At 32.7% G+C, this 72,089-nt stretch overlaps 3 protein-coding genes and 1 long non-coding RNA gene across 11 annotated transcripts in view; 3 read left to right on the top strand and 1 right to left on the bottom strand.

Annotated features, from left to right (window-relative positions):
* LOC139485399 (E3 ubiquitin ligase Rnf121-like) overlaps positions 1-16,494 on the top strand; it is a 16,875-nt gene extending 381 nt beyond the window's left edge. The window contains exons 1-8 of one of the 2 annotated variants that reach the window (XM_071269861.1): positions 5,282-5,409; positions 6,590-6,630; positions 7,700-7,841; positions 10,185-10,339; positions 10,818-11,046; positions 12,365-12,498; positions 13,687-13,788; positions 14,456-16,494. In XM_071269861.1, the coding sequence (XP_071125962.1) occupies positions 5,344-5,409; positions 6,590-6,630; positions 7,700-7,841; positions 10,185-10,339; positions 10,818-11,046; positions 12,365-12,498; positions 13,687-13,788; positions 14,456-14,576 (990 nt within the window). In that variant the 5' untranslated portion in view covers positions 5,282-5,343 and the 3' untranslated portion in view covers positions 14,577-16,494. Of the gene's footprint in view, positions 1-5,281; positions 5,410-6,589; positions 6,631-7,699; positions 7,842-10,184; positions 10,340-10,817; positions 11,047-12,364; positions 12,499-13,686; positions 13,789-14,455 lie in introns of those variants that run through there. The other variant, XM_071269862.1, reaches the window with a different exon arrangement.
* Positions 16,495-33,184: 16,690 nt separating this feature from the next.
* Positions 33,185-51,497, bottom strand: LOC139485398 (uncharacterized). Of its 6 annotated transcripts, none has more exons than XM_071269857.1 (3): positions 41,590-41,699; positions 39,639-39,879; positions 33,185-35,961 (listed from the first exon to the last, which is right to left on the bottom strand). In XM_071269857.1, the coding sequence occupies exon 3, from the start codon at positions 35,952-35,954 to the stop codon at positions 34,068-34,070; it is 1,887 nt and encodes a 628-aa protein (XP_071125958.1). In that variant the 5' UTR covers positions 35,955-35,961; positions 39,639-39,879; positions 41,590-41,699; the 3' UTR covers positions 33,185-34,067. The 6 variants fall into 6 exon arrangements, with proteins under 6 accessions (XP_071125958.1, XP_071125957.1, XP_071125960.1 ...); XM_071269856.1 differs by having other exon boundaries at positions 39,639-39,725; positions 41,590-41,648; XM_071269858.1 differs by lacking the exon at positions 41,590-41,699 and adding an exon at positions 51,135-51,497 and having other exon boundaries at positions 34,022-35,961; positions 39,639-39,725.
* A 654-nt stretch (positions 51,498-52,151) lies between these two features.
* Positions 52,152-60,630, top strand: LOC139485397 (uncharacterized). 2 transcript variants are annotated; one of them, XR_011655311.1, is made up of 3 exons: positions 52,152-52,272; positions 53,543-53,650; positions 60,505-60,630. It is a non-coding gene; the product is annotated as an uncharacterized lncRNA (long non-coding RNA). The 2 variants fall into 2 exon arrangements; XR_011655310.1 differs by having other exon boundaries at positions 52,197-52,419.
* An 11,289-nt stretch (positions 60,631-71,919) lies between these two features.
* The window catches only part of LOC139486741 (heat shock protein 75 kDa, mitochondrial-like), a 23,407-nt gene continuing 23,237 nt past the window's right edge, over positions 71,920-72,089 (top strand). The window contains exon 1 of the mRNA XM_071271673.1: positions 71,920-72,071. Coding sequence (XP_071127774.1) covers positions 71,960-72,071 — 112 coding nt within the window. The 5' untranslated portion in view covers positions 71,920-71,959. The remainder of the gene's footprint in view (positions 72,072-72,089) is intronic.

Below are 72,089 nucleotides of genomic sequence, written 5' to 3'. Positions count from 1 at the left end.
GCACTACAATGGTATCAGTACGTATCACATAAAGAAGGTTGGGATTGTTTTTGAAGGTGATGGTCACAACTGTTTAGGAATAAGGACCAAAAAGGGACCCCAAACAAGCATTTTTTTCAGAACAATAACTTGTGTATAAGTATTTTGATTGATTTAAAATTGTACCACAAGTCTCAATACCACAAGTCAAAGGTTGCACTGGGCCACTGTTGCATATTACTAAGTAAATCTGTTCTTTCTGTAAAATGTTGACTTTCGGGTCGATCAGGCCCCATGTCGATCCAGCCCAAGTCGATCCGTACCACGTCGATCCGGCACCAATAAAAAGTATATTTATAAGGAAAAAAATAAAGATATATATTAATTGTAATTCATAAATGTTTATGATTTTTATAATAATGTAAAAGGTGTATAGTAAAAAAAATAAAAAGGCCTTGGAAAAATATTTTCTTTAGTGAGTATAAAACAACTAGGTTGATTGTGTTTTTAGTGCAAGTTTTCAGGATTATTGGGTATAATTAATATTAATTATATTAAAATGTATATAAAAGAATTCAAACATCATTCATGTCATTTGAACATCAACATTAATCAGCAGTAATTAGCATTTTCTTTCAATTCTCAGATCTGCAGTGACATCACAACATGTAACTGACCAATCAATGATTAGCATTTGTGTTATGTAAACAATGTTGAGAGGTGATGCAGATGAGAATCCTCTAGATTTTCCATAGACTTCAATGTAAATTAATTTTATTGATATATATTGACACCAGTTGAATCTAGAAATTTTACCCACTTAATATTGTTAAAGACACTATATAATATCTCTATTTTGATTTTTATCATACTATATCCACTGGTTAAAAAATAATCAGCAATATAAATAATCAGTTATCACCTTCAAATAGATGAAAAATCTAGAGGAATCCTATCTCCATCACCCCTTGAAAAATTTAAATGCCAGGATGTCCGGATTTGAGAATTGACTGTGATCCTAACAAGGCTTTCATCTTGTGTAATAACAAATAGTTACATACACAATGGATCCCCAAGCTGATACATACAAACTTTGTTTTTCTTTTTAGTTCTTAAAATTTCTCATATTGAGAAATGTTGTTTGATTTGCTGAATCCTTTCTATAAATGAGAAGACAGAATACGTTTAGGAAATGTACATTTACATGTAACTTTCACTTTCAAAATAAATTATTAATGACAGAAGTTTTGAAACATAATAAATGAATTATATATTACTATATAGATACAGAAAATGGATACTCATATAACTTTATCTACACACAACTTTTCAAAATATTGCACTTTAAGAAAAATATATTGACTATATTCGATATTATAAAAAATAAACCAAGTGTTATAGAAGCCTCTGATGTTACCTGAAAAAAATACAATAAATTATTATCATATATACACCAAACAAAAGATCAAACTATAAAGAACTTGTTGATTACGTAACTTTAATTAATCAGGATTTGATTGAATTAAGTGATTACGAGTGGCATTATCTTGGTTCACAATCATCAGACAATTGTTGAATAAACAAACCAATTCTAGACTGATGATTTGGTTAAACAAGACATTATGATGAGATAAACATGGAAAATATCTTCACATTTTAAAATATGTTAGAGCTGTGGGGGGGGGGGGGGGGGGTTGGAGGGGTCCTGATCCCGAAATCCCGGGCTTAAAACACCAGATCCCGAAATCCTGGGCTTAAGAACACGAAATCCTGAGGTCCCAAAATTCGAAATAAAAAATTCCTGAATCCCGAAAGGGTCAATCCCGAAATCACGAGCTTAAAAACACCCGATCCCGGAGTCCCGATAAAGGTCCTATTCCCCCTCAGAGCTGCTCCAACAGACACAACAACACTCAGTTTCTTATCGATTAAAAAGTTCTTTAACTAGTATACTCCAATACTTCACTTACCTGTTGTCATCCATCATCAACACTTTTTGCAAATTCCATTTATACTGTTAAAATTTGTTACAAATTCCTCCATATATTGAATATAGTTTATTCATATTTTATTATGGGGCGGGATCGACTTGGGGCGGGATCGACATGGGCCGGATCGACTTGGGCCGGATTGAATTGGGGCTTGATCGGTTTGGGGCCGGAACGACGGGATACCAAATGTGGAATAGATTAAAAGACATCAATACACTCAAACAAGAGTTAGTATCTGAAAAATGGGAAAATGCTTGTTTAAGACCCTTTTTGGCCCCTAATTCAAGAACAGTTTGGGAAATCACCCCCAAAATGTATCCCAACCCAGGGTAAAAGGGGTGGGGTTTCAACTACTGGTCCCCATTCAAATGTCATCCAAATAAATGGGGGGGTTTCCAACCCCTGGAACCCCCCCCCTCTGGATCCGCCACTGCAACCTTTGACTTGTGGTATTGAGACTTGTGGTACAATTTTAAAGCAATCAAAATACTTAATATACACAAGTTATTGTTCTGAAAAAATGCTTCTTTTTGGGCCCTTTTTGGTCCTTATTCCTAAACAGTTGTGACCATCACCTTCAAAAACTATACCAACCTTCTTTATGTAGTACATGCATATATATGTATGTACTGAACCTTTTGCTTAAATTTTCAAAGTGATTTATACACTTAAACTTAACCCTTACCATGCAGTGACAGTCATATGGCGGGCATATCCAGACCACCATTATTTGGCTCCAATGGGCATTGGCATTCCATACTTTTAGAAATCCACTTTATGATACTTATTTATCAAGTTATGCATGTTCTGTCAACTTGAGGCTATTCATATTCATCATGTTCATGTTTCTCATGTATAAGTTGCATTTGAGCACAAATACGGACTTGGAAAATTGAAATCAGCTGAAACTAAGTTTTCTGGAGGGGCTTCACATCTGTGTCTTACACAGAAAGTTAAGAGGCTTAAAACTTGCAAAATGGTGCAAACCCACAGCCATATAATTACTGATAGTTATTATTATTGAAATACGCATAGGAAAAGACTACTTTCGGTTTCGGGTCCATTTGAAGTCAAACATCAGAAAAAAATCATGAAATTTTGTATTTTTGGTCCAAATCACCATCTGTAGACTGCTGAACCAAGATCAGAGTCACTCCCACCTAACAACTGTTGGGGTCAATTTGTTAACTAGGGTCCACTCTACATGTGTGCTACAGTTGGATACCTTTACAAGCTTTCCTGGGTCTTCTTGGTCAAGAGAAAGGATGAAAAATCGTCAAAACTGACACTTTTTGGACCTGATGACCAACTTTGGGGCAAATTACCGCCCACCCGACCCTGCCTCCTCATCCCACCCCGTGATCACCAACATTAGATATGCTACAGCAACAGGGTTAAGCTCATTTGCATATAATTTGCATATTTTTGCAAATAAACGAAAATTAGACATTTTCTGGAAACAGTTCAGCATGGTAAGGGTTAAGGTCCTTGGTGGTAGAAACCAAATTTTTTCCAGTTTTAGTTCAAATTTGGATGTTTTTCATCATATTCTGAGTCAGAACAGGTTTAATAGTAAGGGGTCAGAGAAGACTTGGTGCATGTACAATGTACATGTAAAATGTAGATTGTACAGTTGCCTATAATTCTTCTATCCACTGCATAAAAATGGACTTTGGTTTATAGACAAATGATAGATGTCACATTGGCAATCATATTACAAATGTATTACATCTCCTCATTATACGACTGCAAAAAAAAATGCGGTTGTATATTGGTAAATGTATGCCATCTACCTCATCACCGCTGTCTAAAGACATTTGGTTTTCCGGAAATAGATGAAGTCCCTCAAATTTAAACACAAGGTTTATAACCACAAAATGAAGTTAGAGATTGTTTTTGGGGGTTATGGTTTTAACACTTTAGGAATTAGGGCCCAAATAAGCATTTTTCTAGTTTCCAGACAAGAGCTTATGGATCTCTCTGAAATTATACCACACATTCCATTCCACAAAGGGATGGTTAGGATTGGCTTTGGGGGTTATGGCTCAAACTGTTCAGGAATTAAGGGCAAAAAAGGGGGAAAACAATGGTTTCCTGGTTAATTGACAATTATAAAAAAGTACAAATCATATGTTTGGATTACCTCCCTTACAATGCTTTTAAGTTGTGTTTCAAGAAATGTTGTATTGTCTTGAGGGGATAAGCTGTCAAGTTAATTTTAGAAGTTACTAATTTCAAAAATGCTGATGAAGGAATATAAATTTTAGCTACAATAAGTACTACATGTATGTCATTTTCTATTTTAAGACTTTTATGATGTATTTAAATAGGTAATTATGTTTGCAAACTCCTTTGGAAATTTGAACAGCGTTGAACAGCCGAAGGCCACCAATGGGTCTTCAATGAAGCAAGAAACTCCCGCACCCAGAGGCGTCCTTCAGCTGGCCCGAAGCAAGAATATTGTGGCCATTTTTTGCCCCACATGTTCAGGGTTGGACCTCTGCGGTCAGACCCAACTGCTCTCAGTGAAGCATTTTACTATATTTATTAAAATACAAGAAATAAGCTTCCTTTAGTTTAAGTAAATGTCTGATATTCTTATTGTTTGAAGAAGGTACAGGTGTATCCTGTGCTAGTCGTGCTCATAGTGCAGCTCTGTAATGAACAGAGAAAAGCTCTCAAAATAAGATGTAAAATTTGTGGGGCAAAGAAATTTTTTAAGTTTTATAAAAAGGAAGATGTACATAATTTCCTCTATCTATGTCCTATGGTCCCAATTGGTACTGTAGATAAACATTAACCTTTTTTATTTTTCATACATGACATTCCTATAGAGCAAGCATTTACATGCCCTACCAAATTTTGAACATTATTTGGAAACATTTCTGAAATTTCTGAACATAATAATGTAATACAGATGACAGATGTCCATGCATGTTTAACAATACTTAATTACTGATTCTCTCATGAAATGATATATTGGACATTAGAATTGGATTTTACTTATTTAAGAATAGCCTGACATGAAGTTAATTGGACAATGTTGGAGAATTAGAACACAATGTATAATGAATGTTTACAATATCATGAATATATTGATTCCTTTATAGTATTGGTATTACCTTGTTACATGTTGTTTTTCTTACTGTATTGGAATATCTCTTCTTGACTATATATACATGATATATATATGTCAACAGTTAGTTCAGTATTTTCCTAAACCTACATGTATCTCTGTCATATTTTTATTTTTATGGACTAAATTTCAGTAATTTTTCTAACCATGTGTTATATTTACTATTCAAGCTGACAATTGCGTGAGAGATAACAAAATATAAGTAGTACACTGTAGTAACTAGAAGCATTAAGAAGCATGCCAGAAAGAATTAATTTTCCTCATTATGGCAAAAACCATTATCATTTTCTTGATAATATAAAGGTATCAGATATTAGTTACCACCATATATATTCTCTTAGTACATGTAGTAAGGGATATGGTACCAAACCCCTTGCCTGTAACAATAGCTGTTCTATTTTATTTGAGTGCCAGCTGAAATTTGATTTTTTTTCAACTGGTGATTGGCCAACATTATTAACATTTTCTCAATTTCAACATGTTCAATGGAATATTTTTTTCTGTTTTTATTAGTTAATCATTCTGATTATTATGGGTGTGGCGGGAAATTTTATAGGATTATGTCAGATGAGCTTTCATAATAAAATCTTTCAGCTAATGAATGATCATATAGCAAATGTACAGCATATGAAACCATATTAAATTATATAACCATGTTCATGATGTTACTCACAGGCAGTTGTATCAGAATTTTATTTTCCTATATACCTTAACTTCTGTCATGACTACATGTATATCATGTATATTAATGCATGAAGGTATATAGGATTTTTTTTTCTGAGGCAAGTGTCTGTGTTGTGACACTATAATTTTGTAATACATGGACATGATAGATGATAAGATTTTGATTTCATGATGATGTAGCTCACAACTATTTATTCCTCAGTATGTTTACCAGCTGATGTTTTAATATTTGGTCTACAAATTTTCAATGATGTCATGAAAATCATGAAAATGGTTTAAGAATTTATTATTATGTAATAATTTTTCCACACAGTTGTTTAAAAAAATTTCCTTAATAATTCTTCAATTACTTTGATTTTTTTCCTTTTGGTCATGGCTTGCTTCTGATGCTTGTAGTTCTTAGTCATACAGTTCCTTATGCTTGTATTTCAAATCTGAAATTAAATCAGCCAAAATTTTAAGCTTTTTCTAAACTTTCCATTTTGAGAAATAAATAGAATGCAGTTTGTATTTTACAAGAAAATTAAATTAATACCACAAAAAATATGAAATAAAATTCTGTCTTGAAATAAAGTTTTTAATGAATAACATATACACTTATATCTATATATATATATATACAAATGTATTTCTGAAAAAAAAAATGCTTTTTAAGTAAACAAATGGTTGTGTTCACATCATGCTATAATATTCATTTAAAAAATGCAGATTTGTATTGTAAATAATCTTTTTTAGATATATTTTTATTGTTGTATGACCCATTTAATTTTAAACATCAATTTTTTGTTACTCCTTTCAGTCTATTGACCTGTCCAAGTTGTCAGAGAAGGAAAGATGGAGGTATGTACAACATAAATATAAAAATAAGAAGATGTGGTATGAGTGTCAAATTCAATGAGACAACTCTCCATCCAAGTCACACTTTGTAAAAGTAAACCATTATAGGTCAAAGTCATACAAGTCACACTTTGTAAAAGTAAACCATTATAGGTCAAAGTCATCCAATTCACACTTAGTAAAAGTAAACCATTATAGGTCAAAGTCATCCAATTCACACTTAGTAAAAGTAAACCATTATAGGTCTAAGTTTGCCCTTTAACACAGAGCCTTGCAATTGGCTCACATAAAATAGCAAATTATAAAGGGTCCCAAAATTGACGTATAAAACCATTGAAACAGGAAAATGGGAAAAACAATGGTCTTATCTATTAAAAACGAGAAACAAGAAACACTTATGAACAACGTCAACAAATGACAACCGCTGAACATCAGATTCCTGAAATAGTACAGGTGCAAACAAATGCAGCAGGTTAGAACGTTTTATCTTGTGTCAACCTTAACCTTAACCTGAGACGGTGGTGGACCAACATAATCATGATAATAGGACACAGTTTTAAAAATTAATTGAAAAAAGGCTCAACTCATCGAAGTATGAATACTAAGATTTTTGACAAAAGTTAGACCATGAAAACCAAATTATGTAATAGTTAAATTATACGCCACAGAAAAATAAATCAATGCCAAAACCAGCATGAAATAATTTTGTGTAATAACCGGTCACTTATGGACCACTCAAAAGGAGCTTGTTGAGAAGGATCTTTAACTTGTAAAGAGCATGGTACGCCTGGAACACCGGACCTCAGAAAATAGTCAGATTTAATGTCCCCATCTGACAGACATATATAGTACAGATCAGTACATGTATGTTTGGAAACTTACATTCATCATGTTCATGAGTGAAATCATGATAATTTTATGCATGATTTTGAAAAAATGGTTGACATCATGATTAAAGTGGGTATATTGTCATGATCATTGTTAATGGTCATACATTGGAAAATACAATAATGCATATATATTAAACTGCCAGAATGGTTTTCAAGAGTATGCATATCTATATGTTTTGCAGGATAGAACACCAGCGGTTACATGAGAAACACAGGGGCCATGAGGCCATGCATGCAGAAATGGTCCTCATTTTAATTGTAACATTAGTAGTAGCACAGATATTATTAGTACAATGGAGGCAGAGATATTTCAAATCATACCAAGTAAGATACACTGCATAGGTTTGTTTTATTATGGAGAAAATAGGGTTGTGAATAACCAGTAATGTAATGATACAATTTGAAACTGGTCACAGCTATTTAGATTTGAATAGGCCTAATTGCTATTCATGTCTATATGCAGATAAAACATTACAATGCTACCATCACATATCAAAATTATTCCTATTATTGCTTTCAGTAAATACTGTATATGTAAGGTGATAGCATTTACTAATTAATCTACCTAGGTCTAGATGAATGCATTGATTACTTGAAGAAATCAGAGACATATCATACATATATGTCTCTGAAGAAATGTATGATTGTTTGATTTTTAACCGGATTTTTGTGACAAAAATGTCGGTTATTGATTTGGGGATGTAGGGCGGTCGGTCGGTCGGTCGGTCTGTCGGTCGGGCGGGCGGGCGGCAATCAAATGTTGTCCGTGCATTAACTCATGAACCGTTCAACCAAAGCTTTTAAAATTTTAATATGTTGTTACTGACAACTAAATGAAGGTCAAGTTCAATAATGGCGATTTTGACTTTTACCGTTCAGGAGTTATGGTTCTTGAAAGATTGAAAAATGGAGTTTCCAGTCTTGTCCGTGCATTTACGCATGAACTGTTCTACCTAAGCTTCCCAAATTTAAATATGTTGTTACTGATGACAAAATGGAGGTCAAGTTCAATAATGGCGATTTTGACTTTTACCGTTCAGGAGTTATGGTTCTTGAAAGATTGGAAAATGGAGTTTCCAGTCGTGTCCGTGCATTTACGCATGAACTGTTCTACCTAAGCTTCCCAAATTTTAATATGTTGTTACTGATGACAAAATGGAGGTCAAGTTCAATAATGACGATTTTGACTTTTACCGTTCAGGAGTTAGTGATAATAGTGAAAGGAAAACTCACCATGTTATCTATCCTTAAAGCTTCTCAATAATAGTGAAAGGAAAACTCACCATGTTATCTATCCTTAAAGCTTCTCAATAATAGTGAAAGGGAAACTCACCATGTTATATATCCTTAAAGCTTCTCAATAATAGTGAAAGGAAAACTCACCATTTTATCTATCCTTAAAGGTTCTCAATAATAGTGAAAGGAAAACTCACCATGTTATCTATCCTTAAAGGTTCTCAATAATAGTGAAAGGGAAACTCACCATGTTATCTATCCTTAAAGCTTCTCAATAATAGTGAAAGGGAAACTCACCATGTTATCTATCCTTAAAGCTTCTCAATAATAGTGAAAGGGAAACTCACCATGTTATCTATCCTTAAAGCTTCTCAATAATAGTGAAAGGGAAACTCACCATGTTATCTATCCTTAAAGCTTCTCAATAATAGTGAAAGGGAAACTCACCATGTTATCTATCCTTAAAGCTTCTCAATAATAGTGAAAGGGAAACTCACCATGTTATATATCCTTAAAGCTTCTCAATAATAGTGAAAGGGAAACTCACCATGTTATCTATCCTTAAAGCTTCTCAATAATAGTGAAAGGAAAACTCACCATTTTATCTATCCTTAAAGGTTCTCAATAATAGTGAAAGGAAAACTCACCATGTTATCTATCCTTAAAGGTTCTCAATAATAGTGAAAGGGAAACTCACCATGTTATCTATCCTTAAAGCTTCTCAATAATAGTGAAAGGGAAACTCACCATGTTATCTATCCTTAAAGCTTCTCAATAATAGTGAAAGGGAAACTCACCATGTTATCTATCCTTAAAGCTTCTCAATAATAGTGAAAGGGAAACTCACCATGTTATCTATCCTTAAAGCTTCTCAATAATAGTGAAAGGGAAACTCACCATGTTATCTATCCTTAAAGCTTCTCAATAATAGTGAAAGGGAAACTCACCATGTTATATATCCTTAAAGCTTCTCAATAATAGTGAAAGGGAAACTCACCATGTTATCTATCCTTAAAGCTTCTCAATAATTGTGAAAGGGAAACTCACCATGTTATCTATCCTTAAAGCTTCTCAATAATAGTGAAAGGGAAACTCACCATGTTATCTATCTTTAAAGTTTCTCAATAATAGTGAAAGGGAAACTCACCATGCTATCTATCCTTAAAGACCGATTTCAAACTAGACAAAAATAAATGTCTGTAGTAATCAGACACACAGATTTATTTTTGCTTACTGGCATCCTAAATTGTAAACCTAGTCAACCAGTTATTATGGTAATGAAACATTAATTTTACATGTGCTATGAAATCAACCAACAACAAATTACATACATGTAATGAAATTAAAAAAGAGGAATTATAACATTATAACTTTTTTCTAGTAAAAATGCTAATTATCAATTCGTTTTATAATATTTTTGCTATTTTTCAGAAAGCAACACTTATTGGAATGTGGGTTATACCTATAGGAATATGTATGAAGTATGGCTGGACTAGATTTATTATCATCTGGTCTATATTTTCTGTAATAACAGGATACATAACATTTCGATCTACTAGGAAACCACTTCCTGGGAACACACCAAGGTACCTTAATTAGTTTTTGAACCTCACATTATACCTTATTTATTGTAAAATAGTTCAAATAACCTACAGGAATAGATTCTACTTTTAGGTAAGCTATAGTTTATTGGTTTTGGATAGTGGTCAAATTAATTTCATAACAGAACCTTTATTTGAATTGAAACTGATTCCCTACCAAAGTTTTTGGTCAATCTGATCAAATGACATAATGGAGTGGAGAAGAAGTGATGTCATCCTGAATCCCCCCAACCCAAAATAAAGCATGCTTACCCGGATCCTGAAAAATCAATCTTCATTTTCAGAGTTCGGATAGGTTAAAATTCTGAATTCCTGCAAATGCAAAGACCAAACTCAACATCCTTGATGAAGTCCATCTGCCCTTCATAACAATTTAATGTGGAAATTGTATCTGTAGTTGAAAATGTTGAGAAGTAAAACAATAAACATGATAAATGTCATAATTTATTTTTTTATTTTTTAGGTTGGTGTACAAATGGTTTCTTCTAATCTATAAAGTCAGTTACTTTATTGGAATATTAGGATACATGGTAGTTATGTTGACATTGTTGGGTTTAAATTTATTATTTTTAATCAAACCTCAAATAGCTATGGACTTTGGACTGCTATGTTTATTCTATGGACTTTATTTTGGAGTTGTTAGTAGAGATTTTGCAGAAGTTTGTACAGATTCAATGGCAGCTCATATAGGGGTAAGTTTTTAGGTGTATCTACGCTGTACAGTGTAGCGCGATCGGAAGTATTTTATCCCTCCATACAAGGAATGGTGAACATGCTAATGCATTGCTTATTTAAATTATATTTATTTGAATTTTCATTATAGAATTAGAAGTATCAATATTTTCATTTATTGCCGTTTTTAACCATTCAAATGCCAAGTCTTCATGGTCCCCCCTTAGTCGAGAATGACCAAAAGCTGTCATGAAGGTCCCCATGTAGATTTCTTGTATTTTTGGTAATTGTTATGGGGGTTAAAAATCATATGATGTGGAGCTTATTTTTCATGGACACTGTCAAATTCAGAACCCATTGCCGGTATGGCTGATTTGCAGCAACAACAAAACGATTCGTACAGGTTATGTAAAAGGTTAAAGAGATTTGAAAAGCAAACGTTGACAAATGAAAAGGTTTTTAATGACTTTATCTGGCAAATTGATGCTGTGCAACATGCATCTTTCGAGTCTGAATAGAAACCGGAAACGCGGATGTATCAATTTGATTGTAATATATATACGAAATGAATTTCGGAATTACGATACGATATTTCTTTACAGGAAATATTTAAGTTTTTACTTTTAAACTTTTAAAGTAATTCTAAATTATCTTTACAGCAGTACTCTAGTTATTTACGATGAAATAATATTTACTGTTTTGCGTCTTATTTTGTACTTCTTAAAAAAGGGGGTTGCTGATTGCGTAAGTCAAAATAAAGCACGTGTTCGACTTGTTAAACTGTTTTCTTTGTAACTGGATTATTAACTTATTTATTTAATCTAAATTATCATAATCATTTGTTGAAACTTAGTTGAATAATTCGACAAATAGATCGTCTATCCTCAGATAGTATTCTCCTGTCTGGTTTGTTGATCTACCTGTACAAGCTCAGGTACAAGTGATTAGCGATCTTAATCCTGATATCCCTCAGGCGTTACAACTGTATTGGATTATAACATAAAAAGCCTAAGGGTTATGCAATTACGTGCATTTGATTATAATTGATAAAAAAAAAATGGCGTCGGGCTACAAAAAACGACGAAGTTTTGAACGATGGCGGAAGACAATTTAACGATGGCGCGAGTCATTTGACGATGGCGCAAGACATTTGAACGATGGCGGGGCGCCATCATTAAACAGGCCATGGAGATCCCTGATACTAGATGTGCCATGTGACTTTGGTACACTCAAAATGGTTGCTGCTACTGTGACAATGTCCAGTACGGGGTGACATCCTCCGCTATTGCTTGCCATGGCAAATCTAGTTATAAATATTTATGCTTCTTTTATTTTCAGTACTTTACAGAATCTGGTTTACCAGGAAAGAGATTAGATCCCAATGTGTGCGGTGTATGTGGGAACCAGATTTTAGTAATGAACAATGAAGATGCTATAATAGAAGAGACGTTTAAATTAGATTGTAATCATGTGTATCCTTTACTAAAGAAATCAAATGGATTTGTCGGGGCTACTCATTTAATATGGTTATAATGTACTAATCTAAAGTTTAAAATTTTTAATAATAACCATTTTGAAATCCCTTTTTTTATTAATAAATATTAGAATTCATCATCAAACTTGAGTATTTTGTAACTTTCTATAAACTTGCAAAAGAATTTAAGAAAGAAAAAAAAAATAACATGTAAGGTCATTCTCAAGTTTTAACCTACAAATTATCATGATTATGTGGTAAACACATGGCTTCAAAACCCAGACATGAATAACTAGTATTTTTTTGGCTGCCATATATTTTTGGCAAGAATGGATGCCAAATGTGGGTTTGCCACTGTTACAAAATAAAGAAAACAAACATGAGATTTTGGTGATAGCACAGACCTACTTTTCTGGTCATAAAACAGACATAAGAAAATCAGCAGAACCTCATCACTTAGATAAAAGTGTGTGCTTTCTTGTAGGTTTTAAGTTTAATTATGCATCAACACTCTTTCAAAATTGATTTTTGGAAGCCCAGTTGCTGATTACTCATTTTAATAGCCAGCAATGAAAGTTTTAGGTCACATATATTACTTTATGATTTGATGTATTAGAAAAGTTTTAAATTCAATCGAGAAAGTAGGTATAGATATTCATGTTTTACACACAAGTTTTTTATTATGGTCTGATTTGATATACATATATGTAGTTTATTAGTTGTCATTGATTATATTTTCAAAGTGCCATACATTCTTGTAATCTGCTTCATACACATTTTAGTGGTAAATAATTATGTTTATTAATCATTTAAGCACTAAAAATGTTCCATCTTTTCTTATGTAATTTGAAAACTGTATATTGTTTACTGATCAGAGTTACCACAATACCCTATAGTGGGTTATTTTTGCAGGGTGCAAATTTTAGCTTATTTTCGCGGATAGAACAAAATCGCCAAAATAAATTCTGCCAATTTAAAAGTGTACATGCAAAGGTATTGATAAAAGTTTTAAATCCGCCAAATTATAAACGCCAAAATATTTTGTATACCTTATTTAATGAAAATCACAAAAATTTACGCCCTTGAAAATAACCCGCTATATGGTATATCTTATACATGTTAATGATGGTCAATTATTTTTAGTATTAGTATATTATGTTATAATTATCCTTAACTATATTACCAGATTTCATGAGTTTTGTATCCGAGGCTGGTGCATTGTAGGAAAGAGGCAGACCTGTCCGTACTGTAAAGAAAAAGTAGATCTCAAAAGAATGTTTCCTAGTCCGTATCCTTTCACAAATTGTATTTTTATAAAGTAAAAGGGTAAAGAATGAGGTCAAAAATTGATTGATCAATTTTTTGCTTGCTTGATATACAGTTGCAAATATTTGATATGTAGGACAAGACAAAATTCAGAATTAGTACAATAGGTAGGTTCTGCCATGTAATTTGACCAGGGTAAAGGTTGGTCAAGTTGAATTGCAGTTAAAATATTGTATTTTGATTAAGTGCAGAAATGTTACCTTGCAGAAGTTCTATGAACTCCTCAAAGAGTTAATGCCAGTTGTAACTATGGCTGAACAGTACTTTAGTAAAGTAAAACATCTGAAGTTGTTATCTTTAAGATACAAACATCAGTCATAGTCGAGGTAGTACCAAAATATCATTAGCTTAAATATCTGATGCTGTTTTCCAGTATTGGGGAAATCATAATCATATACAACCATAATGGCATTGATAAAAATTCAAAAACTATGATTTCCCTAGAACAGTGAATTTTGAAAACTAATTTTCTATAGGCAGATATTTGCTTTATATTTTTTAGCACTCCATTGTTTTTCTTGGTAAATACACCAGTGATTAAACAGATACAAGTTGATGAAATATGAACCACTTGGACACTAGTCTTTTGTCAGTTTTATAACAGTTTATTTTCCTTAACAGTTTACCAGATGGGAGAGACCCCATGTTTTATATGGAAATCTTTTAGATTGGATTAGATTTTTAGTTGCCTGGCAACCATTAATAATTATGCTTGTACAGGGAATTAATTGGTCATTGGGTTTAGAATAATTTTCATTTCATAAGTTGTTCAGTGTGTGAAGAGGATTGGCTGTTGTGATGTATGTATGAGAGATAATTAATTATATCGGTGAAAGTCCCATAGCTTTTCATTTTTGTTTTTTTATTATAAAAAGCCAAAATTGTTAATTTATAATGTTACAGTATTGCTTTATTTTTAAGTTGATGTTATTTTTTCGTGCAGTAGAGTTTTTGTTTTTTCTTGCTGTAATGTTTGTATATAAGTTTTGTAAGGGTATAAACTAGAAGTACCATATGCATTTTAAATGATCTAAATCAAACCTGTGTTGCTATTTTTTTTTGGTTTTTTTTTTACAAAACAAATACAGAACAATCTACTAGAATTGAGTAAATTAATTTTAGTAGAAATCTGACATTAATATTTTCAAAATAAGAAAAGTAAAGTTTATGTCATTCCTTCATAATTATTTTTACTTTGTCACAACATACAGAATTATCTACCATGATTCAATCACAATTTATTTTAGTAAGACAAATCTGTCATCATTTCAAAATTTAAAATGTTATTAAATTTGATATTTTTAAGGCTAGCTATAGACGCTGATTATATTTAACTTTTTTGAAAAAGATAAAGGAGTAGATTCAAGTAACACATTCTAGTCTTTTTGATTATGCATAATGATATTGGATTTAAAATTGTGGTTTTTAGATATGAAAATACAAAGTCGTATTTTTAGGGCCAAATGTAGGCCTTTTTGCTCTTATTCTGTTGAGATCTCCTGTTAGAGGGATGCTTATAAATGCAAACAAGATTCATTTCCCCAAATCTACCATTTTCCAACAAATAATCTTTGAGTGCATTTGGCTACTCCTTCCTATGGGAACTTTGGATATAAATTTGTTGTCTATGTAAATATAGTGTCAGATTCAAAGTAAAGTCAATTATGGTCCAAAAACAAGTTTTAAGACAAAAACCGAGAGTGCTAATAGCATGAATAGTATGTGATAACTTGTTTGTCAGATAATAATGTATTTATTAACTGAGAATGTGCATAGTACAGAACATTGTATTATACATATATTAAATGGACAAACACTATGTCTATTAAGTATTTCACTAGGAACTTACTTTTCTTCTAAAAATGATCTATTCTTGGAATCGTGTAGATTCCATAGATTGAATATATAGAAGAGTTACAAAGAATGCATGTTGTAATGTCAAATACCTGTAAATTGTAAAATTTGGATAAAAAAGGGTAATTTTGTTCATTTAAACGAATAACCCATTAATGTTAAAATATTTTAAATAAACCTTTGTTATTTTCTCTTTAGCTATTTACTAGTTAATGAGAATAAAATCATTCATTCATTCATTAATTATAGATAGGCTATTTTGCATCCTTGTGTTAAAAACCTTTTTTTTGTTGTCAAATTCATACATATTTATTTTTTTGTCTGAAACTACAGCAAATATTTCGATCAAATTTAGCTTGAAAGACCATGTATTAAGATAACAATACTTTGGTCCCGTCATCACTTCTATTGATGAAAATAGAACATACATAAAATTATTTGTCTTATGTCTTGAAAACCCATAATAGATATGAAATGTCATTTTTCTCTATGCATTAAATCAACAAAAATTTTCAGACAACTTTTTAACAATTTTAAGGTTTTTGCTCAAATTCTTTGAAATTAATCTTTCATTCATCATTTCTACAGTAAGAAGAGTTCATATTTGTTACATTTATTAATACACAACAGAATGTTAATTGAGCTTCCATACAGAACCAGTTAAACTTTTCTTTGTACATCAAAACAATGTTATTTACGAAGAAGAAAGAATTTGATTTTTACAAGTACTTAATAATTTGTTTGTTGCCTTTTTAAATATCTTTAAGATATCATATGTCAAGAACAAAATATAATAAATCCTGAACAATTTCCATGAATAGTTTTGTTTTTGTTTTCGACTTTGTCTACTTAGTCAAGTTGTACTTTGCTCTATAAAGTAAATTATATCCCCCTTAGCCAAAGGGGTATTGATCATGGTTTACCTTTTTGATACAAGTGGTGGTACTTTAATGGACAGAACAGGTATTGAGTGTACACAATTTAAAATAGGGATCTATGATGAGTTTTTTTTTCTGTCTGTCCCTTAGAATTATTTTTACACTATATTAGGCACTACAAATTTGAAATATGCCACCAGGATTCATGACAACATGCTATTATAATTGAAAATGAACACTGCTGTCATTTGGGAATTGTGGATTAAATATCTATGGAACAAAAATTATTCTAGTATATCCTGCATAATGATGATCACGAAGACACTTAATGAACTTTGATAGTGCAGGGTTACAGGAAAGCCACTCTTTCTGGTTAATGATTTCATTAAGGCACGCATAATAGAGGACTTTTTTTCCAGTGAAGAACCCTTCTAGAAAGTGCCCTAACTCTGACTTCTTTTGGCAATTTTTATTATGAGAACAAATCCATTAGTATGAGTACTCATCAACTGTCTTTGTTCTGAAGGTCCTACAATACGAGACATTTCCATAATCAGATCTTAGACTGTCCTCCAATGGTCAAATGTGCAGTGGTATTCAGAGCTTCTACAGACTACTCGACACTAGCACAAATTGAAGTTTTATTCCCTCAACCATTTCTCTATTAATTGTTACACACATTCTCTTTTATTAAGGTCACACGTGACTGCTTTCTGCTGAGGAAAATGTATGCAGGTGACCCCCTAAAACTTATACCATTACTCGGACATCACTGAAAAATTTATCATTCTTTCACGTTTGTATGTACATAAAAAAAATATTTTAAAAAGAAGAAAAAGAGTTAGTGCTAAAAATTCTTCTTACACTTTGTCCTACATGATAGTACACGGAATATGATGGTAACGTATCTTGCTGATCTTTTCTGTACCATTTCAACCTAGTGGTCGTTGTTCTCCTGTGAAGTGTCTCATTTTGTTCATGCCAAGTTACTCCAATGTTGAGTTTATTAATGTTTGTATGAAGTTTCCAGTTGTAAGTAGAGAGCAGGATTCATTTAACAAAATCGCATTGTCTCCACATATACTAAGGGAAGCAATACCGTCACACTTCCCCCACACTAAGAGTCATTCTGCAATAAAAGGAAAGCCTTAAACATTTCCCCATTTATATTTCTTCAAATCTTGGTGTTTTATTGTTGGTACAGCTCATTTTATTGCAGTTGAGTATTTATGAGTCAAAGTGACATGTTTAGTTTCATAAGAATTTAATTTGACTTCATAGCAACCGAAAACCTAGGAGTTAAAACGCGAGTCCTACCAGAAATTGTGTTGAAATCAGGGTTGCTCAGAACGAGACACCTGTTTCTGCTCCACTGCTGATATCAGCCGTTTTACTTCTGTTAAAATACATAAATGAGCGACAACTGGTATTCCGTGTCACACGGTAGTTGATAGGTTAATGTCTGAGACATCACCAAATTTATTAAAGATTGCAAAATTGAATGATGGTCAACGTATTTGTTCCGACAAACAGAAGTTCCACTGGAAACTCTGTTGTAAACAATGTCAATATATCTGTTCCTGTTGGAACAAATATTCTTCACCATTTATTCTGTTAGAACATATGTGACCCGCCATGACATTTGCAGGCTTATGAAGGTAGAACGTCATTGTTAGAAAAATTATAAACATGATAAATATCGAGATTCAATGAAATACGTATTTGTGAAGAAGAGATAAACACTTTCCTTGGCTTCTTTTTTGCTGACGCCGAACTATACATCATATATAAGTTTTGAAGAAGTTTTACTTTATCGTTTGAAGTGAAAAATATTTGTATCTACATTTTAAATTGATACAAAAAAAATCAAATTTCTGCTCTATAGATTTCCTTTCATAAATGAAATCTGAAATATATCCCTAACAAATGCACCGTATAAAATGCATGTAAGAGAACACTTACTTATAAACTATTACGCGTCGCATACTAAGTATAGAGACATGCATAATAAATCTAAATTAAAAAAAAAGGAATTCTTTAATAAAGCTTACTTTGACAAATTTTAAACTAACTTCATTTCAACAAGTTTAAATTACATGTTCTAAAATAGAGCTACAAAAAAAAAAAAATTCTCTGCATGCTTTATAAATTTTCTTTCATAAATGGAGTCTAATATATATCCATAATAAATGTACCGTATCAAATGCATATATGAGAACACCTACTTATAAACTGTTACGCGTCATATACTATGTTTTTAGAGACATGCATGATAAACCTAAATTAAAAGACGAATTTAAAAAAAAAGGAATTCTTAAAGCTTACTTTGACAAATTTTAAACTAACTTCATTTCAACAAGTTTAAATTACATGTTCTAAAATAGAGCTAAGAATTGTTAGTAAATTTAAGTCTTTGAAATTTTATTCAAATACGCTATTGAACATTACCAGAGACATATAATACAATGTATCATATGTCTCTGACATTACTAACAAACACAATAATTTTGTATTTTATAAATTAGTGCCTTCAATAAATAAAAGCCGTCATAGAACAGTCTCATTTTCATACCGATATTCGAAATGACTCGTTCATTGCTATCACAACACATATTTCATAATAACATGACAGAGAGAGAGTTTTGTTTCGGAATATTCTAGATAAATATACAAAAAGCAAATTTTAGACAGTGTACACTCCTAAACCTGGAAGTGGCTAGTCACATATAGTTAACGGCGTTTTTCTCACAATGACGTTCTACCTCCATAAGCCTGGATATGTCGTGGCTGGTCACATATACTGTTATATTTATTCCAGTGGAAATAATATTCCAGAATATTTTTTTTTTTTCATTTTGAAAGTTATATTATGAAGAAACTTCTATTTCGTGACACTATGACGTCAAGCACGTGTACCTTCATAATAAAATAAATGTTTGTGTGGGACTGTCCTCAATCCTCTTCCTGATCAATTTACACCTTCCATCTTTGATAATTGCAGTTTTAAGTCAACCATTCATAATTAAGCAGCTGCTGAATGACGTGTTGAAATGGATGTTTACTAAAGATTGTGAACTGAACGACTAAACTTTTGACAAGCTGTTCTCGTGAAAACTTAATATGCTTCAATCATTTTTTCGAAAAATTTACACACTGAGATTTGAAGTTTAAAAACTAAAACTCACAGTGTAGATTGAAAATTACACAAAGAAATTACACAAAAGTTCTGAGGAAAAGAAATCAATTTGCCTATGTGATAACTCTCCAACTGAGACCAAACACAGAAAGTTAGCATCTATAGGTCAAAGTAATGAACTTGCCAAACAGGATGAAAATTAGTGCCTTTTCCTATCAAAATGCAGGAAATAATCGTGTTCAAAAGTGAATCCATTTTGTGAACAAAAAATCTTCTAGCTCGTATAACATCGTTGGACCGTCCCCTTAGGACACCACTATTTACAAAAAAATTACAGTTTTGATCTCCAGAAAATAAGAAGATATGGTGAGATTGCCTATTAGACAACTCTTCAACAGAAGATAGGTTAACGTCTGAGACATCACCAAATTTACAAACGCCGTGTAGAAGTTTAACAACTATATGTCATTGTATGGCCTTCATTTATAAGCAAAGCCAATACCACATAGCAAGCTATAAAAGATTATATAAAATGTCATGTAACGTCATAACAGTTTATATGTAGAAAGACATTTCTTGGATGTTAAATATAAAAATATATCTTACCTGAAGGCTCTAAAAATTGTTACGTAAAGAAATATCTCCAATATTTATAATAATCATAATTTTGAAGATTTTAAATAAATAAAGACAACAGTAGTATACCGCTGTTCAAAACTCGTAAATCTATGGACAATAACAAAATTGGGGTAACAAACTAAAACTGAGGGAAACGCATTAAATATAAGAGGAGAACAACGACACAACATTAAAATGTAACATACACAGAAACGGACTAAGCATTAGACAAAATCCGATGAGAATAACAAATATAACATCAAAACCAAATACATGAAATTTAATTGGGATAGAAAAGTACCGTGACACGTCTTATAGTAATGTGAATTCACACTCAAATATAAGAGAAAACGAACGACACAACGGAAACACAACGTTAAAATGTTACACACATAGAAATGTACTATAATATAACAATGGCTAATTTCCTGACTTGGTACAGGACATTTTTAAAGATAAAAATGGTGGGTTGAACTTGGTTTTGTGGCATGCCAAACCTCGCACTTTAATGGAAATGTTAAATATAACATTGAAATGACAACATAATATTTTACAGGACTACAATACAAATAAAAAGGAGAACGTATTAGACAAAGAAACACATGACTAATAGATAACAAAAAGGCATCAGGTTTAAAATTCAATACGCCAAAAAAGACTCACCAGTGACGCCCAAATATAAAAGATCGAAAGTGAAAAAGTACAAAGTTGTACAGCACTGAAGATCAAAAGTTGAAAAAAGGTTGTGTCAAATACGGCTATGTTTTTATGCTTGGGATAAGAACATCCTTATTATTTAGAACAATTTATGATATGCAAACAGTAAATTTTATCAAATGAATATAAAAGATATTCATAATGAAACTAAAGTATGACTAATTACAGAAAACAAAACCCGAATACATAATGCAAAGACCAACACAGAAAAATAGACACATCCGACTTAGTCCAGGCCTCAACGCAAAAAATCATAAAAATGACGTCACATACGAAGTGGTAAAAAAGGCACAAAAATTACGTTACATTTGAATAACAAGTGTTTTGATCAACACGTTATCACGTTATCATTGACCTTTGATGTGTTTTGTCATATTAAACTGTTAAATCCTATCCTATAACGAATACATGTTTATTTCTGATATAAGTTTATTCCTTTTTATTATTCTAATACTAGTTTATTATTTTTTATTATTCTAATATTAGTTTATTATTCTTATTAGTTTAACATAAGAGTACCTTAAAATATACCTTTGTTCAAATCTGTGAAAACTAAGGGTTTCAATCCTTTACTTTTAAACTTGATGTGACGAAAATGAAACAAACTGATAATGATAATATTAATATTATATTGTATTATGAGATCCCAATTGCAAATGTAAACACCGATTGACTGCTGAATAATGCCGTTTACACTGAAAACTGACATTGGTACCGTTTATGTTTTTCCGATCTTTGATCTTAAATTGCATTTCTGATTGAAATCTTTTACAAACTGTCATCCATTCTAACTTCACATATTCACACGTACTTTATTATGAACAATTTAAAATAGCAAAGAATGTAGACCCCTGTGTACGTCATTGAACAAACAAGTTAAACGAGAAGTCAATGGCTTGATTAATGACTGAACAATAACACAAAAAATATATAAGACACAAAGCAACTGATGACAACCACCGGATAACAGACTCGACTTAAAATTGAGACACTAAGAATGAGGTTGGTTTAAATATGGAAAAAATAAAATAACAAAAATATCAAACTCCCAGGAAAATTGAAAACGGGAAGTCATTTATCGAATGGAAAATTCAAACGAATGGAAATTCCTGACTTGGTACAGGCATTTCCATATGTGAAAAATGGTATATTGAACCTGATTTTGTTGCTAGCTAAACCTCTCACTTGTATGACAGTCGCATATTTCAATTATATTGACAATAATGTGTGAGCAAAACAAACAGACATAAAGGGTAAAAACCAATAACTATTCACCAATGAAAAACAAAATGGTATATAGACGAAGTACATTTATTAAGGAAAACAGAAAGACAATAATACTGAGCTCCACCACTACCCCGAACCCGGCACAATGGTGCATCATATATATGCATTCTCCTTGGCGAATAACGATTTCTTTATATATTTAAATGTCAAGTGCAAACGACTTGGTACACTTAACACTTCTCCGAATTCTGTTTTTAATTCAGATTTTTTGTATTTTTTTAAACAAAAGAGGCGAAAGGTACCAAAGGGACTTCAATTCATAAGTCAAAAATAAACAGACAATGCCATGGCTATACAGGATAAGATAAACAGACAAGCATTAGTACACAAAACACATCATCTTAAAACTGAAGACCGAGAAACACGAACCCAACAAAATCATTGGACGATCTCATATGCTCCGGAAGGATAAGCAAATCCTTCTCCACATATGACACTTATCGAGTTGTTAGTACAAAACCGGTAATACGTCAAATTCATAGGTAAACGTCGTTCGTAAATGTTTTTCCAACAATCAAAATGTGTTTTTCTGTGATTGGCTGGTGTAATATTTAACAACAAATTATAAATTATCATAAAATAAGAAGATGTGGTATAATTAATAATAGCATTGAAATAACATCATCCAGATAACAAATATGACGTAGATGTTGGAAACTATAGGTCGCCATACGACCTTCTACCTGAAACAAAATATATACCCCATAGCAAGCTTTCAAATTCACAACAAAACAAATCAAATGAGAAAAAAACAACGACCTGATGAAGTTAAAAAACAAATATCGAATTTTACGAACATATTATACTCATTTTAAGCCATGCCGTTGTCAATTTATTTTCGATTCATGAGTTTGACTGTTCCTCTGGTATCTTTCGCCCGTCTTTTAGGTAGTTGTGATGTGAGGATTTTGTAACTAGTGCTAGCAGAATGAAAGTTATATCGGTCTAGTTAAAAGACGACAGGGCACCTACTAGTAAATGTTGTTATTTATCATAAAATATTAAATGTTACAATCAATCCTTCCAAAGTTAACTTATTCTTTTTAACCATTTCGATTGTGTCGCCTATTAACGGTTTTGATTTTTAATGCTATTTGTTTTTACATCTAACTGTTAATCAAAAACTGCATTCCAGGTATATCCGCAATACTTTAGTTTTAGAAGAAAATTTTCCCTCTTTATTTCATTTATCTTTTTAACACTAATGTTTATAGTGCTTTTTCTTTTATATCATTACTTTGAAAATTATTGTCAGCTAATTCGTTGTATGATTGACGCACTTATAGCTAAATGTTTATAATTTATTAACACTTCGCCCATGTTCTCGATTTCTCATCTCAATTTAAAAGTTCAATCCAATCAAAATGTCCATAACTGTAAACATCTGAAATGCGAGTATTATATAAGATCAAGGTGGTATAACGCCACTCAATGCAAGTATTATATACTATGAAGTCAGTATAACGCCTCTGAAATTCTCAAAAGGATACAGGCAAGTCTTTTTTTACAATTCTAAACACATGTTTGAAAATATGAAAATATTTCGTGTTATTTGTATGTGTTTGTCTTGAGATTGTAACACAGAGATGACTGCCTTAACCATATTTTGACTATTTTACCAATTATGTTTTGTTCACGCATCGATGCAAAAATAACGGAATTTGATGCGACTGTCATAAAAGTGAAAGGTTTAGCGCTATAAACCAAGTTCAATCCACAATTTTCTACATTTGAAAATGCCTGTACCAAGTCAGGAATATGACAGCTGTTGTCCATTCGTTTAAAGTATTTTATCCTTTGATTTTGCCATTTGTTTGTTCTATTTTGAATTTTCCTCGGAGTTCAGTTTTTTGTGACTTTACTTTTTTTTTTTTATATAAGAGGGAAACAAGAAAACAAGGGATAACAATAAGGACCATGACAGAAACTAAATGTGTTCATTTTGTGTGGAAAGTATTTCTTTTTGTATTGTTTTAGTTGATTTTTTTTTATAATATTTCATTAGAATACGGATCAAAGACTAAATGACATAGATGTAAACAATTTGTCGTCACTTATTTCTATTTGCATAATTCAGTAACCTGTAGTTTAATTTCGACGAAATCAGTTTTAATAGTTGATGTCGATGTTAGGTTTTTTTTCTATGATGCTCAGATAATCATGAGTGTATAAATGTCACACACAAGCGTTACAGTAAATCTCTTCAAGTCATTAATTGTGGGTCTCATTGGGGTCTAAGCGTGACGCGGGATTGCCGATTTTTTGTAAGCGTGACACGTGAAAGTCAAATTATTGTGTCGTGAAAACGGGAAATGAGGTCTTGCGGGACCCGGGAAATGACAAAAAAATGAGAATTGCTTACGTACATAGTGTAAGCGGGATACGGAAATCTGACAAAACAATAAGCGGATCCGGGATCGGAACCCCCCAATGAGACTTAATTGGCAATGATAATAACAAATTTACAGATACTGGTTAATAAGTGTGATATAAACATTAAATTAGAAATTATAAGAAAAAAACCCATCTCATTGGTCGGGTTGTTGTCTCTTTCTTATACATGTATTTCCCATTTCCATTCTCAATTTCATATGCTTTATTTTATTATATTTTGGTTCTTTCTTTCATATTAGGGATGTCCCATTTAAGATATGTAGAGTCTAAAAAGAAAAGAAGAAAGACGAAGAAAGAACATGTTACGGAGTGCGCTATATTTCCAGATGGAGATGAGACAGACTGTTCAAGTCGGGCTACATTCTACGACATCCGTACCTATAGCTCAACAAGCACGTCTGTGAGTCAACGATCAAGCATAGATGAAACTTACGACCAAATTACGGAAAATAGTGAGAGTCATTTTCATGAAGAAAAACACGACGGTTTGATTTACAAGTTGAATTCATTTTCACCTTTCGAGAGAGTAAACAGTGGATGTAAAATAACAACAAAAACAACAACAACTACACATGTTTCTGCTGTTGGTATAACATTAACATCTCCTGAACCTCCAAAATCACCTTTATATATGCGTCCATCTTGTTCTACAAGAATCCGGAGTGAGTCTACGGATCCTGATTCGTCATTCGACGAATTTGAAACTCATACAAATAATGGTTCAAAGTCTAGAAAGATTAATAATCAGGAAAAACCTTTGAAATCCAATATTACAGAACAGAATGTCATGAGGTTACCTAGTATTGACGTCATTCCGCCAAGTCCAACCTTATCAGTTTTCTCTCAGCGACAAGTCATTAAAAAGAAACAGGTAGATTCCCATTCTAGAATAACACTCAGTCCAATAACATGTCGAACCTTGACACCAATGTCATCCTTGTCATCTAATTCAACTATTACTGATACTTTTTCTATAACTTCCGGTTCAGACGATGGCATGTTTAGCATGCGTCCAAGATTCTTCAGCAAAAGAAACGTACTTCCTCCTATAAGTAGAAGTGCATCGCAGGACCAGAATGACGATGACGTATTTCTTTCAACCCCAATGAAGGCTGGTAAGAGGAATAAAATTGCAATGAAATGCAGAAAGACGAAAACGAGATCTCTAGATGAATACCATATAACCACTTGCGGTATTGATTGCACAATTAATGCACAGAAAATTCCCGAAGTTAAGAAATACAACGAAAACTCATTACATAAGTTTGATCATGAGCCGTCCAAGACAAACAGACAGATGCATATTCCGTCTACAAAATTTGTTGATCATCACTTAAAAGAGAGTGACTTGAATAAAAACGAAAGAGTGTCTCAAAGTCTAAAAAGCCAAAAGCAAGGCTACCACACAGGGGAGGATAGTAATATCAAAGAAAATAAACTAAATACTCGAAAGAAATCCGCAGTGCATTGTTCGCCTTCCAAAGGTCTTTCAACTGTTAAGGATCATAATAAAAGTAAAGCAAAGAATATGCTCGTGGATACTAGAAATCAAAAACAAAAAAGAATACGAAAAAAGTCCACAGGTAAAAATAGGTATATGGACGGTAAACTACGTAGAGAAGCAAGTGTTTGTAAGAGTATTTCGGGATCCGATTCCATAGATTATATGCCCCCATATATCAAGGATGAGCCCAAATATATACCAAACTCAATTACCAATTTGAGAAAAGGTGTAAAAAGTATCTCTGACTCAAGTGATTGTATGTCATTGAGAAGTGAACAAACGCAATCCTCTTACCTTTAACCTCAAAATGGACCCTTATATAGAATGCATCGACAAGGAATGTAACACAGAGGACCGATCTGGTTATGAATGTAACATTGTAGTCAAATCTTTCAATTTTACTTTACACATACATGTATCTATTGGTTCTAACAATGATTTTTGTTTTTGATATGTTAAAAAACTATATAATATTAATACTGAATATAGTTATCAAAGGTACCAGGATTATAATTGTATACGCCAGACGCGCGTTTCGTCTACATAAGACTCATCAGTGACGCTCAGATAAAAACAAATATAAAGCCAAACAAGTACAAAGTTGAAGAGCACTGAGAACCCTTAATTCCAAAAAGTTGTGCCAAATATGGCTAAGGTAATTATACCTTGGATAAAAACAATCCTTAGTTTTTCGAAAAATTTAAAGTTTTGTAACAGGAACTTTATAAAAATGACCATATATTTGATATTCATGTCAACACCGAAGTGCTGACTACTGATTCTACATCTTGTCAATAATATGTACTTTATTTTGACATTGCACAAAGTATGTCATACAACCAATTTTATAATGATAAAGTGTAGTAAGTTTCATTTTGATGTGACTGCAACTAACTTAACCCGAAACTTGGTATGTATCATATCAATTCCATGTTCAGTGAACAGGAATATGTGAGTCAAATTCTAATTTGGAATATATATTAAACTTCAAATCCATAATGTACAGGAGATTGTAGTTCACTTATTGTCATTTGTTCATATCTGGTATGCATGTTTGTCCTACATTGTTTTAACTGTGTACTTTATTTGGCATTTTTAACACTTTTTAATTCGAGCGTCACTGATCAGACGAATCGCGCGTCTGGCGTAAATATAAAACTATTTGCTATTAATTATACCATTAGTTTCAACGTTAGAATTGTTTTATATTTTTCATTTGTGAGCATTTATATGTCGACTATACTGTAGTACTTTTTTTTTTATAAATGCCTTACGATGACATATAATTGTGAACATCCACTTCATTTCAACTTTGATGCATAATTGTCTCACTGTCAATCAGACCAAATGTTCTTACTTTTTATTTACAGATAGGGGGCTCAGGTATATGTACTAAGATACATGATCACGCTACCACAAACTACCTTTAACCAAAACTTTTAACTGTTTAATTAAATCTTTTCCCTACCTTTAACCAAAAAATTCTAACCTACCTTTAACAAAAACTTTAACCTATCTTTTACCAAAACTTTAACCTACCTTTAACCAAAAAATTAGCTTCAACTTTAACTTACCTTTAACCATACTTTAACTTACCTTTAAGCATACTTTAACTTTCCTTTAAGCAACACTTTAACCTCCCTCTAACCAAAACTTTTACCTACCTCTAACCAAAACATTAGCCTATCCTTTAACTTACCTTTAACCAAACTTTAACCTTTCTTTAACCAAAACTTTGACCTACCTTAAACCAAAATTTTGGCATGATTTGCACTGTCACATATATCTGATCATAGTGGATCAGGGATTCTAGGCCAAACCCTTTAATTTGGAATAGCTATGAATATCTAACAATTTGGTTCATAAAAAAACATTTGTACGCAGTTTCGTGTTGATTTGACCACAGACAACACTTCATTAACCCACCGTAACTCTACATTTAAACACAAGACGTATAGAAGGACTGACAGACGCAAAGACCAGAAAATATAATACCCCTATACTATCGCATGTGGGCTAGAAAACTAATATTTATATACTACATAATAACAAATACGTTTATTCTTAAACTTAAGTAACGAATTTGATGTACATTGTATACTGTGAATTCATTTATTTTCGTGGGTACCAATTTTCGTGGATAGAGGAAAAATTACATGTTCGTTGATATTTAATTTCTTGGTTTTGACAAAGTCTGCATACAAACCTATAGAAAATATGTTATTCGTTGAACATTTAATTTCGTGGTTCACCCGTACCCACGAAATCCACGAAAATTGGACAGATACAGTTAAGTCTGCTTCACATCTTCAATTTCATCTAGAAATTGACAATGAGGATAGGTTGAAATCAAAACTTTACGACAAAAGAGATGATTTCAGCTTCCCAATTGTAAAATGACCAATTATATGTAGCAACATTCCAGCAGCGACTGCATACTGAGTTTATAACACCCAGTTAATTCTATAATTATGACCTTGTATTTCCTATCATGATTGCCTTGATAGAGTGTTACTGCACACAAATAAGCAAAAAAAAAAACAAGGGTTCCAAGTGGCAAAGTTATGATCCCCCTTTCGTAAATTTTACGCACACCATCATTGGTTAAATGTTATGAAGTATCGGTTGCACAGGTAACCACGGATATGGTCCAGTTGTTGTTTTACTACAATCCTGTCCCCTTTCCCCCCAGATGTGAACTACTGAATTAGATCTATCACCGGTTTTGTACTTACATCAGGAACACTACGGGGCCACATGTGAAGCAGGATTTCTTACTCTTCCGTAGCACCAGAGATCGGCCCCAGTTTTTGATAGGATTTGTGTTGTTCAGTCTAGTTTTCTATGCTGTGTTTTGTGTACTGTTGTTTGTTTGTTTATTTTCTTTTTTAGTCATAGCGTTGTCAGTTTGTTTTGACTTATGAAATTGAATGTCCCTTTGGTATTTTTCGTCTCTCTATGATGTATTTTGTTTCGATAAATGTGTGGTTTAATTGACTATTGAAAAAGTGATATTCAATAAGGCCATTTTTCAGTCTTCCTTTGCATAGACCCAGTTTTAGAAATATTTAATAGTTTAACGTACGTCTGACGTACTAATTTATGAGTCTGGTATTTTTGATAAACTGTACAAAACCTACCACGGTTGTGTGAATCATGGGAATATTTTATACATTGTTTAATCTATCGAATTAAAATAAGGAAATATATATAATGTCTCGTCTGAATTCCTAAACATCTATGTTTGGTCTTCATTCATTCCCGCGTTTGCGCTGGTTACTTTCATTATGATTACAAGAATATAAAAAGCAATAATTTGTAAAATAGAATTGGTCTTCTATGAAACGTCTTGGGTGGGAATTCACACATCTCAAGCCATATAATCAGATAGTCACGGTATTGCATAGACATTGCCAATAACATTGATCTGCAAAATTGTGAATCTATATTGAAAACAGAACTTTAAAATACTGATGGATTCAGTGGAGAACTTTGCAAGGCAATGGATCAGAAAAAAGAGACACTCTTTCCAAAATGAGTTCAGGCAGTGAGATCGTTAATACAAATATGGAAAGTCACTTATCAAATCGAAATCAAAAGCTCAAACAAATTAAACGAAAAGGAAAACAAGTATCCGTATATATACAAACAACGTTATACTGTATGTCTTCCAATGGTATACAAATCCTGTTATTAAACTGTTAACATAAATCAGCAATCAAAGATAGAGTAATGTGGAACTACCTACAATAATGGAAGTTTACATGTGAATCAGATGCGGATACTTAAAATGTCATAAGATTTGCTAGATTACATACAGTCTATTATACTTTCTCTTGCAATACAAGTAGTATAAAACATTTAAATGTTCAACTCTTTACGAAAGAATACCGAATTCCAAACATGACAAATCAATATATTTTGTTCCATAAAAAAGGTCAACATAATCAAAGAGCTGAAAGCTCTGAAGAAAAATGACGCCACTGTCTCTAATATTGGGATAGTTTTTATGCAAGTCTTGATTTTCACATACCGTTATTAGTTTAACAATGCAACATGTATCGTGAGCATATAATTGATATTCGTATATGTGTGTGTGTGTGAAGTGAAGGTGACAACTGGCTGTTTTTTTAAGACAAATGAATAGGTCAAGACTAGCTGAATTGTACAAATAAATACCGTAGAAAGGCATGTATATTTCTCACTGGTACATAGTCTGAATCTGGGTCCGTTCGCTTCCATTCACGTTTGCGCCCACTCATTTTCACCCCTTTCACTTTCACACCCTACATGTTCGCACCCAATCTTAATTGGTTTTGTGTTTAATAACTCTGTAAGCAAGTGTTTTCTTATAAGTATAATTGTTGTCATTGTCTCAAAATAAAGTGAGACAGCAATTTTTTTTTTGTGTTGAATAAATCTTAATCATGTTTTGGATAAGGTATTGCTAAAAATAATAATAATCCTTTCTAAATAAAGTGGTATTTTGTCAACGTTTTATTTTGTGTTGAATAACTCTTAATCATGTTTTGGTTAGTGTATTGCTATAACTTGTTTCATTGACTTGTTTCAAAATGAAGTGAGATTCTGACTATGTTTGTTTCTGCGTGTTGAATAAATTTTATCATGTTTTGGTTATATTAGTGGATTGCTATATTTTGGTTTCTATGTTTTATTGTTTCGTTGTTTCAGATCAATGGGACCAAGCTGTTAAAAACAATTATCTTTTGTGTTTTTTCCTTTAAAATCTTCAATGTTTTACTCATACCAAGCTATAAATACATTCAGTATTCACACCAAAGCAATTTAAAACAACAACCATGATTTTCCAATTATTCAACTTGAATTTGAATTAAACTTGGGCGCGAATGAGTGGAGTGTGAATGTGCGAACGTGTAGGGTGCGAAAATGTATTGGGCACAAACAGACCTGATACCACACAGTCTGAACCCCCTTCTCCCACAAAATATTAAGTAAATAATCTTTTTGTTACTGCTATCAAAGGTCTAATGAAACTCAGATAGTTTCAAACATTTGTCAAAGAATTCTAGTCAAACTGGCACCTAGTTAAATTGGCACCTGGACATATCAGCACCTGGTTAAAATCGACACCTGATATAGTCAATTTGTCACCCATGTTAAATATATATTTTTAACAGTATTTTAAGCAATAGGGTAAAAATAAGAAAGGGGTTGCCAGAATTTTTTTCAGTACTTAAGCAAAAAGAGTTAAATACTAACTTTCACATTTTTGGGTGTTCATGTACATTTTGTATATATTTATTTTTCTCAACTAATGACTTTTTTGGGTTTTTTTAATGATATATATATATATGAGTAGTCCAAATAATTATTACGTCTGGCAAGGCTTTTTTAATTTTATTCTGGAACACGTTCCTATGACCGCAAGGCTATGTTAATTTTTTTTCTGGGACGCCTTCCTACGAACGTCGTAGGAAGGCGTCCCAGAAAAATAATAAAATAGCCTTGCCAGACGTCATAATTATTTGGACTAATACATGAGATATTGTGTATTTTTCTGCATTATTTTAACCAGTTGAGCATTTTACAGGATTGTTGGTTTAATGCTGTTTAAACTTTACTGAAAAACAAACACCTTAAATTTGCTAATTATTTGGCATGAAAGTTTGATTTATTGAAAGGGACTCATAGTTTTCCATTTTATTTTAATAATTGACTTGTTTTTACAATTACACAAATTGTCTAATTGTTAAAACAACAGCTTTGGTAAGGGCTTCGTTGTTTACCTTTATACACTACATATTCACTTTCGTTTCGTGGTTTACCAAAATACACAACAACATATTCACTATGTACTTGGTAACAGTAATTAATTAATTGAATAGAAAATATTATAACAAATATTATTGGATGCCGAATTGACGTCGAATAGGTGCCGATTTGACTAGATGCCAATTTAACCAGGTGCCGACTTGACTTGTACGTTTCAATTCCTCTGCGATCGTTTGCGGTATTTTCTTGAGAAAACCTATTTTCCATCATCAAAGAGAAGAAGAAACTGCTTTAAAATGATTCTGGAACGCTTCATGATTGTTAAAATAAGTTTAATTCACTCAAAAACAATTTTAAAACTTGCGATTAAACAGGAAGTTTCCAAAGCACGTGTAAAAGAAGAAATTAACCGGTGAGAGTGGAAATCCGTATATGACAGATATCCCTATAGTACGACTTTGAAAGTAAAACAGTTCAATCCTTTTGTAAAACAATCTTTAATATACCTATCACATTAATGTTTGAAGGGTCTTAAGCTTATTCAAACCATATAAGTCGGTATGAAACACCAAAACGGAATGAACAATAACCGATTACGTTTTGTAGTTTACAAATTCTAAAACTGGTTCCCGTCAAACTACAACACTTTGTTCGAGTGTAGTGGAATACAAGCAAAAACCAGTGTAAACTGGGTCCTGGCTGATTTAATACTACACAATGATGCATAATGATAACACAAGCAGATTCCAGTTTGTATGGAAAATAGGAAATACGAAACCAAGCGCGGTAGGCAGAGAAATGTAATGAAGTTCAGGTCGGCAGTTATTGAACAATGACTGCGTCATTTTCCAAAAATAATTTCTTGTTTTAGTGAGGGAAACAAAATCAATTAAACAATAAAATACTCGGAAACTGACATTATAAGTATTCATAATTTCTTGATAACATTTTTGTTACGCCTATGAAGAGACAAACAATCGGCATCACAATGGGCACCAACTTTGTTCCTCTTCTTACCGAATTGATTTTTTACTAATATTTGATAGGATTTTAAGTAGCTGCTTATGAGAGTTGAAAGAGCCTAACATTAGCCTAAAACTGCACGTTGTACAACATAGCTGTCCTCTCGCTAATTAAGTAAGTTTGGTGACAATATTGAACGCAATCTATACCATCGAACTTTAAGTTAAGGATACAAAAGATAAGTTAAGTCCGCTACATGTCTTGATTTATATATAAAAATTGAAAATGAAGGTTAGTTAAGAACAAAACACTTCGACAAAAGATATCATTTCGCTTTCAAATTGGGAACTTCCCATTACTATGTTGCAACATTCTAACAGCGCATGCAAATCTAGTATACATCTCCCAATTGATTCGATAGTCCAGAGCTTATTTTTTTCTATCGTGATGTTCTTCATATTGGTTTGTTGCTTACAAGTAAGCTATGAAATTAAGGACTACAAGTAAAGAGGCTGAATTAAGTCATATCTATAAAATAATTGGATTAAGTTTTTTTTTGTACACTTCAGTGTTCCTGTTGTTCGTTTGTTTTTCCATAAATCTTATACTTGTTGTGTTTCCCTCGGTTTTAAGTTTGCAACCCGGATTTGTTTCCTATCAACCGATTTATGAACTTTTAACGCCGCTATACGACTGTTGTCTTTATTTACAGACACCATCACGAATTGGTTGACCATTATGAAATATGACGACAGATTTGTTGCAATTGTCGAATCCTCAAACCCTTCCACTTTTTATTCTTATGTGTCATCACCAAACTACTCAACATCAAATTTGTATATACTTGAGCAATGTGACGGTTGAACTCATGTGTAATGGGATCTGATTACCCTTCTGGAGCACGTGTAGTTTTGTGAATTCTATTATTGGTTGTACGTGGCGATGTCAGTTTGTCATCTACTTATTAAGTTTTAATATCTCTTTGGTAACTTCCTCTTCTCTCTTTTATGTTAACGAATGTTGTTGTAGACGCTCCTCCAGTTCTCTCTATTTTAAATTTAGATTTAAATGGTGATAATGAGTAATCGTAAACCTGGTAATGGTAAATATAATGCTTCAAAAATAACAATGTGAATTTATGGAATTGGAAGCGAAAATGGAAGATTGCCATCCCCGTTAAAACTATCTACGCAGTCATGTCTTCCTGGTGTCCGACAAGGGGTAAACTGATTTGTTTTGTAATCAATCCAACCATTACCCTGTCCCATAGCCATCCAGTGTTGAGCATGTGCATATATTTCATGTCCGTATCGATTTCTAGCGTGCCAACCAGGATTTCTAGGGACTCCTACCCATTGACCATTTAATAAAATTTTGGTGGGTTTTAATCCATCCGTTAGTAACTTTTCTGAATCCATGAGATGTTGTCCGTACATTTCAATGTGCCAGTGTTTGCTGTGAACTTTCATTTTTCCTCCGGCAGTCCTGTTGTCAGCACAACACCACAAACTTGCTGCATCATATGTAAAAGAATATTTTTTCATAATATAAGATTTTAGTTTTGTTAATGCCGTAAAATTTGCCGTTAGAAACGTTAAATCGGCGTCTCTTTCCCAAGGTAAAACTTTGTGGAATTTGACAGCACCTAACAATGTTCCTTCTTGGAGTTCGCATAAAACATTCGATTCCTCACACGTTTTCATTATGAAATTAATCATGTCAGCTAATTCTTGGAGACAACATGGCGATAACACATACCCTAGACCATTAAAACATTTATAGGTTTCCTTTTTACATGGAAACTGTATATCAACTTCATCAGAAATTTTCAAACGATATAATTTCCATTTAATGCCAAGCTGTGCCCAGTCATTATAATTGTCAGACTGTTTTTGTTTTTGCATATAAAACATTGAATCAGGACAAATAACAGACTCTAGTTTACTCTGTGAAAGACGTAAGAAGAAATCATGAAAGACCGACATCCCATTCATTTTCGCGTCAAAAGGAAAGCTTTGAAAAGTTGTTAGTCTAGAAAGAAATGAACCACTTATGTAATCACAAAAAATACATTCATGAAGAGATTCGTCATAGCCTTCGTCATAAATCAGTGAGAAGTTTTTATAAGCTGTCTGATAACATCCAAGTTTCCAAAGGCCATTTTGGTCACGTGATGCCCCACCAGCTGTGACGACGTCTAAGGATTCTATTTCCCGAACAAGTCGTTCTAGACGTGCATCAATGTTAAATGTGGAAATGTTTCTAGCAATCAGCGCATATTCGGTTTTTACTTTTGTTATCAATAAATTCCAAATTGTACCATCTGAATCTGCCTTAGAATAATCTATGACAGTTACATTACCGAAAGATTCTGAAAGAGATATTCTTGAATTCTTTTCTTTTCCTACTACAACTTTTAATCGAGAATTGTAATTCAAAATGTTTTTCAAAATATGTTCTAACTTACTGACTTTTTCTTGTTTATGAATAAAAACAACAGCTACTAGCTTGTCTATAGAAGTTGCATATGAACAGTTTTTGGTTTCAAATCCTTTGTAAAAGAACGGATAACCGTATGTTGTCCCTTTATAGATTTCCTTGCAAATATGCTTCGACGATTTTGTCTTCCGATGAAAATTATCCATACTTGTATTGGTCAGTCTAAATAAATCTTTTATCACATCAATGGCATTCGTTAAGGATTCCCTAGCCTTTGTTCCTCTAATATGGATTTTAGTTTTCTGAATTTCTTTTGCCAGTTTTATAAGATTTTCTTTTAGGTTGGAAATTCCTGTATCTATTGGTAACTGTTTGTATTGACGTAATTTCAAATTCGCGGGAGTATATTGGTGGTCAAACATATTATAGTCAGTGTTTACGTCATCTCGACGATTTGTGTTTTGTTTTAAGGTAGAACCCTGTAGCGACGAAGTATGTAGTCCGAGGAATACCAAGCTAACAGCAAATACACCAATTCCGACAACTATCCATCGGATAAAACAAATTCGCATTGCCTTTTTCATTTACAAACTGCAAATAGAAAATAATCCTATAATATTAAAAAAAAAAATAGATCCTTTTCCACCCAGAAGTTGAATATCAATTTAATGTATCGAATTTGCTATCTGAAATCGTGTTATTGTTAAAAAAAAAAACCCACATCAAATGACATAGTTACAAACCTGATATTGAACAGTATCTTTGTTGCGTTGACCCAGTCGTCTGAAAGACAGTTCGTGGTTCTGTTGTGCTGTTTTGTGTGCTGTGTGGTTAGCATGTCGAAATGCACTATTGTATTGTGTATTTGTGTATTTATGTGTCCTGAATGTTCTTGTATTTATTTGTACTGTATTCGCGTCATGTAATGGTGTCATGTTAGTGTTACATTTAACATTGCCATAAAAGTGCGAGGTTTGGCTAGCCACATAAACCAGGTTTAACCTACCATTTTTTCTTAAACTGTCCTGTACCAAGTCAGAAAATTGGCAGTTGTTATCTTATAGTTCTTTTCTTTTGGTTTTTTTGTTCACTTCAGTGTTTCTGTTGTTTCGTTGTATTCCTATAATAATTGTGTTTCCCTCGGATTTAGTTTGTAACCCGGATTTGAACCATTAGTTGTCAAATTAATATTCAACGATTCATAATAATAAAAGGGATGATTTTTCTTTTCCCCATTGTTAATTATCCATTTTTAAATTGTGATGTTCCCTTGTCAGCATATTATGGTGTCTATATATCTCAACTTGTTCATTTGGCTTGTGTATGTACCAACGTATTTGATTTTACAGAAAGAAATCTATGTACACACGTATTACTGAAAAATGATAGCATCAGGGTTTTCGATATCACAAACTAATCAAAACATGTATTAAATTTTATCATCGTACAAGGACATAAATCGTAAATATAAATCAACATGCAGACATCTTATACGTTCAGGTATTTCACACCCAATCTTTTATGGTATTATTCTTTATGACCAATGTTATTTCAACTGATCGGGCGAAGGTTACGTTTTAATTTGCACGAGGACAGTCTTTTTGATGAGGTGTGACGAATAGCCACTGCCTTTTTTTGTATTAAGCTTCCCGTTATAGATATAGATAGCAAGATAAGGGAAAAGGCCGTGTTTACTGTTAGTATTAACTTTATTTAAAATTAGTTTAGCAGGATAAATCTCTTTAATGTACATACTGAAGTTGTCATTATCGAGAGCCTTAAAAGACTTAGTGTAATTAAATTTTTGTATCAGATGTTGTTTTGATGAGTCTTTGCTGATTTTAGTTATAAATTGTAACTCATAACAATACAGAAGCAGGTCTGCAATAATAGGTGCACATGTTGGTCCTTATTGGAATTCCGATAACTTGACGTTATACGTAATATCCCTGTCTAGTAAAAATTCAAGGGTAGTATCAAAGCAGGTCAAATTGACATACATGCAGTTCTCTTTGTTTGTTGTTAGTAAAAAAAATACCTAAAATAGTTTGAACATAGATTTATTCGCATTCTGACTTTTTAAATGCATATTTAATTAAGTGTGTGAATTGTTACTTTACGAAAATTATGAGGCAAAACGATATATAGGGTAGAAAAAATCAAAAATTATTCGAAATCGCAAATACAGTATAAACATGCAATTTATCATGTACATCCACAGAATTTTTGACACTCCATAAGTAATTAAATCCACTATTTTCAAACGCCTTATTTGAACAAATATTTACCAGTTTTTTAATTGTACCAAGTGTACCAGTGAATAAAATAGAAAGTTTAGAAGTGGAACAATGGCTTGAAGACGAAATAAATATATATATTTGTAAGGTGTTTTGTAGCTTCAGAAGCCAGTACATCGTTGGAACTTTCATTGTATTTGGTTTTGCTTGTAAAGAGGTAGCTAAACATTTATGTTTGTTACAGACGTCATTTTTCAAAAATGGAGTCAATTGAAATGTTGGTGAATTCGTAATTTCCTTTAGCATAACCTCAATGTATGATTTACGTCCAACAGTAATGATCTTTTAAGCAGCCTTATCAGCCGGGACAAAAACAAATTCCTTGGCGAGTTCTCTTAGAAAAGAGGGAAGAAAGATACCAAAGGGACAGTCAAACTCATAGATTGAAAACAATGATTGAAAATAAACTGACAACGCCATGGATTATAATAAAAAATACTAGCTAATATTTGATACGGAAATTAGGGCTTCTATGTTTGTAGTTGAGAGTAAAATGTTCTTAAAAATGTTGTATTCATTTATCAACTATGTTCATTGCTGAATTGAAAAAAAATAGAATCTAAGGATTTATTATCAACTTTTTCTCGTTTTATCCATTTCGAGCAGTAGTTACCGAGTGAGTCGTGGATGATGTTACGACACCCATTCCAATTATTAATTGAAAGGGGACGATATATAGGTCCTTTACTGTCGGTCAAGACGGATGTATATAGTCTCCTGTATTATATTGTTATACTTTTATAAAATCATTTTCGGATATATGGGTTTGAAGAATTGGAAGTACGTTACGAACATGAAATTAGAAAGTGTTGTATACACAACTAGAAGCTGCAAGCACAATAACAAGGCTAATATATTTTTTAAGTTTAGAAGTGAGAGGGGGAACTGTAACGTACCCCTTGGCACGTGAAGATGATAAGTGTACGGAGAAAACTTAAATCGATTGTGATCACATGTGCCAAACCCTACTACTTAACTAATAAACAAACAATACCATATAACCATAAAAATTTGCCCAATGTTTTTTTTATAACGTCTTGTTTATTTATCGGCTTTCCTAGCGAATAAACTTTGGAACTGAAGGTGATATTTGTAATTCATTTTAAAAAGGACGTCGAAAAAAATCACACTAAATTAAAATCTTTTCATCAACAAATAGAAAAATAGAAGATAGGAGACACCAAATGTACAATAACTAAAAGTCAGAAGTTGGAAGTAGAACCGACAAACCCTTAGCAAAAAAAACCAATCAAAGTACTTAAGTACTGAATATTGGATGACCGCAAGTCCTTGTGGATGGTCAAAAGCACCTGTCTCAGAAAAAAAACACATCTCTATATCTGAAACTGGTGTTAATGTACAGAGATATATTAGATCGTGCGTGAATGATGAATAAATTACAAGGAATTCAACCTCACCGTAATAACTGTTATATTGTAGTGATACAAATCAGTATACTCTGGTTTGTTGTTTTATATTATATTAATATTTGTTGATCATCCCCCAACAGAGCAAATATTAATAAAGATCAAAACGTTGACCACATGCACACCTTCAATATATGTACAAACAGACAGCAAAGTGCTAGGATTCAAACTGTAGTAGGAGTTAAGCTGAATAACTGTATACCCACAATGGGACGGACGGAAGAGACGGATGGAAGGACAGACGGAAGGACGGACGGAAGGACGGACGGAAGGACGGACGGAAGGACAGAAGAAAGGACGGACAGACGAACGGACTGGGGTAAAATAATATGCCCCAACTTTTAGATGCATAAAAAAAACGTACAGATCCGTTCACTCACTGAATAAACTAGAAAGATTAGAAAAGACTGGGCGACAAGAACCCCAACATAACCAGACATTCAATTACAGTCCATAAACATTGAAGAGTGTGTAAATCTTTCGAAAGGAGGACTTCATCTGAACCACTTGTAGGATTAACCAATTAGGTCACAGACAGATTTACCTTCAATAATGGCAATTAAGTACATCCACTCAAATCCACTTAAGTCGGTCTCAAGGTTCCGGTGGCACTTTGTGTAATATGTACTGTCTTTTTAAATATAAAATAAAAAGGTAGAAACCACATGTATAAAGTAATCCAAAACAGCTATCATACGACTACCATACCGGTAATACCTGCGTGTTCAAATTCATTTTGAAGATAACATCGGGTAGTTTGTTTACATATTTGTAACATTGTCAACCTACAAATGTAGATTAAACAAGTTAAGTGTATCTTGTATCATTACACTAGTAAGGATTGAAAAATATAACCGATCTGTCGAGGAATCACACTTGTCCATTATCTACCTTTGGGAAGTTACCATATAGCTCAATCAAAAATGTTGAGGTAGGAAAATTGCCCCTGTAAATCTTCACCCATAAGATCATTTTCTACACTTTAATTGTTCCAACAATTTTACAAAAATTGATATATTCAATTTAGTGTGAAATGTTGATGTGTTGCTGTTGAAGACATGTTGATACTGTACTGCAAACTTTGCAAGCTTTTCCATCAAACGAAGCCAAAATAAAATTTGTATAGGAAAGACATTACTTCCTAAATAATTTTGGGTTTGGTTACAGGTACAATAGCTGTTTAATTCATGTTCACATATTTTACTTAAATTCTCATATTTTGATTTATAACAAACTTATACGCATACCCTTATTTAAAAAAAAGTCTAAAATAAATAATTAAAAATGCATGGACTCGATAATATGAATCAGCATTTTGTGCTTATTTTAGTCTAGACGCCATCTAATTGACCATCGAAATGGCCTCCGAAAACCTCTGACGGTCACTCAAATATAGACATAAATATAAATGTAAAACGATTAGATTTTACTAGGTATGTTGGATGCCATATCATAGTTTAAATAAAATGTCCCGCTAGGACATTTTATTGTCAAAGAGACAACAACCCGTCCAATGAGTAGAATACAGCCGAAGGCCATCGATGTGCCTTCGACACAGCGAGAAAAACCTGCACCCGGAAAATGTGTACTAGTTCAATGATAATGAACGCCAAAATAAACTCCGAAATATATATATAATGAAATAAAATTAAAAATCATACAAGACTAACAAAGACCAGGGTCTTCTGACTTGAGACAGGCGCAGCGGGGTTAAACATGTATTGTGAGATCTCAACCCTCCCCCTATACCTCTAGCCAATGTAAAAAAAACCACAGCAATACGCACAATATAACTTAGTTTAAAAGAAGTCCGAGTCCGATATCACAATAGGTAACAAAAGAAACTAAGCAAAATGACAATAATGCATAAATTAACAAAGGACACATCTCTGTATTTTCATAATCACCCAAAAAATGGGTCTCGTCTACACTATACAATACAATACACTGTATATCAATCCAGACATTCATCTAACGAAAAACTTTTCAAAATTTACCTTATGGACTTAATAATTATGTGTTCAAGTCCTGAATATGAATGAAATATTTGCCACTGGACGTCAAGCAAATAACAATCAATGCATCAGTTATAATAAAACGCTAGCACATATCATTGCATAGATTCCGGTCAAGTAAACTGAAATGCTCATTAATCAAATACCTTAACTTTTTGTTCAATGGGACGATGTGTGCTTACATTTATTGAAAACGGCATTAAAATGCGCTTTTGTTCATTGTTGAAGGCTGTACGGTGACCTGTAGTTGCACATTTCTGTATCATTTTGGTCTATAGTGGAAAGGTGTCTCATTGGAAATCATAGAATATCTTCTGTTTTATTTTAAATTCCATTTAATAAAGATCTTGTTACTTTTTAACCAACTATTCCATTCAACTGCTACGCTTTTCTTTTAGATTAAGAAGATATAGAAGATCATAGATCCTCAATCAAACGATGAACTTTTGAATGAAAAATTTAAAATCAAATATTACTTACTAAGTTCCTGACACGTCTTTAGAGCATCCAGGTGAGTGAAGTAGGATCAAACAAACGTTACAGCCTGTACAAAATATTATTAAATACAGGTGTTGCATTTTTTTTATTTATTTAATCTTTATCGTACCTGTATTTATGTTTTACAAAATGTGTTATCGTTGCATAATATTTTGAAAGTATTAATTTTTATTCTCTGCTCTATTAAAATTTTATATGCTTCATGCACCATTAAAATTGTCATTAAAATTCGTATCAAACAGAATTGAATAAGAACGAATAAGTGTTTACTAAAGTTTATCCAGACATGCAATGTTAACTCAAAAATTTTACAAATTTAAAATTGGATCACATGGTCTATGTTCAAAATAAAAAAAATAGCTGACTTTTTACATGGAGTTCTTGAAACTACAGTGGACAATTAAAATCTACAGAAAACAATAGTCTATAGTTATTTGTTAAAAAATTCCATTTATTCCTGTATAAAATTAAATACTTTTTCTTATATTTTTTTTATACCGATAATGACATTGAAAGGATGCAATGCAATGTACATTACAATCAATTATTTTGAAGAAAAAAAAATATACAAAGAACGGAGTGTAACTACATGGTAATAATGTGAAGTGGATTACCATTGCAACCAACAATATGATGTGATGTTAGGATATTTGTGTTGAAATTTGTGTTGAAATATAAAAGCTGTTGTATATTTCTCAGGTCTAATGAAATACATTTGTACTAATTTTTATTAGATTAAATAAACCTGCAAATACTTCAGAGATGCATATATATACATACGCATTAGTATTTTTTTTCTCTGAACTCTCTCTTCTATTACATATCTAATGAGTATGTAATTAAACTTAATAAAATTGAGTCACTCATTTTAAATTTATGATATATACTGTTTATGTATATAATGGTATATTTGATAGAAAACATCTTCACGTGGAGTAGATACAAGAACAAGAAAAATGTCATTTTCAACATGCAATATAACAACAAATACATGCATTAATAATTGCAAATGAGGACTACACATAAGATGTTCTTCCACAATTGGTTTTGTACCTACCTTACTTATGGTAGTATTTTTTTTCAAATAAATTAATGAGCATATAAATCTATAATAATGTCTCTAGTGTTTGAATTCGAAGTTACGTTCCAATACTTGAAAATGTCCACGCGAGAGTTGTAAATACTCATGGAGATAATAAAACAGACAAGACCAAGTGTGTCCACTTAATTGTGCATCATCAAAATGGAAACAATGTGGAGTCGAAGGCTTGAGATATTTCAAAATCAGTGGCGTAGCTGGGTCATTTTTACGTGTACGCCCGAACCTTGGCGAGGGGTCTGAGGCGGTGCCAACCGCTCAATGTCAAAGCACCTGCTGGTTGTGGGTTCGAGGGGACGAAGTCCTCGAAAGCTATCGAGTTATCGAGAATGAGATCTACCATATTCCTGTCAGTAAAAATTCATCAATAGCAACATACTTTTGAATCTAATTGGTTTATTTTTTATGTTTAATTTTGAAATATGTTTAACTTATTTATCGTGTTAAACTGGAAGCTAGTGGTCATTTTTTTTTATAGAGAAAACGTCATAACCAATATGACTTTCAAATATGTTTAAAGGGAGCCGTGAGTGAGCATACAATCGACAAAAGCACCTTTTAATGGACATGAAAATTTATTTCTAACAGGTGCAATATAAAAATTCCCTATGATTTCTTCCAACAAAAAGTGAATCAATTTATCAGTCCCTTAAAAGATTTAAAAAAAAAATTAAAACATTTCTTTTGATATTTTTTTGTGCCAATATTTCATGACAATCTATAAAGTTTTATAAATTGATCATGAAAAAACATTTAATTGCGTAAAGAAAATCCGGCTATGAGTAAAGATCAGAAAAATGAACGAAAACAAATGCTCTCAAAATTTTGCTTCAGACATTAATCATAAAAAACCTCTCCCAAACTTTCATAAAATTCGATAAAGGTTTGACAAAGTAGTTAATGTAATTGAGAATTAACAAACGTTAAGCCCAAACTGTTACCCCTTATTAAATGCAGAAAGAATAACTTTTATCCGTTAAATGCGGGAAAATTAAAAGCATTATTATATTGCTCTGGATACTCTTTTGATCATAAACATTTTTTTCCAACTTTCGTAAAATTTCACGGAGAGCCATTTAAATATGGAATAACCATACATTGTCTCGAAATATCAATGTTATTTGTACAAGGCTTAGAAACAGGTGGAAAGCGAGGCTGTTATATACTGCAACTTTTATAACTGTTTTAAATGAAGTATTTTGGATAAAAAAAAAACATCATTTCTTAATTTGGAGCGGTCGACGTTAAATTTCCGCGAACCTGTATGTTTTATTGATGTCATATATAAAACTCTACGGAAACGCATTGTCAACGTCATAAACAAGGCGATATACGGTCAGTGACTGTATATCACATATCACATATGAATATACAGTCAATGTAATTTGACTGCTCAACTAGCGCAGACGCAGTATATAACATTTTATCCATTCGGAACCTTAATATTGACGCCGCCGACGACGCTTTGACTCGCTTTTGAGACATAAATCGACAAAAAAATGCAAACCGCATATCAAATCTCAGCAGATAATGAATTGCATTTAATATAAGAAATGTAAGCAGAATTCAAAGCAGATTCAGACTTTTACAGAAAATTGGAAGAAATCTATGATAGGATCTAGTTGATTAAAGTAAATTCAGTCCCTTTTTATTCACAATTACAATCCACTGCAGAAAGAATCACACGGTTGATATGTTCTTTTAACCAGATTTTCTAATTCTATTTTTTTTTTCAAAATTCAAGTGTACGCCCGGGCGTTTTGACGTAAACGTAGCTACGCGCATGAAAATATATATCAATAATGTTATTTATCAAATTGGCGGCACACAAAGCGATTGCATATTATATGCGTTTAGCTTATTCAACAGGGCAATTACAAGCATTTACATATTGTACAATGCTTAACGTACATCTAGTTGGAAGTATAAGATTAAGATATACTATGGTTATACTGATTGTTCTTGAACTGAAACAAATTCAATCCAATGCCAGCTTTCTGGATATTTGGTGATTTTTGGGACATATCTAACCTAGCCATTTTGTATCAATCTATCAGTAAAGGCAAGGCAAAACGTGTTTTGTCCTAGCGTATTGAAGTAAGTTCGTGTTAGGTTAATTAAACTGAACACTTGACTGATATGATTCTGATCGATGGTGTATCTATAAGTTTGTATATAATTTATAAACAATATCTAGATCTACATACAGACAAATACTTTGTTTATAAATAATAATTCTAGATATACATACAGACGTATTAAGGTACTGATTAAAAAACGTATGTCAAAGGACAAGTGGATGTATACATGTAAACCAGGAAAAGTCCATCTTCACCACACAAATAAACAAAGAGGTTTATTTAAATCAAATCATTTGATTGCTGATCCACTTAATTCAAATATGACAAGAATATAAAGCTAATCATTTATGTTAAATTTTATAGGTCATTATTATATTTTTCCTCGTCTAAATGTAATGTTTTCCTGTTAGGCATCAGTATCTGTTAAGATAATAAATCCTGATAATACCTATTAATTTTGACGTGAATGTCACGAATATTACATTTTATTAATTTTCGTTTCATTTATTTCAAAAGAAAAGTTTAACTTGATGTGGAGACCTTTGCCATGTTTGCGCCATCCCCGGGCGCCATCGCTGAACATAAAATAGCATTGAAAACACTATCGGTCTAGATTTTAATTAAGCAGATTTTCAGACAAGAATGCAACTAGCATGCTAGTGTGTTAGGAATTTCATTAAATGAAGACGGTTTGAGATTCTAACTTTTAAAAATACAGAATATTTGTTTATTATTTCTCACTTTTTTCTACTTAGCTTTATAAGGGCAGATAACTCAGATTTTTTTTAATTTCGATTAAAAAAAGTATCGTTTGCTTTTCTTCTTCTCTATTTTGCATAATACCAACAAAAAGTCATGTATAGTTATATTATATTAGATCAATTAGGTTTTTTCTTCTATATTTGCATAATTCTTTTTTCCTTGAATGGATTTTACAAAATGTTTCAGTTTTACACAATCTTTAGCTTTAAAACAAGCCAGCTAGGTAGCCTATAATTTTATCATATTTTTAATAGCATGATAAAATAACAGTTTGGCAAGTGTGAAAGCAAATGTTTTTCCATTGTTTTTAAAATATTGGTCAATATTCCCCTTTAATGGTAACACAGTGCAGTAGATCAGGTCCAACACATACAGCATCTCTTATCTATAAACTTTTTACAATTACAATGTGCTGATAGAAATAAGAAGATATGGTATGTATATATATATGACTGCCAACGAGACAACTCTCCATCCAAGTCACAGTGTCTAAAAAGTAAACCATTAAACGTCAAAGTATGGCCTTCAACACGGAACCTTGGCTCATATCGAACAGCAAGCTCAGATAAAGGGTCCCTAAATGTCAAGTGTAAAACAATTCAAACAGGAAAACAAACGGTCTAATATATATAAAAAAAAAAAGAGAGAAAAAGAGAAACACTTATGAACCACATCAACAAACGACAACCATTGAACAACAGGCTCCTGACTTAGGACAGGTGCAAACAAATGCAGCGTGCGTCAACCTTCACCCTAACCTGGAACTACATCATAGAAATACACACTATAGAATATCAAATAAAATAGTTTTACTCGATCAAAATGAAATATTAACAAAAACAAGTCAACATATACCGACCGAATAAATTTGATTTATGGCGCAATATGAATAAAATATGCAAATTAACTGGCAGCTAGTTCAAAGCCACTAGCACATGACTAACAACCAATAAAAAAATCATGCATCTAAGACTAAATTATCATTCAGTACCGACATCCAACATCCAATGAATTTAGTGTAAAGACGTCATAAACAGTCAGAGAAAAACATGACCTTGTGCAATGCCAAGATAAAGGTATGGACAGATTGTAGATCCGTGAAATGTGGATATGCAGTGGCGGATCCAGCCATTTTAAAAAGGGGGGTTCCCAACCCAGAGTAAAGGGGGGTTCCAACTATATGCTCCCATTCAAATGCATTGATCTGCCAAACAAAAGGGGGGTTCAAACCCCCGGAACCCCCCCCTTTGGATCCGCCACTGATATGTATATAACATACTTGTAATATTTAGTTTGCTTTTAATTTACTGATAACACAATCAATATTAATACCAATTAAACAATATTCAATGATCGTATAACAGTCAATGTGTTGAATTGGTAACCTTTTATAATAAGTTTATTTAAAGGATCGATAAGTTTACCCGTTTCTAAATTTTCGGCACGGTTAACATCATTTCCGTAAAATGAGGATGTTTTATCCAGTCAGAAATAAGTTTTCTACAGATACAATCAACATTCAAAACCAAATCTTTATATCTATGGAAACATTTAGTGAAAGTTTTTAAGAAATTTATGGTAACGAAATCCCATGCTTAAAAATTTACCAGTAATACATAGATTAATTTCGTTAAAATCAAAAACGTCACAACAGACACGGTCATAGCAAACGAGTTGTGAAATATATACACCGTAAGATGGTGCCAAAGGAACATAACCATCTAAAAATGGAAAATTAACGATATGAAACAAAAAAACGTCCCTTTTGTCGTAAATTTTAGTGTGGAGTTTCCCGTTTAAAACCTAAATATATATTATTACTGTTTAAATTTGATTTATTTAAAGTAAGTTTCTTTGGTGGAGCAAAGCGCTCAGAACAAACACCAAAATCAGGATCTTCAATTCAAATGTAAAATCTATTCTTCTTCGTGGGTCAGAAACTTGGAGACTGACAGCTGCATCTACAAAAACATTACAAGTTTTCATGAACAGGTGCATAAAAACATCATTGGAATCAAGTGGCCTAACACAATTAGCAACAAAGAGTTATGGAAAAGGACAAGACAAGAGCCAATAGAAAGAACGATAACAACACGAAGATGGAAATGGATTGGACACACTCTTCGTAAAAGCAACTCAAATGTAACAAGACAGGCACTAGATTGGAATCATCAGGGCCATCGTAAAAGAGGGCGACCAAAATCAACCTGGCGCAGAGATTTTTAAAACATCTGATCTTCAGAAAATTGGGAAAACATGGGGTGAAGCAAAGAAACTAGCAAAAGACAGGAAAAGATGGAAAGCTACTGTGGTCACCATATGTCCCCCACGGGACGAAGTGGATTAAGTCAAGTAAGTCAAGTTTCTTGGGTAAACTTTGAAGCCGACGACAATGTTGGTTTGCTATAAGTACCCATTGGTTTCATAAGCCCTACGGCTGCAGCCGATACCACTGCTGGGTGGCTATTAGTGAGCAAGTGTATTACTGACATCGACAAACACTGCTTGTGGACTATTAGTATCAGTACTCATGCTATCGTAATCCCCGTCAATACCATGTCTGGTACCCAGATGTATAATAAGCCCTGGGTCGACGCCATTGCTATAGTGGACTGTTAGTACAAAGACTACCATCAGTTTTAAAACCGAGTCACGTGATGAATGGCTATAAGTAACCAAGTGTATATTAGCCCTGAAATCGAAACCTTTGCTGGTGGACTACTACAGTACCCGGGCTATCATAAGCTCTGAAGCCAATAGCATGTTTGGTGGACTGTTGTTACCCAAATGTATAATAACCATTGGAGTCGACACCATTGCTGGTGGACTATAAGTACAAAGGTTACCATAAGCTGTAAAGTTAAGACAACTGCTGTATGGCTATAAGCTAGTAAAAAGGTGTACAATAGCCCTGAAGTCGATACCACTCCTGGAGGACTACTATAGTATCCGGGCTGTCATAAGCCTTGCAGTCAGAGCTAGGGTATTGGTCCTGATTTATCTCTTACATTCTAAATCAGTTTATTTTATAACATTAAATCATTTTGAGGACCAAAAAAAAAAATGCAACATCGACCATGCATCGTGAAAATTCATTAACGACTTCGATTGGAAAAAAAGTGTGTGTGTTGGACATAAATATTCTAACTTACCCTGTACAAACATGATAAAGTCGTCCTTTGATTCCGATCTTTTTCGCAATTACAAATGTTTGTGCACACGTACATATATTTACATCTGACTCCATTGACGATTCAATTTAGTAATATCATTAGATGTGTTCAATATCAATATAATGATACGATCAAATTGTTAATCATCTTGTCATGTACTTGTTGATCATGATTTCAGGAAAATTGCTTGATTTCTAGGCACCGGTTCCCCGCTATATTGATTACGATATCAGGACTTTTATGTGTGATGCACATATACGCACAAAGAAGCATTGTACTTGTCAAAGAGGCTGTCAACCTGACCGAACATTGATCGACAAAATAATTATTGGAAATGTAGAATGGAACAACTTACTTATTTGCTATATTAAATATTTATTGCTTCAAAGATTAGAATGTGTAATAAGATTACTAAAATTGAGAATGGAAATGGGGAATGTGCCAAAGAGACAACAACCCGACCATATAAAAAAACAACAGCAGAAGGTCACCAACAGGTCTTCAATGTAGCTAGAAATTCCCGCACCCGGAGGCGTCCTTCAACTGGCCCCTAAACAAATATATACTAGTTCAGTGATAATGAACGCCATACTAATTTCCAAATTGTACACAAGAAACTAAAATTAAAATAATACAAGACTAACAAAGGCCAGAGGCTCCTGACTTGGGACATACGCAAAAATACGGCGGGGTTAAACATGTTTGTGAGATCTCAACCCTCCCCTATACCTCTAGCCAATGTAGAAAAGTAAACGCATAACAATATACTAGAACACATTGCACAAATAATTTCGGACGTAAATTATACGTGAACCTACATGTAAAAGAACGTTTGGTACTGCGTATGGTAAAATTCGTCCCTATGTTGGGAAATTTGACATCATACAACATGTACAAGACAACTTAGGGGAATTTCATACCAGTTGAGAGCTGTATTTAAGAATTGAATGCTCCCTTTTGTGAATTTATTTGGGTGTAAAAGCGTTGACCGAAGTACAGTTTGTATAAAGCGCTGAAGCGCATCATTGCTTTTTTCTAAAAATGTGCACACGGTTAATGCTTTTACAACCCAATAAAATTACTAAAAGAAACATTCAATACATTTTTTCCTAAAATGATGAAAACACGATTTCTGTCATGCTAATTCTTAGGTTAGGGAAGGATTGGGCGCCCGTTAACATGTTAAACAGCGCCACATGCTGTATGTATGTGCCTGTCCTATGTCAGGATCCAGTTAATCATGCAGTGGTAGTCGTTTGCTGTTGTGTTGCATATTTTTTATATTGTACATGAATGAGCCCTTGGTTTTCTCGTTTAAATACAATTGTTGTTTCGGATTTTTTTTTAGCTAAATATGTTGGAAGGGTTTGGTCATTGTTGAAGGCCGTATATGGTGACTTTGCTAATATCTGTGACATTTAGTCTCTTGTATAAAGTTTTAATACTGTCATTAACTTTTTGACCGCCTGACCGCTTAAACTTTCGAATCTGTCAGTAATTTGACACGTAAAATGGGATGTGATAGACGAGCGTATGTATATACGGAGTAATATTTTCAGGACGGGATCCATTCCGTTCTTTCCCGTTTTCAATAAAGTCAGAAGCCCACTTTTTGTACATATTGAAAACAAATTTTGGTGTTTTGAGTTAAACAGCGGGGGAGTTAATCAGTCGTAAAATGGAGGAAAAGTCATTCCATAGTTTCACCGTTTGATTTGCAAATAATTTAACATTACGAAAAAGTGTTCTTATAAAATTGTTTATTGAAATATTGATGAAAATTAAATTAAAAAATCAAGTCATGTTTATAAATACGTAAGAGCGTATGGGTTAAATGTAGTTATCTATAAACATACGAATGCCACAATGAAAGAAACAGGCGTATTCGTTCTGGGTGAAATTTTAAAGAAAGGATGAGACATCAATTTTCTTCTTTTGTGGAGATAGATTATGTACATGTATTTCATTCTCTCCATTTGAAAAACCATTCTTCTATCAACAAATTTGTAAGAAAAAAATATTTACTTTACAGATTTTTTTTTTAATTTGAAGAATAAAACTTAAGGCATATAAAAAGTGTCAAAGCGTATAGGGCAAAAAAAAAAGAGGCTACTATTTTGTTATAATATGTTAAGCAAATATCTGTAAGAAGAGCTTTCATATTTGAAGCAGATGCTATATATATGGTATAAACGATAACAGAGAATTTCTTATTGATAAAACTGCTTGTCCACTATTTCAAACAAGTTCCGAGTTTGAATGTTTAATAAATAAATGGAAATTCTACGTCTTTATATAACCAGTAAAGGAATGGTCAGTTCGTTTTAAACTAACTAACATAATTTTAAGTGGTTTTGAATTTCAGAGAGAGGACACACTTCAATTTCATCCAAACTAAGGTTAAATGCCTACCTTTCTTTCCTCTAATTTTCTGGAAATAAGTCGTTCAACTCTGTATTCATTTGGCAAAATTTCTCTTTGTGGAACAATTCTCTTCTTTTATAAATATTTTCTGACCAAAGCACAACTCTCTCCAATTGATTTCCTTTTTAGTACGTAATTGCATATGAAGAGTCATCGTTGATTTTCAGTTATAAAATGTAACATAACTTATAATACGGTTAATCTTTTGCCGATATTTCTGATTTAGTCATTTTTATTATCATTTTCCTGTTCTGTGCACATAATTTCCGACAGTCTATCGGCAAAGTCGGCCACCTACTCTTGTTTATTATGTCTACGTGTACCTGAAACTCTCCTTGACATGTTTTAATTAACAAATATAAACTTTATTGATGCGTGTGTGTGTGTGTGTAATATTATCATGGAGGAAATAATATTGCACGATTATTATTTTTATTAAAACGAAAGTATAAAACATTTGAAAATATTCGTTTAAATTTAAACATAATTGCCTATTTTGCGTTTTATTTTATTCGAATGTAACAGCAGAGACATATAATACAATGTCTCTGGTAATTTTGTATTGCACATGTTGCAACGAGTCTTTTCCTCGCTAAAGACATACAATCAAGATGTTATGCCATGCTTGTTCAATCACTTTCAGTTTATCAATACTTTTGAGGTGACGTCGTATTTGTCAATATATTTACATTGAAATATATAATTCAAAGTATGTAACAACTAGTACTACTATTACATGTATTATGTGTGTATTGAAATAAAATAATTAATAAAAACGTTATAGGAGAGTATAAATACGACAGCTTTCGGTAGGCACTTAAAGTTAACCATCGAGAGACGTTAACCACCGAGAGTCGGTTTTTAGACCCGCCCAGTGCACCTAAGCACGCCTACTTTTGGAGCTCTTTAGTATGAAGATAAGAAAAATATACGAAATTACGGAACTGTATACCCTGTTTTATCCTTGTTGTTGGTGTTTCTTGCGCATGCGCACAAAGCACGGTGTTAGTTACGGTTACTGACTCAGGAACCTTGTATATTATATACGTTTAATAAACTGGATTCTTGTTGTGTTCAGTTATCGATACACTACGATGGAATTACGGACCAGTTTAACATAAACATGGTAAATAGATAGACAGCTGATAATCATAATTGATTAAGAAATAACATGGAAGAAGAAATGAGTTAAGTTATAACTATTGATTACAACAGAGACGAGAATGCCATCGTGTTTGTTCTGCTAAAAAAAGCAGGAACATTGGAGTTTATGGTTAGATTTTAAATATTTATTGTCTCCAAACTGGGTAAATTTGATATAGTAACACCCCCCCCCCCTTTTTTTTTTAAATAACTCGAGAACCACACATCTCGCTCGCTTAACAAAGTAACAATAAGAAATAATTATTGTTAGTTTCAAGAATAATTAATCGTCAAAACTTATCCCCCCCCCCCGACATCAAAGGAAGTTAAATGTATTATCCCAAAATTAGACCAAATTTTTATGATATAAGGACGTCTTGACAGGCTATTATTTTATTTTGTTTTGTTGGGTTTTTTTTGCTTTGACGTCTTCCTCCTGTATGAAAAAAAACATAATAGACCCCCCCCCCCCCTTTTTCCCCATAATATAGCTTTTTAAGAAGTCATAACTATTTGGACTACCCCTGAATATATTTCAGACAGACTCTTCTCTAAAAAAATGTAAACATGATTTGAGAGAAATCTTTGGAATAGTTTTTTAAATGATTTAATTATTATGTCATGTATATAATTGACATTAACATAGTTATAAACTGAGACTACTAGTATAACACATAGTGTTATAGTAGTCTCAGCTATAAACTTTCCATTGTATTGACCAATATGACTAACTCATATGCTCTTTCCCATAAATGTCACAATATCAATATATTACAGTAAAACTGATAGTTTGATGACATTGTTTAAGACTATTGACCTCAGGTCAGCCTAAACTGAGTTTAAAACTGTAATTTATTCATTAAAACAGTTCAAGACATGTACCTTCTGAAATGTGATTGCATCAAAATTAAACCTAAGGCATAACATACTTAGTGTGCAGGAAGTGCCACCAAATAAATACTGATTTGTAAAATTAGATGATGATATTTGTGAAGTCAAAGATATTATAGCTAGTTATAACTGGTTTTAGATATAAATCTGAGTAAAAGGTTGATTTATATGTGCTCTTTCATGTTTAGATTATAATTTAAATTTAATCTTTTGAAGTTTTTTTTATAATATTAAGACATTAAAATCACAATTATTTATTTATATACAAAAAAATAATTTTTGTCCTTTTTTAGTTGAATGACTGTACACAAACATTATACACACATAATTTTGATAATTCTGTAATGTTTTTTTTTCTATAGCCCCAGAATGTGACAAAAGACTTATTAATCCAGATTTACATAAAATAGAAATAGTTCAGCTACCATAAGACTGCTATGACAAAAATTTTGCAGTTTCCAGAATTTGAGGTAGAGTATAGTTAGGAATAGTTTGATTATGCAGATGCTTAGTTTGCCATAAACAATTATGCCCTTGATACAAAAGCAGAGGAAACAAAAAAGTATGAAAATAGTTGAAAAAAGTAATCATTATTACCTAGTCATATACTGTAAATAGAAAAAGAGAAAAGCACTGGTTATTATTTGGTATTTTTAATAGCATTATCATTTGTCCATAACTTGGAATATATACTGGATTGAGCTTGACATTTATTTAATATCATTGACACATGGTTGCAAGAAATGAAAGATGGTAATTTAAACCTAGCAATTTTATTAAGATTTAAAAAAAAGCTTTTGATTTGGTAGAATATGACTTTCTTTGTTTAAAGCTCGACATGTATGGATTTAGTGAGACTACTGTTAGTTTTTTTAAGTCGTACCTGAATAACAAAAGGTATACATTTGTAATGTTAACTCTGAACAACAACATGTAAAATTTGGTGTTCCCCAATGTCCTATACCTTGTCCTCTATTGTTTGTGCTATTTATAAATGACCTTCCCTTATGCATTAAAAATTGTGAAACAGACCTATATCGTTGTATATGCTGATGACACCACTATTCATAAATCAGGGGGAAACATCTAGAAAATATAAATGATGATGTTCAAGAAGATTTATACAGGGTTGAAGAGTGGTGTAAAATGAATAACATGTTCATAGATGCAAATGAAACAAAATGTTTGATTACTGGAACAAAGCAGAAACTATTCAGACTTTTCAACCAAACTTGATAATAAATTAAAGTATAACAAAATTCTTCATGTGAAAAAATATTAGTTTCAAAATTGACAGCCCACTAAGTAACTGGAGAAATCAAATTGACCAAGGTTGTGCTAATATATCATCCAGAATATACCATCTTTCTTAAATACATTTTTTTTATATAACTGCAAAAAAACATAATACAATGCGTGTTCTGCCCCTAATTGACTACTGTTGTATTATTTGGGATGAATGTAAAAATTGAGGGATAACAAGAATTTTAAAAATCCAAAAAAAGGGCAGCATGATAAATTCTAGATGCAGATCCGTTATCCCTCTTGGTATATAGGAGCACTATATTCTATGTTAACCTCCGCCAGTAGGTATAAACAAATACAATTGATAGACTGTATATAGGAGCACTATATTCCATGTTAACCACCGACGGTAGGTATAGACAAATACTGGTGATAGACGGTATATAGGAGCACTAAATTGTATGTTAACCACCGACGGTAGGTATAGACAAATACTGTTGATAGACGGTATATAGGAGCACTATATTGTATGTTAACTACCGACGGTAGGTATAGACAAATACTGTTGATAGACGGTATACAGGAGCACTATATTGTATGTTACTAGTAACTACCGACACTAGGTATAGACAAATACTGTTGATAGACGGTATATGGGAGCACTATATTGTATGTTAACCACCGACGGTAGGTATAGACAAATACTGTTGATAGACAGTACATAGGAGCACTATATTGTATGTTAACCACCGACGGTAGGTATAGACAAATACTGTTGATAGACGGTATTTAGAAGCACTATATTGTATGTTAACTACCGACAGTAGGTATAGACAAATACTGTTTATAGACGGTATATGGGAGCATTATATTGTATGTTAACCAACGACGGTAGGTATAGACATATACTGTTGATAGATGGTATATAGGAGCACTATATTGTATGTTAACTACCGACAGTAAGTATATAGACAAATACTGTTGATAGACGGTATATGGGAGCACTATATTGTATGTTAACCACCGACGGTAGGTATAGCCAAATACTGGTGATAGACGGTATATAGGAGCACTATATTGTATGTTAACCACTGACGGTAGGTATAGCCAAATACTGTTGATAGACGGTATATAGGAGCACTATATCTTATGTTAACCACCGACGGTAGGTATAGACAAATACTGGTTATAGACGGTATATAGGAGCCACTACCGACAGTAGGTATAGACAAATACTGTTGATAGACGGTATCAAAGAGCACTATATTGTATGTTAACCAGCGACGGTAGGTATAGACAAATACTGTTGATAGATGGTATATAGGAGCACTATATTGTGTGTTAACTACCAACGGTAGGTATAGACAAATACTGTTGATAGACGGTATATAGGAGCACTATATTGTATGTTAACTACCGACAGTAGGTATAGACAAATACTGTTTATAGACGGTATATGGGAGCATTATATTGTATGTTAACCAACGACGGTAGGTATAGACATATACTGTTGATAGATGGTATATAGGAGCACTATATTGTATGTTAACTACCGACAGTAAGTATAGACAAATACTGTTGATAGACGGTATATGGGAGCACTATATTGTATGTTAACCACCGACGGTAGGTATAGCCAAATACTGGTGATAGACGGTATATAGGAGCACTATATTGTATGTTAACCACTGACGGTAGGTATAGCCAAATACTGTTGATAGACGGTATATAGGAGCACTATATCTTATGTTAACCACCGACGGTAGGTATAGACAAATACTGGTTATAGACGGTATATAGGAGCCACTACCGACAGTAGGTATAGACAAATACTGTTGATAGACGGTATCAAAGAGCACTATATTGTATGTTAACCAGCGACGGTAGGTATAGACAAATACTGTTGATAGATGGTATATAGGAGCACTATATTGTATGTTAACTACCGACAGTAAGTATAGACAAATACTGTTGATAGACGGTATATAGGAGCACTATATTGTATGTTAACTACCGACAGTAGGTATAGACAAATACTGTTGATAGATGGTATAAAGGAGCACTATATTGTATGTTAACTACCAACGGTAGGTATAGACAAACACTGTTGATGGACAGTATATAGGAGCACTATATTATATGTTAACTACCGACAGTAGGTATAGACACATACTGTTGATACAAGGTATATAGGAGCACTATATTGTATGTTAACTACCGACGGTAGGTATAGACAAATACTGTTGATAGACGGTATATTGGAGCACTATTTTGTATGTTAACCACCGACGGTAGGTATAGACATATACTGTTGATAGATGGTATATAGGAGCACTATATTGTATGTTAACTACCGACAGTAGGTATAGACAAATACTGTTGATAGACGGTTTATGGGAGCACTACATTGTATGTTAACCACCGACCGTACGTATAGACAAATTCTGTTGATAGACGGTATATAGGAGCACTATATTGTATGTTAACCACCGACGGTAGGTATAGACAAATACTGTTGATAGACGGTATATAGGAGCACTATATTGTATGTTAACTGCCGACAGTAGGTATAGACAAATACTGTTTATAGACGGTATATGGGAGCATTATATTGTATGTTAACAAACGACGGTAGGTATAGACATATACTGTTGATAGATGGTATATAGGAGCACTATTTTGTATGTTAACTACCGACAGTAAGTATAGACAAATACTGTTGATAGACGGTATATGGGAGGACTATATTGTATGTTAACCACCGACGGTAGGTATAGACAAATACTGGTGATAGACGGTATATAGGAGCACTATATTGTATGTTAACCACTGACGGTAGGTATAGCCAAATACTGTTGATAGACGGTATATAGGAGCACTATATCTTATGTTAACCACCGACGGTAGGTATAGACATATACTGTTGATAGACGGTATATAGGAGCACTATATTGTATGTTAACCACTGACGGTAGGTATAGATAAATACTGTTGATCGACGATATATAGGAGCAACATATTGAATGTTAACTACCGACGGTAGGTATAGACAAATACTGTTGATAGACGGTATATGGGAGCACTATGTTGCATGTTAACCACCGGCGGTAGGTATAGACAAATACTGTTGATAGATGGTATATAGGAGCACTATATATTATGTTAACTACCGACAGTAGGTAAAGACAAATACTGTTGATAGACGGTATATAGGAGCATTATATTGTGTGTTAACCACCGACGGTAGGTATAGACATATACTGTTGATAGATGGTATATAGGAGCACTATATTGTATGTTAACCACTGACGGTAGGTATAGACAGATACTGTTGATAGACGGTATATAGGAGCACTATATCTTATGTTAACCACCGACGGTAGGTATAGACAAATACTGGTGATAGACGGTATATAGGAGCAACTACCGACAGTAGGTATAGACAGATACTGTTGATAGACGGTATCAAAGAGCACTATATTGTATGTAAACCAGCGACGGTAGGTATAGACAAATACTGTTGATAAACGGTATATAGGAGCAACATATTGTATGTTAACTACCGACAGTAGGTATAGACAAATACTGTTGATAGACGGTTTATGGGAGCACTATATTGTATGTTAACCACCGACGGTAGGTATAGACATATACTGTTGATAGACGGTATATAGGAACACTATATTGTATGTTAACCACTGACGGTAGGTATAGACAAATACTGTTGATAGACGGTATATAGGAGCACTATGTTGCATGTTAACCACCGGCGGTAGGTATAGACAAATACTGTTGATAGACGGTATATATATAGGAGCACTATATTGTATGTTAACCACCGACGGTAGGTATAGACAAATACTGTTGATAGACGGTATATAGAAGCACTATATTGTATGTTAACTACCGACAGTAGGTATAGACAAATACTGTTGATAGACGGTATATAGGAGCATTATATTGTATGTTAACCACCGACGGTAGGTATAGACATATACTGTTGATAGATGGTATATAGGAGCACTATATTGTATGTTAACCACTGACGGTAGGTATAGCCAAATACTGTTGATAGACGGTATATAGGAGCACTATATCTTATGTTAACCACCGACGGTAGGTATAGACAAATACTGGTGATAGACGGTATATAGGAGCAACTACCGACAGTAGGTATAGACAGATACTGTTGATAGACGGTATCAAAGAGCACTATATTGTATGTAAACCAGCGACGGTAGGTATAGACAAATACTGTTGATAAACGGTATATAGGAGCAATATATTGTATGTTAACTACCGACGGTAGGTATAGACAAATACTGTTGATAGACGGTATATAGAAGCACTATATTGTATGTTAACTACCGACAGTAGGTTTAGACAAATACTGTTGATAGACGGTTTATGGGAGCACTATATTGTATGTTAACCACCGACGGTAGGTATAGACATATACTGTTGATAGACGGTATATAGGAGCACTATATTGTATGTTAACCACTGACGGTAGGTATAGACAAATACTGTTGATAGACGGTATATAGGAGCACTATATTGTGTGTTAACTACCAACGGTAGGTATAGACAAATACTGTTGATAGACGGTATTTAGGAGCACTATATTGTATGTTAACTACCGACAGTAGGTATAGACAAATACTGTTGATAGACGGTATATGGGAGCACTATGTTGTATGTTAACCACCGACGGTAGGTATAGACAAATACTGTTGATAGACGGTATATACATTGTAGGAGCACTATATTGTATGTTAACCACCGACGGTAGGTATAGACAAATACTGTTGATAGACGGTATATAGAAGCACTATATTGTATGTTAACCACCGACAGTAGGTATAGACAAATACTCTTGATAGACGGTATATAGGAGCATTATATTGTATGTTAACCACCGACGGTAGGTATAGACATATACTGTTGATAGATGGTATATAGGAGCACTATATTGTATGTTAACTACCGACAGTAGGTATAGACAAATACTGTTGATAGACGGTTTATGGGAGCACTATATTGTATGTTAACCACCGACGGTAGGTATAGACAAATACTGCTCATAGATGGTATATAGGAGCACTATATTGTATGTTAACTACCGACGGTAGGTATAGTCAAATACTGTTGATAGACAGTATATAGGAGCACTATATTGTATGTTAACTACCGACAGTAGGTATAGACACATACTGTTGATACACGGTATATAGGAGCACTATATTGTATGTTAACTACCGACGGTAGGTATAGACAAATACTGTTGATAGACTGTATATGGGAGCACTATATTGTATGTTAACCACCGACGGTAGGTATAGACATATACTGTTGATAGATGGTATATAGGAGCACTATATTGTATGTTAACTACCGACAGTAGGTATAGACAAATACTGTTGATACACGGTATATAGGAGCACTATATTGTATGTTAACTACCGACGGTAGGTATAGACAAATACTGTTGATAGACGGTATATAGGAGCACTATATTGTATGTTAACCACCGACGGTAGGTATAGACAAATACTGGTGATAGACGGTATATAGGAGCACTTTATTGCATGTTAACCACCGACGGTAGGTATAGACAAATACTGTTGATGGACGGTGCAAAGGAGTACTATATCGTATGTTAACCACCGACGGTAGGTATAGACAAATACTGTTGATAGACGGTATATAGGAGGACTGTATTGTATGTTAACCACCGACGGTAGGTATAGACAAATACTGTTGATATACGGTATATAGGAGTATTGTATTTTATGTCAAACATCGACGATAGGTATGGACAAAATCCGACAAATACTGTATACAGACAGTGTATAGAAGTACTGTATTGTATGGTAAACACTGACGGTTGGTATGGACAATTTCTGTATCATGCATCAATTGTAAATAAAAGTATGATGTGAGTGACACAGGCTCATTGAAGCCTCTAGTTTTAATATTATTAATGTGGAGATCTGGTCTAATTTATCATTTTCTCTATTACATGCATGATAACTGCAACAATTGAATTGAAATAAAAGTGATAATATTTCTATTGTAGGTTATCAAGATTTAGTGTTTCCATACAAGTGACAAAGATTGAACAACAAAAACATCTCAAACTTTACAGGACAGAGTAGACTTTTTTCACTGTGCTTAGTTTTGTCTTAATCTCTAAATTATGATACCTTTGAAAAAACCAATAAAATATGGAATAACATTTATTTCTATCTTATAAAGTGGAGTGAAGAAATAAGGGGTCATTGAAAACATAAGAATATATTGCTATCATATATGCAGATCAGCAGCCCATACATTTGCTATAGCACATAAATATGGGACCAATAATTTCAAGTTGCCTTTTAAAAAAGACCTTATTAATGTTATGCGAGATACCACTAGGTGTTGATCAAATGATATTGTAAATAAGAGGGTTGTCCAAAATATTTCCAACAGCTGTTTGATATACACTACCTTAATCAAACCACAATGGTAAAAAAACAGTTTTGGTCAGTCTTAAAAGAAGCAAATATAATTTAGAAAAAGTGCAAGCTGTTGATAAAAACTACAAATAACTGCCAGTCCTAAATGTGGGTGGAGATTACCATTTAGCACAAATGAGTTTCTGGACTAAAGAAAGTAATTTCGGCACAAACCGATTATACCCTTTCAAAAGCTATATGTAGTCCCTTTTATAAAAGTGGCAGATTATCTTTCTATCTAGAGTATCTATGACAACTAACTGCTGCTCCTAGTGACGTTAGTCTTTGGTTTTTGAAAAGATTGGATATATTGTCACAATTCTTTTCTAAGGTACCGGTCTGATAAACAGGAAGTAGCCAGATTAGCTACTAAATATATGCACACTGAAATATAGTCCCTTAAAATTTCCATGGCTGTGTACATGTTCAGATACGAACTATGAAAATTTTGTTTATATCTTTAGAGAAGTAAAATCAAGTATGCATGTCTTTAGTTTTGTCAAATTACTGTCTTGTTTTGTCCTGTTATTAGGTAACAGTACTGATACAATACTGTACAAATACGGAGATGTGGTATGATTGCCAATGAGACGCCTACATGTATCCACTCAAGTTCAAATAAAGTGGATGTAAGCAGTTATATGCAACCATACAGCCTTCAACAATGAGAAAAATCATATCAAATAGACCCTTGTAAATAGGTGTTGATCAAATGATATTGTAAATAAGAGGGTTGTATATTTCATGACGGTATAATACTAAACCCCTAACAGGAGGGATTGTGCCTGATATTCATATGATGAAGACATAATCTTTCAATCAGTTTAATTAAGGTCTGCTTCTGGCATGTCAATAACTGCTAGTAGTCTGTTGTTATTTATGTATTATTGTCATTTTGTTTATTTTCTTTTGTTTCATATTCTGACATCGGACTCGGACTTCTCTTAAACTGAGTTTTACTGTGCGTATTGTTTCGCGTTTGTTTATTCTACATTGGCTACAGGTATAGGGGAGGGTTGAGATCTCAAAAAACATGTTTAATCCCGCCGCAATTTTGCGCCTGTCCCAAGTTAGGAGCCTCTGACCTTTGTTAGTCTTGTATGATATATAATTTTAGTTTCTTGTGTATAATTCGGAGCTTAGTATGACGTCCATTATCACTGAACTAGTATACATATTTGTTTAGGGGCAATACAGTACTCCTATATACCGTATATCAAAAGTATTTGTCTATACCTACCGTCGGTGGTTAATGTAAAATATAGTGCTGTCTATTAAAATTATGTGTCTATACATACTGTCAGTGGCTAACATACAATAAAGTGCTCCTATAAACCGTCTATCAACAGTTTTCATTTATACCTACCGTCGATGGTCAATATAACGTATTATATGGTCCGTATATAGTGCTCATATATACCGTCTGTCAAAAGTATCTGAATTTACCTACCGTCGGTGGTTAACATACAATATAGTGCTCCTATATACCGTCTATCAACAGTATTTGTCTAATACCTACTGTCGGTAGTTAACATAAAATATAGTGCTCCTATATACCGTCTATCAACAGTATTTGTCTATACCTACTGTCGGTAGTTAACATACAGTATAGTGCTCCTATACACCGTTTATCAACAGTATTTGTCTGTACCTACCGTCGGTGGTTAACATACAATACAGTGCTCAATTACACAGTCTATTGACAGTTGTCTATACCTACCGTCGGTGATTAACATGCAAGATAGTGCTCCTATATACCGTCTATCAACAGAATTTATCTATACCTACCGTCGGTGATTAACATGCAATAAAATGCTCATATATACCGTCTATTATTATTTTTTTTTTTAAACCTACCGTCGGTAGTTAACATGCGATATAGTGCTTCTATATACCGTCTACCAACAGTTTTTATCTATACCTACTGTCGGTGGTTAACATGCAATACAGTACTCCTATTCACCGTATATCAACAGTATTTGTCTATACCTACCGTCGGTGGTTAACATACAATATAGTGCTCCTATATAACGTCTATCAACAGTATTTGTCTATACCTACTGTCGGTAGCTAACATACAATATAGTGCTCCTATATACCGTCTATCAACAGTATGTGTCTATACCTACTGTCTGTAGTTAACATACAATATAGTGCTCCTATATGGGTCATTTTCAAAAAATGTCGAATTTTGAAATTGAAAAAAATATTAAAAGTTACTTATTCAAACAACCCTCTACATAAGCAAATCAAAACAAACAGTACTTTAAGAACAACATATTAAAAGATGCAATCTTAATGATGTCATACAAAAATATGTTGAAACATTTTTTGATCGGTGGTACATTATTTTGTCTATCCTGTTACCATTTTCAAAAGAAATTTTGGGTTATTAAGAAAAGGTTTAGATAAAATGTTAAGCTTGTTTTACGTTGACAATTAGATGGTTTTCAAGAGAATAAACTTTTATATATATTCATTCTGTAATATGATAGATTATTTGCCAATTTTCCAGGTTGTACTGAAAAATGCCTCTAAAAATTAGTTTTCAAAGGTTGCAAAAATTACCACCAGTAATGCAAGTCTAAGATAGCAATTTATATTGTTCGGCATTTTTTCACCCTTTCAAATAAACCCAACATCAAGTAAATCCCTCATAAGTTAGTTTACTTTTCTCTATATTTCATTGGTAACAGGAACGTACGTTTCTGATATATTACTATATAAAAGTCTATCCTGTTACCTTTTTGTCTATCCTGTTACCGATATCAGTATTGCACCTGCGAATATTTAATTGGGAAGATTAAGACGTTATAACCTTAAGATGACTTCAAACAACGAAATATTTCATTCGTTTTGCACCTATATGTAAAGATAAAAAAATTAACGACGTTTTTGTCTACAATTGTCTATCCTGTTACTGTAACCATAGCAACCATAGTAACAGGATAGACATAACAGGATAGACATAACAGGATAGACAAATTTCTTCGTTTTTGATTGCTGTTGTGAAATAACTACTCCCTTTGGTGAAGTGATTATGTTTTTCTATTGTGAATTTGGTTTCCAACACGTTATTGCACTTTTTACAGGTATACTGTTGGTGTATTTAATAAAAATTGGTGGTAACAGCATAGACATGAAAAAAAGTACGCTATATTTTTTTCACTAAATGTCTTGAAATTTCTTTTCTCTACACTGTCGTTCAAGAAACGAGGCGTTTTAAATGTAAAGATTACTTTGTACTTTTGAGATCAACACTGACTGATTCAATATTCAGAGGGAGAATAATTTAACGGCTGATTTAAGTAGCGGTAACAGGAAAGACATGAACCTCCTGTACGCAGATTCGATTTAGTTTGTAGATAATATGTTACATGCAATGATATAGAAGCTACGATTTTTCGTTAAAGTAATATTTAACGTTTTTAAAAAGTCCCTTTTGCAGATATCAAGCCGATCAGAAAATCGCAAAAAAATCATTTGAAATGTGTTTTTCTGACACTGTACGCAGACAAATACCCCCAAAATGGGTCTTAAATGCAGTTTAATTTTATCAAAATAGATGTAAGGTGTGTTTATTATTAATGTTCTGAATCACAAATCTGACAAGCTTTCATTTAAACCATTACAACTGAAATTTCCATTAGAAATAAAAAAGTTAGCATGGGTGTACTGAAAATTCGACATTTTTTGAAAACGACCCATATACCGTCTATCAATAGTATTTGTCTATACTTACTGTAGGTAGTTAACGTACAATATAGTGCTCCTATATACCGTCTATCACCAGTATTTGTCTATACCTACCGTCGGTAGTTAACATACAATATAGTGCTCCTATATACAGTCTATCAACAGTATTTGTCTATTCCTACTGTCGGTAGTTAACATACAATATAGTGCTCCTATATACCGTCTATCACCAGTATTTGTCTATACCTACTGTCGTTAGTTAACATACAATATAGTGCTCCTATATACCGTCTATCAACAGTATTTGTCTATACCTACCGTCGATGATTAACATACGATATAGTGCTATTATATATACCGTCTATCAAGAGTTTTAGTCTATACCTACTGTTGGTAGTTAACATACAATATAGTGCTCCTATATACCGTCTATCAACAGTATGTGTCTATACCTACTGTCGGTAGTTAAAATACAATATAGTGCTCCTATATACCGTCTATCACCAGTATTTGTCTATACCTACCGTCGGTAGTTAACATACAATATAGTGCTCCTATATACAGTCTATCAACAGTATTTGTCTATACCTACTGTCGGTAGTTAACATACAATATAGTGCTCCTACATGTATATATACCGTCTATCAACAGTATTTGTCTATACCTACCGTCGGTGGTTAACATACAATATAGTGCTCCTATATACCGTCTTTCAAGAGTTTTAGTCTATACCTACTGTTGGTAGTTAACATACAATATAGTGCTCTTATATACCGTCTATAAACAGTATTTGTCTATACCTACCGTCGGTGGTTAACATGCAATATAGTGCTCCTATATACTGTCTATCAACAGTATTTGTCTATACCTACCGTTGGTGGTTAACATGCCATACAGTACTCCTATATATCGTCTCTCAACAGTATTTGTCTGTACCTACCGTCGGTGGTTAACATACCATACAGTACTCATATATACCGTATATCAACAGTACCTGTCTATACCTACCATCGGTGGTTAACAAGCATTACAGTACTCCTATATACCGTCTATCAATACTATTTTTCTCTACCTACCGTCGGTGGTTAACATATAATACAGTGCACCTATATACCGTCTTTTATCAGTATTTTTCTAAACCTACCATAGGTGGTTAATATGCAATATAGTGCTCCTATATACCGTCTATCAACACTATGTTTCTAACCTGTTTCTATACCCACCGTCGGTGGTTAACATGCAATACAGTGCACCTATATACCGTATATCAACAGTATTTGTCTATACCTATCGTCGGTGGTTAACATGCAATATAGTCCTCCTATATACTGTCTATCAACAGTATTTAGTCTATACCTACCGTCGGTGGTTAACATGACATATAGTACTCCTATATACCGTATATCAACAGTACCTGTTTATACCTACCATCGGTGGTTAACAACCAATACAGTACTCCTATATACCGTATATCAAAAGTATTTGTCTATACCTACCGTCGGTGGTTAATGTAAAATATAGTGCTGTCTATTAAAATTATGTGTCTATACATACTGTCGGTGGTTAACATACAATAAAGTGCTCCTATAAACCGTCTATCAACAGTTTTCATTTATACCTACCGTCGGTGGTTAACATACAATATAGTGCTCCTATATACCGTCTATTAACAGTATTTCTTTATACCTACCGTCGGTGATTAACGTAAAATATAGTGCTCCTTTATATACCGTCTTTCAAAAGTATTTCTTTATACCTACTGTCGGTGGTTAACATAGAATTTAGTGCTCCTATATACCGTCTATCAACCGTATTTGTCTATACCTACCGGCGGTTGTTATCAAAACAAACTATTTTCAATCGACAGTCCAAAGTTTCGTATCTATACTTCACTCTGAATGACTGATGACATTTATTTGACCAGTAACATTCCCTATTGTATTCATTATTTAGTTTTCTCCCTGAACTTGTCTGAAATATTTGCGGCTGTACTGATGGCAAACAACAATCAATCAATTTCTTAAAGTACTTCTTAATCTAAATAATATATTATTTTTTAATCTAACCAGTAATATGTGATCGGTGAATGTACGTATGACAATTACGCCAATTTTGAAAAAGCATATTTTTTTTCATTTGCGCACATTGACATTTTTTAATTTGCGCCAAATTGATTCGAAAGGTTAGGTCTGATAAATTTAGATGATAAAATTTAACTTGTTTAACCAAACGCAGCAATTCAATGAACACAAGCTACAATATAGATAAATGTGTGTATAGACACATGTTGAGCTCATGGGTATCATCATTTAATCACACTTCTGGTACCCGAACATTTACTTTCATATATGGAACCGATGCCATAAAGAAAAAAACAGGCTTTAACTTATAAAAATTTTGATAAAAAAGGGTATGCTTTATTGTAGGGAAGATATCACAAGGTTGCAGTTCAACAGAAGTGTTGCATGACAATACTCAGTTAAAAAAGATTTGTGCATATGCAAATGTGCTTTTTATGTCAAACTGTTACAATCTTATTTTATAAAGTGCTACTTCAAGTGTGATGTACACTTGCAATAAACTTATCCTGCTTTCAATCCCCCTCCTCCTCCTCGTCACGTGTGAGCAAGTGGCAGGTGGCAAAAGGCCAGAAGGAATATTTTTATATAAATAAATTCTATACATCTTATATGCCTCATGACTTGTGTTTACCTGTTAATTTGTGCAAATGAAGAAAATAAATTTGGCGCAAAGAAATAAAAAAAAATAGGCGCTAATTAAGTGCAGATTGGCGCAAATGGAAAAAGCCGAAGCAAATATAATCTTTTCTCGTATCAAGATTTCAAGATTTTATTCATAACCTCAGACACATACTTGTGTACAAGAGGACAATAATATATACAACCATATTAAGATAATACATAGCGAGACAGGACAAACGAAACACAAATACATAGTATATTTTAAAAGACAATTGGTATAATTAGATTAAGTATTTTATGATTTTCTTCACGAAAATTGATAATTTCCTTTGAACTTGTACGTTACATATAGACAACAAGCCAGTGAATTTCTTCTTGCTTGGATTCATTACATAGTAATTTGGTACAAACTTTGATCTAAGAGCAGAAACATCAGCATTTTTACAGGTAAACAATATATGAAACTCATCCCCTATTCCCTCATTACATAATGTACATATTCTATTTTCCCTCGCGATCCCCGCCCATCTACCCGTCTCAATAGGTAACTTCAAATTCGAGCATCGAAGTTCAGATATGTAATATCTGTCCTTGGGTAATAATCGCAATAAACTCGAGTTTGAATTAATAAAGAATAGAATTCACCCCTATCAGATCAAATTGGTGTTTTCTTTCTTTTTTCGTTCAGTTTCATCTAGTCCATTTGTTCATTTGACTCTGTCTCCATCACGACTAGGATGCATTTTAATTTGTAATGTAAAGTCGTTCAGGTTTTTGTTTTATTATATAAAAAAAGAAGATATAGCATGATTGCCAATGAGACAACTCTCTAAAAGAGACAAAGTGACACCGGAATTAACTATTAAAAAAACCTTTAACAGATCACGGTACGCTGACGGTACAGATGTCTGTAAATTCAGAAATTAATGCGAGGTTTTTATTATTGCGACAATAATTAAGACTCGCATTTTGAAGTATTGCGTTTGAATTTTTTCTTAATCGTTGTAATGAAAATCTCATTTCAGGCTATAATGACACTCATCGCATTAAATATTTAACAATTGCACGCAACAAATTTACATTCAAAAGACTATGAATTTGATGTATATTTGACAAGATTAGTTCGTTCAAGTTGCTAAAAACTCTATAATTAGTGTATTATTCTTCCAAGTTTATTTGAAAAGGTATAATTCCTCTATACAAATGGCAAAATCTTTCATAAAATATCCAGTAAGTTGGATAAACGTTTACCAAATCATCCCAATACAGTTTGATTTATATATTCACTTTGCTATTCCGTTCTTGCACAGAGATATAGTTCATTTTGCGTCATTCCATATTCTAGCAAAGGGAGATTATCTCAGCATCACCGTTACATTAGTAATAGCTGTCGTACATAAAATAGTTAGCTCGAACTGTATGATCCTGTGTGAATCTGATCTTTATATTAAAAGTGCATAAATGGTTCACATATGGGTCTTATTTAAACATTAAACAGTATCAAAACAATTAGTGCATTATAATATAACCAAATAGGCATGCAAAAAAGAATCAATAGGCAAAATATGCTTGTCTACCGTCTAATTCTAATTGCTAATATTTACTGTATTGTACATAGCTCAATTCCATTCCATTCCATTCAATTTTATTTATTTTTTAATTTTCAGCAGAAAACAGTATTTCTAACAATTAAATTGAATTAATTTGATATGACGTTGACACACGGTAATCACTCTCATGTTTTTATTTACATCGCTGTCAATCATCCGGTAAAGATGAATATTCATTACTACCCTCGGTAGTTAACGTCCCTCGATGGTTAACTTTAAGTGCCTACCACAGCTTTCGCTATTTTATAATCTGCGATCATGCAATCAGCGCCGTATATAGATTCTATATACAATGGTATATATGGCGTATAACATCTTAATTCTTGTGTGTATCATTTTTACACATATATCGTGGCGTTCTTCTTTAAATTAGTTAAATGTTCATATTTCTATTCAAGTTGGTAGCATGAAGAACATTTTTTTAAACTTTGAAACTTATATCGAAAGATAGAGAAATCTTTCTTCTTTGATAACAAAGTCAATTAAATGTTCATTGTATTTTAAATTATTTTTTAAAGATGTGACCCTATTGGTAATAATTTACATTTCACATATAAGAATTTACAACAAAGAAGTCTTTATGACTGTTACGAAACTAAAATTGGTATCAAGAAAGACAAATCAAAAAATATAATAAAAATATCATCTAGTTGCTGAAATATTAATGAACACAAATATAACAAAGGTAAAAGGATTTTATGAAAAGAAAAGGTTTAAATCTACGGAAGCGTATTAGCGCCACACATTTTTATTTTTTATTTTTCTTCCTATGTTTGCGTTAACGCAAACCCTTTGCGATATAACACAAACCTTTGCGTTATAACGCAAACCTTTGCGATATAACGCAAACCTTTGCAAACATTTGTTTTATCTTATTTCTTATTTAAGATTCAAAGGAAACAGTAGTTATTAATGGAGGAGGCTGTATATATTAAAATGTATCACCTTTGTAGTCATTGCAAAGTAAAATGCTTGAATAATTAGATCATATCAATGACTAATAATGAGCAGAATGATATAAGAAGATGTGGTATGAGTGCCAATAAGAAAACTCTCCATCTAAGTCACTATTCGTAAAAGTAAACCATCATAGGCCGAATTAAGGTCTTCAACACGGAGCATTGGCTCACACTGAACAACAAACTATATATATAAAGGTCCCCAAAAACGATATCCATGTTACTACTAGTATATATATTACAAAGAAAATTGAGTATAATGAGGTTATACCTAAGAAAAAAATCAACTCTGCTAATATAGCTATAACCGAATATAAATATACTTCTAAAGTAAGCTCTCGTTTGAGAACTGTGTAAAGTAGGTTAGATTCAAACAAGCTACCCTTTGGCAATAAATGTATAGAATGAAGATGTTTTATTAATGTTCTCTCTATTCAAATTGCTACCCAAGCATCTTAAAAATACTTCATTATATTGAAATGAAAATTCAATGACTTTCTATCAAAGAATCTTGATCATATTCTGAGATTTAAAAAAAAACGTTTCCTTATTAATAATTCATTTTAAAGCAGAAAGATCATTTTGTCTATTTGACTTGGAGGTTTTACAATTGTATGACATTATTTTTGATCTTTCAATTTAAATATGACTATATACTAAACTATATCTATTTTCTTGTTAAATTATATACTTTTCTGATGCACAAATCATGTATAATTGCACTTCAAGTATTCCATTATTCCTATGCATATTTATTATAATGATTTGGCCTTGTAACCATTTTTTTTTTATATCTAATTGTAAATCACATCCGAAATGAATGACAGACGGACATATATACAAAACTTAATGAATAATTGAAATCAAAATATTTGCGTTATAACGCAAAGGTTTGCGTTACATCGCAAAGGTTTGCGTTAAAACGCAAACATAGGAAGAAAAATAAAAGTGTTAAAAAAATCTAAATCATAAATGTAGTCTAAAACCTATCCATGATAAATACACTGTATCAAGATCTATCAAATGAATATTATTTTTTTTTCTAAATAGGTGCAATTTGGGTACTCGGTGCAATTTGGGTACCCTTACGTTATACTTAGTTCAATACAAATTTATACTAAATTTTTCTAAGATAGTTAAGATATATATATGTTTGCATTGTAGTAAGTTTAATTCATTTCAAAGTAATCAATATACGCTGTACAATAATCTTGTGTGCTTTTTATAAATTATAGTGCCTTCTATAATAAAAAGTTGTCACGGGAAATAAACTTAACGTGCTTTGCATTTGTAATTGCTACATGTATACATTCAGTGAATTATTTTCCATTCTTTAAAAATTCTAATATGTAAAAAGTAGAATAACAAAAATACAGAACTTCAAGGAAAATTCAAAACGGGTAGTCCTGTAACATATGCGGACAAAATCAAAAGCTCAAACACTTTCAATGCATGGACAACAACTGTCATATTCCTAACTTTTTACAGGCATTACAATGTGTAGAAAAACAGCGTATTTAACCTGGCTTTATAGATATATAAAATTATCACTTGGATGACAGTTGCCATAAATTCAATTATATTGACAAACGGACAACAATGTGCGACGAAAAAACTTGACCTAGACATGATAAAATGTAAAAAAAAATCGGTATCAGAAGTCAATATTATGCTGCAATATTTTAAATTCACTGTAAATTTTAAAACAAACAACTAGGTCAACAAACAAAAACAAAATGACATGTATAGAAAACACATATACATGGCAATGACACGAAGACATTGCAAAGCGGTATACTACATATACACTAACTAAAGTAAAAAAAATATTTGCAAATGTAGAAATTTTGCAAGTAACAATGATTTATTTTTCATCTAGATTTTACAATTTTATTGTAGGCAGAGACATAAAAACACATAACTTCATAAGTGTACAGACAATAGACAATAATGACAATAATTAACAACTTGAACTTTTGATATCTGATTTGTTTTTTTATCTGTAAATTCCGGAAGTTTTGTTTCCGAGTTCGTATCCAATATTAAACACGAAATATTTATTTCATCATGGCAGCCTCCATGAGGTCGTGTGTCCTTCAAAGATTACAAAACATTGGTCGATTCACACGTTCAAGTCGTTATTTTAAGAACACAAAGCAATTTTCAGTTATTCGCATAGGTAAAAAACTCATTTGCA

The sequence above is a fragment of the Mytilus edulis genome, chromosome 8, assembly GCF_963676685.1.
Source record: "Mytilus edulis chromosome 8, xbMytEdul2.2, whole genome shotgun sequence".
In the NCBI taxonomy this organism is placed as follows: domain Eukaryota; kingdom Metazoa; phylum Mollusca; class Bivalvia; order Mytilida; family Mytilidae; genus Mytilus; species Mytilus edulis.
Note: the sequence above shows the minus strand (reverse complement) of the source record. Positions and strands in the feature narration are given on the sequence as shown.

What these genes read in the sequence shown, in the direction of transcription:
- LOC139485398 (XM_071269859.1), bottom strand. Translation starts at nt 35,954, where the DNA reads ATGAAAAAGGCAATGCGAATTTGTTTTATCCGATGGATAGTTGTCGGA.